We start from the raw sequence: 61,124 nt of genomic DNA on the forward strand, positions 1-61,124 counted from the left end.
TATTCGGCCTCTGAGTGAGACCACTGTGTTGCTTTGCCACTTGCGACTCACCTAGCAATATGTTTTTCCTGACAGCTCTGCGAGGGAAAACAATATCACCAAAATCTGTTAATCACTTCATCTAAGGCAATTTTTATTACCAAAAGGACAAAAAAACGTTTTTCCTATCAGTCAGTTCTATTATTTGTTTGTTTTTTAATTATCAAGATCAAAAGTTTTTACCCAAAAAAATTGTCGCTAAAATTCGCTCAGCGAAATATCCGAAAGCATCTTCATCCTGTGGTGATTCCACGTTATGATCAAGTCCTCCATTTTGGGTGATACATTGTCTCCTGGTTTCTGAGTCCTTGGTGCCATATTTTCAAACACAAATAATAATATATAGGATAATGAGAGAAATTATGAAGAGATTAAATTATTTTAGATCAAAGTTCAAATCCGAATCAATAATTAAAGGAAAGTTGCAGGATATATAGGAGTTTTTTTCCTCGCAACTCTTTTAAAATAATATCAAGAACCCAGCAGCACGGGCACTGATGAGGTGACATATATACAAGCACAAAAGTGGCGATACAATTACTCTGTGTTGGGGCAATTTGAAGTATTTGCTTGGGGTTGATGCTAGTTTTCAGACTTCTTCTATGAAGTGTCCCTTGCATAACAAGAAGAAATCTAACATTTTAAAAAATACATTGGCGAGAGAGCACTTTTTTTATAATTTAAAAGCAATAGTAACAAGAATAAAAAAAAAACAAGTAGAAAAACATTGACAAGAGCACTTGAATGCAGTACCCTCGCTAATGCAAATCTTTGTTATCACTTTGAACGCACCGTTTTGTTTCTTACAGCTAGGTGGGGGAGGTGAAAGCAGCTGAGTTGACCATTAGCCCTGTTCATCTTGCTGTGGTGGGCATAATAGATTCGGATAAGGTACACACAATATACATTGGTACTGATTTGTGTTGTACCTGTTATCATTGGTTGATCATTTAGCTGCTCTTACTTTTCATTCATGTGTCTTTCTTGATGAAAGGGATATCTCTTGGGTTCCCTCACCCGGGTCGAGTTTAGGATGACAAAGCTCCTGAGCAAGCCTCATCATCTGAGATAGTAAAGAAAAAAAATATATTTGACTAATTAATTATGCATGTTAGAAGAGCTTCCAAACTCAACTTGCCTAAATTTTATTGTAAAAAAAAAATTATGCATGGTGGAAGATTGAGATAAGAGCCGTGAATTCTTCAGTCATGTTCGTTCATGCCTTAGCCTATTAAGCTAAAGGTTTTTTTAAAAAAAAAAAAAACTCATTTCAGGTTGCTAAAATGTATTCTCGAGAGAAACTTTTCTGATTCCTCGCATACAAGATGACGTTTATGAAAGCCATCAGCATCCGATATGTGGTTGCAATTTTTTTCCCTAAAACATCGGTCACACAGCAGAATTGCATACCTAATATAGAGTAAGATCACATGTACTTGGCAAGATGTGATGTGGTTTTTGTAATTTGTCATCCATTCTGTTTTTTTTTTTCTTGTGATTTAGTTTTGAATATCTAATTGCAACTTGTAAATCATCCGTTAGATTACAGATAGCGGTATCTCATTTTTCAGGAGGCATGTGCAAGTAGCATTGGTTGTGTAGAAATAGATATCCATTGTGTTCCTTCAACATTGAGCTGCAGTAAAGGTTTTCAACAATGCTAGCGTCGGCGAAGAATTTTGCACATATTCATAGCACGCTTACTGTGGGGATGCATGGCTGGTCCGGCTAATAAACCTGATGTGTCAACACTAGCTTATCCGCCAAATGATTGGCAGGGCACATGCGGATGCTGTGAAGCTATATCTTGTATTTTAAATCAACAGTGAAAGATCCATGGGACTTGCTAATTCTAGAAGTCGCTGTTTGAAACATGTAACCAATCCCAAGTAGCGTAAAGAGAGAATGGACCGGGTACAATGATCATGGTGCAGGAAACACTTAGGCATTCGCCTGCCTAATGTTTTTGAACAACGGGTGCACTATATACGTATGGCGATATTCTTCAAGCCTCCGCGCTTTCTGGCATAAGTCGACCTAACTGTGTTTGAAAACCCCTTTTGGATTCCTCTGCGCTGTGTGTAGATTGCGGACTTACTGGTTAGTGAATCAAATTGTTCACCCGTTGTGTGTCTGCGTGTGTGTTTTTCTTGCACTCTGTTCTTTAAACCGTGTTATTGACGAAGGATGGAAATGTGTAGGGTGAGGAAGGAGGATTAGCGCCATTTGCGGGACAGTTTCACTGTCAGGGATGTGGCTCAGCGTATTTTTAGGAATTTGTTGTTGCCGTCCTGCGCAAGGATGTACATTGACGTAATGCTAGCAAGCAGAGCTAGCTGGATGAGACGTGAGAGTTACCCCATTTTTCTTCTTTCAACAAATAAATCAATTTGATTAAAGCACACTGGTCAAAATGCCACCACCTTTGGGATTCCTCGTTACTGACATGGCAGAGCAAAGCTGTGACCTGTCTCCCCTCGACAACATTATCCATGTGTCTTCTCCTATCTTTATCTGTGCTCTTAAGTCTTAACCCCGACATCTTCTGTAAGAATACCGTAGAGCTTGACACAATTGTTTAACATGCCTAGGTTGCATCCTTCCTCGGCATCCTTACATTACCAAAGTTGGACCGAGACATGGGCACCCCCCGCACGAAATAAATGATGAAATTGTGGGATAAGCTCGTGCAGCAGTGAAACTGCGGAATGTTTACAGAAAAAAACAGATGATTTACACTTTTTTTGGCCGGAACAATACAATTGAACTTTTCCATCCTACAATCCGGCATGCATCGTTTGTTTGGCGGAACCTATGATTTTTATTTTTTTCGCAGCCATGCTTTTCATTAGATATGATAGGTAACATGGAGATTATTAGTCAACATTATCTGCTCTCGTCCATGGAGAAATATTCGCGCGCTCTAAAAGAAAGCATAAACCGGTTGAGTTGAGTGGGAGCAGATACCAAGAAAAATAAAGGGCTTTAAAGTTATAGTAAAACTAAAACTAAAGAGGGAAGAAATAATTTAAAGGAACATGAGATTAGACTTGAATAATGATAGCTTTTGTAGCGGAGGCTTAATATAATCATACACCACACTAATAACAGATCCTGATTCTGATTTGTGGGTCCTCCTGACCCGACAAGCAGGGCTCAAAACCTTCCCTTTGGTCGTTGGCTACAGTCCCACTCCCACCCATCTCCCGATCCCAACGACTCCGCACCCATCCACCCCTCTTCATTCTACCCATGTGTTCTATCAATCTCACACAACACCCACCAACACTCCCATCACTTGCTGAACTAAACTATCTAATTAGTTACATTACAAATTCAGAGAAGGCAAAGCAAAAGTGAAGAGGCCAAAATGTCCGTTACATATTCTTCACCCAAAAGAAAAATTGCCTCAAAGCCTATGTCTTACCCAGTTAAATCCGAATAACTTCCTCTCTAGAACAAACCACTGTACAGATGCTAGATCAGTCGCACGGCATGCCCAGCTTGCCATTTTCAACCTTGCAGTAAATTTCTAACCTTTAATCCTAATAACTACGAAATATGTAAATCATAAATTAATCGGCCAAATCCGGCAGTCAAGGAGTACGACCCTTTGGTACTTGGCCTCTGTGGGATTCTCAGAGCCCTGACAGAAAGCCCTCTTTCTACTAATTCTTCCGCAGTTGATGGGAGTGCTGCCAGCACCGTTAGTATTGATGAAGGAATCTTGGTGGAGAAGCTGTGGTGGTATTGCCGGCGGCGCCGGCGGCGGTGAAGGAATGGTGACTGGAGGAATCTCAAAAGAGTCGAGTGGGGGTGGCGGGTGTCTCCATTGAGGAAGTGGTCCTGCCAAAAGCAGAGTCTGAAGCAGAGGGCCTGCTTTCATCACCGCCTGCAAAAGCTTGCCTTTTTCTGGTAACGGCTTCTCAGGAGCCAACTCCATCATGGATTGGGTCGCCGGTAATGGCGGCTGTGGCGGCAACTGGGGTTGAGGGAAATGGTCAATAACCGGAGAAGAAACAATGCTTTCTTCACAATCCGATGAAGAGAGGCCATTGTTGGAGTCAATTCCCCTTCTGGGTTCGTCCTCAATGCTGGAAACTCCAGAAAGAGGAGCTGCTTGTTGCTGCTGTAGAACAAACTTGTCCAAGAGAAGCCTGTGGCATTTCTCGCGTGCTTCGTCTCTCTCTTTAATGGTCTTGTTAAGCAGATCCTTGAGATTAACCAGTTGATCATCCCTCTTTCTGAGTTCCTCCTGCGCTGCAGCTCTTGTTTCTTCCAGCTCAAGAGTGGTGTACAACAGGGACTGCCTCAGCTCCTCCATTGACTGGATCATCATAGTTATGCGTCACAGAATCAATAATTAGTCCTCAAATTCCAAAGAGGGAAAGCCCCTACACATTACTAAGGAGAAAGCAAATGAAGTGAGCAACATCAGACACTGACTAAATGGTAAGAGCAGAAAGGATAAATGAGAGTAGTTACCTTGCCCTGGCAGTAGTAAGCCCAACTAAGCAGAGGGCTGCGTTGATTGTCCATGCTCTTAATCTAAAAGATGACAGATTAGATATATTTTCAGCGAAAGAAGAGGTGAGGAATTAGAGGGAAGGGAGACGGAGACAGAATTAAGGGGGATCTTGAAAGGTGCTTCCGCCTCGTTGCTCGTATATAAGGAGGAGCCCTGCTTACTTGCCCTTGTGGGTTCGAGAAAAGCATGATAGATAAATCATACCGCATTTTTCAAAATATGTTTCCCTATTTTTATATTTTAAAAAACTGTATTTGACCTGTTTAATTGCTCCTAAAAAAATGACTTTTATCCAATGCTGGCTTTTATCCTAATAATGGACTTATACGTATTTTTATTATATTTGAAAGGTTTAAATCCCACCTCATTTATATTTATACTCCTTGCTAAATCTAAAGCCATAAGCTCGTATATTAATTTTATTATTTGTCCATCCATCATGTTAAAAGACAGTATTTGATAATAAATATAAATTTAAAATTAAAATAGAGTAAAGTGTGATTTTTGAAACAAAATTATATCAGTTATTTATAAGTTATGTTGCAGGAAGGTCTTGATAATTAGATCTTCATCGAGCTTGGTCAGGAAACTGATCATAATATAGTAACAATTCCACATTTGACAGACGTCAGTTCCAACGTCCGATGGGATCTCTCCAAGTAAGAATTGTATTGTGGTGCCAGTAACATAATTTTAAGTCAATCATATGTAATTTTATTTTACTATTGAATTAAAATATAAAGTGTAAATAAAATTATGAAAAGCATGTATGGATTTTTTTTTTTTTTTGAATCATGAGAAAAATTAGAGTTAAGGAGTAATCTGAGGAGCATGACTCTAATGCATGAACTGGCGGGCGGGTGCGAGATTTAGGCATGAAAGTGGGAGCAAGAAATCAACTGTCAGAGCTTTCAAATTTTACCGCTTTTTTTTTTTTTTAAACACACAACATATCCGAATATTCAAATGAAATGTCACCCGTTATTCATACTCATTTAATTGCTTTAAAATTGAAATCTGAACTGATCATAAAAGTCCTCCGCTTACCTCGTCCCCAATTGGACAATTCATGGGAGCTTAACATTCAGAGTAACAATTATAACGACATTGAAAGGCTGGACGTGACATCCCATTTTCCAAGTCCCATTCTCTCCAATCTCTCTCTCTTTTTTTTTTGGTTTAATTTCTCCATAAAAAAAAAAGAAAAGAAAATCAAAGGTTGAGTTGAGAGTTGAGAGTTGAGACAGTGGCTTTTGAGGTATGGAGATATTTCCGAGGCTATCTAAATATATCCTAAAATTAACCTCAACTTTTAATGGTGAACTTGTGGTAATTGTATTTTTACAAATGAGTAGAGGTAGGAAATGAAAAAAGGGCCAATGGATGGTCACACACGTGGGCTGCGTTCGTGCAGTAAATCCAAACAGTCCATTTTTTGTTTGTAACGCGCAAATTCCACAGAATGTAAAATGCATGGAGCCTCTCTTTGATTTTGCTTCTTTCTTGTTTTTTTTTTTAATGCGCTTTCATTCATTTTAATTTTAATCGTCTCCTCCCATTCCTTTCAGGATATTTCACGTGCTTCTTGCCCCAGGACTGGTAATGTGAATAGAAGTGAACATTTTATCAGTTCAGTTTAAATTTCTTTAATAGCAATCGATTGAATTATATAAAAAATTTAAGTCAAATCAAAATAAAATACATAATCAAACCAAATTAAAATCAAATTAAATTATAATGATTCAATTCAATTATCTATTCAACTCATGGGCTTTGATTTGGATCTATAGAATCTAATTATTTATATATTATTTTATTTAATTTTCTTCTTTGATGTTGAATGCCTAACAAAAAAATAGCAATGTTATATTGTAATTCATAAGAAAATTAATAAAGTTTAATATTATTGCATTGAAAACTAAATTATAAAAATAAAAAAATTAGAACATTACATTAAATAAAAAAATACTACTACTGTAAGTAGTAAAAAGATGTTTCTTACTTATTTATATGAGAATTTATTCATATTTTTTAAAATATAAAAAAATATATATATAATTCTGGCTATTCAGTTTATTTGGTTTAAAAATTTTTAGATTGAATCGAACCGACTAATCAAAATTTTTTTAAAAAAAAAATCAAATCAAACTAAAAAACTGAATAGGCTGAATCGATTATACAAAATTCAATTTGATTCAGTTTGATTTTTAATTTGAATTCAATTTTGTTCACCTCTAAATGTAAAGTTGGTATACTATTATATATGTATGTGTGTGTGAGAAAAACACACCACGTATTATAATGTTATATGTTAATCCCTCAGTGAATTTTTTTCAAATGGTTGGATATTAAAAAATTTAGGATATTTTTAATATTTTAAATATAATTTATGTGTTTTTTATAAAAATATTCTTAATGAAAAAATACGTTATTGAAAAAAATGAGGGGGAGCTCACCTATCCCAGTGGCGTTTTTTTTTTTTTTTGACGTGGTCCCTAGCCAAGTGGAACACGCCCGCACGGTACCATCTTTATGAGTTAATATAACATATTCATAGTTTAATAATGGACCGGTACTTTTTCCTCCATTTCCATTCACCCCGTTTTGTTTTCTTTCTCATATTATATTTACTCTCTCCCCTTTTATTTATAAAAAAAATTTACTTTTTATTTATTTTTTTATACAAATAAAATTACCTATTTTAATAAATATTTATTATATATTTCTTAAATCACCTCTCATAATTTACATTAACGAGAAATAATTAACGCATACTGATATTAATTAACATGGAGTATTTTTGTTTAATTTTTTTATTTTTAAACATAATTATTATGATTAATTAATTTTCTCAAATTGTGTAATATAATTTTCTTTCTCATATATATATATATATATATATAGAAAGAGAGAGAGAAACAGAAGGAGTATATGCTTGAAGAGTTGGAAAATGAGAAAACTGACAGTTTTTTTATAGGTCTAACCTTTATGAGCTCATATTCTAAAATTCAGTTTTTCTAAAATTACTCAATTCTTGAAATTCGATGGTTATTTAAAGGTTAAAATTCAAAATAAATTAAAAACTTCTTGAAAATAAATAAAAGAGATTTAGAAGTTTAAGTTTATCATCAATCTAAATCAAATTACTAGCATAGGATCGGTCAATATTCTTTTCATGCATCCCTAATTCGATTTTCTCTAAAATCTCCTCTTCTGCTATAACTGCCTTAAACTCAGCTTTCTGCATATTGTTATAGAGATTTTCAATTTCTTCAATTATTCAAGAAGAAAGATCTTGGGTAGCAAGTGGAATAAAAGCAAGGGCATGGCCGATCTCGTTTGTACTGTTATTTAAATGCTTTTCAATAGACCAACAATTCGATAAGAAATATGTCTTGCTCCTCTTGCTGCATTGCTGAGTCAGTTTATTTGCCTATCTAATTTCATGATTCAAAATGATATTGTTACAACGTTAATCCAAAAACTTCACTAAAAATTACACCGAAATTCAAGCTTTGAAGAGGAAGGAGGAGATTTTGGCCAACAAAAACAAAGAAGAGGAAATGAGATCAACAAAGCTTAATTATAGATTACAAAGGTCATAGCTACGATTCAAGTGACCCTATTGACAAAATCTAAGACTCATAATTAGAAAAAAAAAAAAAAAAAAGAGGACCGAACGCACATATTTTGAGAGAGACTTGAGGAAGACTAGAGCTATAGAAAATTAAAATCACATCCCATTTTAGCAACCAAAAGTTCCCAAGAAAACAGAAAATTCAAATCAAGTAATATCACCCGTATTACCCCAGTTTCTTAACTAAAATTACTATGATAATCATAAGACTAGTCCAAACAATTTATCACATGATAGACAAATCTTTTTAACTGCAATTATAAAAGACTAACAATAGTAGAAAAAAAAAGATATTTAAAAAATCTACTATGATTGCAAGATTTGAAACTCTCAACTTACAAGTTTAAGGCACTCAACTATGGTAGAATAATTCCCACCACCATTGTAGATTAGTTCAAAATTAAGTAATTTAACTCAAAAAAACCCAAAACAAACAATCTTGAGTTTAAGCATAATATTAACAAATATAGGATCCCTAGTTTTACTTGAAACACTCTAAAACTAAACAAAACCAAGGTTAAAAATTAAATTAAAAACATATATGAAAGCATAAGATACCAAGTGATACTTAAAATAATTGAAAATAGGTTAAAATAAATAAAAATTTTCATCACGGCATGTTGTTTTTGTACCATGCGACGTGGCGTATTACATGAAATCGAACAACCTCATGTTGTTAAATGACAGCATCAGGGGCCTGTGCAACATGCCACAACATTTATATCATACATATATTTCATTTTCAACTCGCACCTCTTTGACATAAAAAATGACAACAGGAGACATCTCACATAATTTTTGAATATAGTCAATTACAATCATGATACAAATATTATCATACTTATATTAGTATTTTAACCCTATCTAGATTTCTGAAATCTCAGTATACAAATTCTAAGAGCCTAAAATACAAAAAATGAAAATAAATATTCAAATGGTGCAAGCAATATAAAAATATATTTTTAGTTGACAATATCAATTTAATTACATATATATAAACAAAAATAAAAAGTCATGCAATAGGAAATCGAGTTCCTAAACCTCTGGTGCTTTATCTCTATCTTACCTAGAGCTAGTTCTTACAAGATGTCAAGGAGAGGAATAAATATAACTACTCAATAATTAGGATAGTCTAATAAATGAATATACAAGTCAATTAATAATATAAAATGCAAAGTGGGCAAATTTATGCATATTATCATGAGTACACTTTCAAAGCACATGGTCAGACCCAATCATGCACTCATAAATCAATAATATGCAAGATCATCCAGTCACAAACTTAACAATCATATAACAATTATCAATGTAACTCAAATCATAATTATAAAGAAGTTTTCTAAAACTCCACAATCGATAAAACAAGTAAATGCACAAATTAAATTTTCTTCAATTACCTTAAACTTTTAATATGTCAATTATTTACCCATCAATATTAATACACTTCTAAGGCTATTACCAAGTTTGAATGGTGTACAAGACAATTCATCTATAATTAATTATGCCAATTAACATTAATATCATTATAAACATACTTCTAACACCCAATTCCAACACTTTAACTGCCCTAAACTCACAACCACTAGTATTTACTTGCACCCATTAGCTGCATTAGCTTATATCAACTCCATTAAACTCATTAATCACCATTAATGGTTTCCAACAATGTTGTCTCTCACATTTATGACACTTTGACAACCCAAATTCATCTATTAATGAGAGCCCAAGCTCAAGGAAGTGCACAACTATTAAACATAGGTCTATATAGCTTAAACAACTCCAGTTAACTCCATTCAAGTCAATAGGTTTGGACCCAATGACTTATAGGTCTAAAAATCATCTTCACACTACAAACCTTAAATTTAAAACTAAGTAGAGAGGAAGAGGAGAAGTAGATAGAGATTTGCCTAAGTGTAATCAAAAATCACAACCAAACCTTTAAATCTCGTGTGCCCTAATAGAGCTAATGCAGCCTCTTTTGTTTTTTTTTCCTCCAATTCTCCTTCTATTTTCAAGCTATACAAACATCTTCCTAAGTTAGAAAATCAACCATTCACTGAGGCGGAAGATACATAGAAGGCCAGTTCTGGTTTTGCTTTCAAATTAGGCCTAAATGACCCAACTCAACTCTGGAGTCGATCCAAAGGCTAAATACAAAGCCTAATAGGTTCATTAACCCTTTCTAACCATCTTCAAACTCAATTTTACTTAAATTTATTTAATTACCCTCTATTAGTTTAATTAACCAAGGAGTTAATTTCTATATATTACAAATCACAACATAGCACATGAATGTATAAGTAACCACTACACATAATCAAAGGACCATAAATAAAATTAAAGGCTAGATCAAAAATAAAATCACAGAAAGTTAGAAATGCGAGATCGAAGGACCAAAAGCCTAAATCAAGATTGTGAGAATTAGAGACAAATTGAGATCAAGATGGCGATGAGAATCAAATCATGCCAAGAATTAGAAGCAAACTATGTAGAGAGCGACCGACAAGTCTGTAAGAGAGACATGTTGAGGAGAGATGAGTCCACTGACCACTTGTTGATATTGAGAATCAAGAGGGAGAGGAAATCTAAAAGAGTGATTGAGTGAAGTGGGGAGAGACCAATAGAAAGGAGTTACTTATATATCCAAAGAGTTTAGTTGTTTTATGTTTTTCTTCATATGTCTCTTAAATGGTGCGTTTTAGTGAAGTAGGCAAAAAAAAAAAAGAGAAGGAAATGAGCTTAGAGGTTGCTCAAGTCCATGGTTTTAGGGTTCAGCTTTGAAGCCCAATTTTCCTAAAAAATATCAATTTTTCAAGCTTAAACCTTTATAAAAATGAGTTTAAATAAGCGATCTTCCAAGCCTAATCCATATTCTCAAGATCATATGCTTGGCCTGTTTCAAATGGGTATGTAGAACAATGATTTGTTTGTAATGGTACACTTCTAAAAAAAGAAAATTGCTTATCTCACCTTTTAATTGATCCCTAATATTAAATGGAGGACAAAATAGAAAATAAAAAATAACTCTTATACTCTTCATAAATTTTCTCAGATAAACTATATAAAAATCCCATAAATTTTAAGATAGTTGCCAAAAATCACTCACCTTTAAAAATTCAAAATCAATCTCCTGAACTTTATTTTTTTTATCCCAAACTCTCATACTTTTATTTTTTAGTTATCTTAGTAATATAAATTATCTTGTCATATTAAGAAAAGACATGCAACAACTTACATGCCTCATAAGTTTATTAGCTTATATAGAATGCCACATAAATTGTACATGCATGTCTTTTTCTTAATATAATATGATAACTTGTATTAGTGAGATAACTAAAAACAAATAGTAGAAGAGTCTGTAGTAAAAAAAAAAAGTTATGAAGGTTAAGTTTAAACTCTTAAAAATGAGAGTGTTCTATGCAACTAACTCAAAATTTAATAAGATTTTTATATGCTTTAACCAATTTTCTATCTTTCTTCGTTCTTAGTTTATGTGTTTTGTCCTCTTAAAACAAGTAAATACAAAGGGACTATATATGCATTATTTCTAGTTTTAATTACAAGGCAGAGTTTTAAAACCAACTTGATATTACAAATAAGGTAAGAATACGATAATTAAACTTTTTTCCAACCTCACCCCTCTTCAATTGTAATAATTTGTTGGCTTGTTTTTAATTTTCAGACAACACTTAATTGTGATCATTAATTTTAATGAACAGAAAAATTAGAAACTCATAAATTTTGTATAAGTTTAAATATGAACTACTCCTTCTATTTATATATATAAGAAAAAAAAAACTATATCACACAATTTAAGAAAGTCATTAACCATCATAATTATATTTAAAAATAAATTAAGTGGATTAAAATACCCTATGTTAATCAACACAAGCATGCATGAATTATTTTTTATTAATATAAATTAAAAAGATAATTTAAAAATATGAAATAAATCTTAATTGAAATAGGTGATTTTGTTAATATAAAAAAATTAATTTTTTAACAATAAAAAACGGAGGAAGTATTTCTTCTTAAAATATTCCATTAAGTTAGTTAACTTTATTTTATAATTAGGGAAAAGGGAGGTGGTAATACTCTTGTTACTTATCGGTGGGGACCGTGAATGACTAATTTGGCACTTCCTAGGTACATGGAGAAGATGAGGGGATTTTTGTGTAGAGTTTACGGGGAATATGGAAGATGACTAATCCCCAAACCGATGGGTTCTCAGGAGAGGAGTAATCATTAATTAGCAATAAGAAGTTGGACGGGGAGGGCCGGAGAGGGTGTGATTGCTTTTAACTCTGCCTTGGAATTCCGAGAGAATTTTTGTTTGGTGGCTTAAATAATTTTGTTTCCCGTTGAAATTCCCGCTCGCCCGGGTCCTTTTTTCATTCCCCATTTTCTTTCGTCCTTGGAATTACTCTCATTTTTCTATTCGGCTAAGCTGGCTATTTTGAAGCACGTCGATACAAAGGCGTTTTCTTTTGACATTCTCAACCACTTATTCCATCCCATGTCTTTTTCCACACACCCCTCTCAGCTCCAATTTTTTTTTGTTTTAAAAAATGTACTTGCGCTGCCCAGTTTTCTCAACTCCAGTTAGAACAGCATGTCCTGTCCTCGTCTTCAAAATTTCTTCAGTGATGGTTAGATTATCAGGCGTTTCCCTTTGATGCTTCTCACACATCGTTCCCCTTTTCAATTCCCCCCAATTGCAAAAATGGTAGAAGGCATATAAACTAGAGTACGTACAAAGGAAATAGCCATTCTCGTGAAAAGAAAACGAATGGGATCCTGTCACCCACAGCGTGCATGTCATTTTTGACAATTAAACCAAAGTGTGAAAAATCATATGCAGGATACAAATAAAAAGAATTAATAAGAAATAGGGGCACTTATTTTTTGACTTGAGATGTGCCGCGCATGTGCGGCGGACGCAGAGAAGCCTAATGGCCTAGTGTAGATGGTGGCAACGTCAACGTCTCACTCGCTAACAGTGGACGGGATCTACGTAGTGTAAATATCTGAACAAAGGGTCAAGGGTTAATTAAAGACAATTTTTTAATTGGTCAGAAAAAAGGAGCCGGTAACCAAACTTTCCCACCAATATCTGCCCAAACAAAAGGCGGTGGACCCCACCCTCTACCAGAAAAGTCCTCCTCGCCTGACTAAACCAAGACCGAACTTCCTTCCCCTCCAAAGTAGCTCTCTCCGGCTCTCTCTGCAGTCTGCACATGTCATCCATTTCCTTGTGAGAGGAGGATGGGACACGTGGACATGCAGTTTCATCATTTATAGAGACCGGGGCCGTTACCCCTATGATGAAGGGGTAATTGTTTAATCGGTTACTCCTACTCGCTACTCACTACGCCCTATATCCCTGTTTATCAAAATAGGTCACCTGCTTGCTTATTTATTCATACATATACTTTAGTTTTTTACTTCCGAGAATGAGATGGGTAAATCCAAATTGATAATACAACCCCAAACCCCCAAAAAGGGAATAAAATGGGGCGCCGAACCTTTATGTCCCATCTGGCCTTCATTTTGATTATTATCCCGATGCTCTCTCTCGCTTCGTTTTTCTTTTTTAATTTCTTTTTTCTTTTTTCACTTTTTGATCATCATCAGCGTGACTCAATTAATGCTCGAGGAAGCGGCAAGCTTAAGCATTAGAGGACTGCTGATAATCTGTTCAAAGGACACTTTCGTGAACAAGCTTTTGATTGCTAGGTGGTGGGGAGAAGATGCCGGCCAACAAGCATATCTCGCAACCTTACTTAGCTTTTAGACTTCAACTTTCATCTTTCATTGAGGCCCCGAATAACAACAGTTCCATATTTAGCGTTACTTAGACCTACCTACCCATATATGCCCTCTTTCATTTAATTACATGTTATTTTCCCCGCTTTTCGAACGATGTGTCTCCGTTTTTTCTTTTTCTTCTTGTTTTTTTTGGGCTTGAATATACTAAATATACAATCTGAAGAAATGATGGTACATATAAAGGGATGGCATTACTATGTTGTCCGCTTGTTGGGTAGGAGAATTTGTGAAACTTTTGGCCTTTATGCCGTCCACTGCGCCACTTCAAGCTTATACTTTATAATATGCCGCTTCATTCATTTTAGCTTTCTCACGTCTATACGAGCGTGCAAGACTCCGTTTTATTTTCCACTAGTTTTGACTTCAAAAAAAAAAAATCATGTCTTTTGCTGATTTGTCATGTGAGGTGTCGTGTCACACAATATATAATTGTCATTAATCTACATATATAACCTTAAATTATCTTATAATTAATGAGGATTGGGCTAGGGCATCATAACCGTCCTGCTTTGTTTTCAAGGGTTGGGAGAAGACACGGCGTTGCGATTGTCTTCCAAGTTGTGTCACACGCAATTGTTTGTGTTAGGCACGTTATGGAGCCATGCTATGACGAAGAAACATCGATGAATTTTTATTAATATAATATAATTACTTATTAGACTTAGCATGATTCTGGCAATTAATTACGGATATTTTTATCCAGACAATAACTACAAGTCAAGAGCACGTCTATATAACCTGAGACCCATCCGTCCAGTTGATCTTTCGTAGAAAAATGCGAAGAAACAAATCTTTTGTAAAAGTAACGCCAGCATTAAGAAAAGAGGGAGACATCACGCGACACTATCTTCTGACCTTTAATTACTAGAACAATTGCCCATTCTCCGTCAAGTTATCAATATTTTAATACGAAAAACATATATATGACATTATTGTTGCTGTTCTTAATCATAATTTTACAAGCATCAACGTAATTAAAGAGCTAGCTCCTCGAATATACTCTAACCCATCATTCATATGTCAGTGGCCCCACATTTTGGAAGTGGTGCCTCTTCAGCAGAACATATAGTACTCGTAGGAACCTGAAACAAAGACTGAGTCTGAGAGATTTGGTTGGCTGCGTGGAGTGCACGATTGAAATGAGACTGGGGAGAGGAAATGAGCTTGAACTTTAAACAGATTGCAATCCTAAAAGATATATATGTTTATGCTTAATTAATTTGAACATGAAAATAAGTTTTTTGTAAAAAAAATAATTAAAAATCAGAAACAGGCCCCTCAAGCATTTTAAGGTCGCGGTTGGGGTACTTTGTCGGCCAAATGTAGTAATGTGATCCGATGTTGAGGCAGCATGCGTATGGATGACAACTTCATTACAAAGAAAGGCGCCAACACGTGAGACCCAAGTTTACATCCACTCATTTTTACATTTGGATCAAATTTCACTCTTAGGAAGAAAGATATCATGCATTGTGATCTAAAATTTGGGGGCAAGTCTATAGTCATGGGAAGTGATTTCAATTAGATTCTTCTTGTTATCCCAAATGGTAGTAGGGTAGACATAATCAATACATTCATAAATTCTTCATATTTGTGGAAGTATTATACAAGTTGACAAAAAACATGCATCTAACATCATCTTCTTACTCCTCTAATCATGAAAAAAGTAGAGCAATTCTCACAATGGATATTAGATATAGGAGATGGTGAGGTTAGAAAATCAATTGATAGTGTTGTAAATGTTGAAATTACTTTAGGGTTATTGATTACTTCATATAAAGATTTTTTAGTTGTGATCATATCATCTACATACCCATGTTTATTAGATAATTCATCCAACAGAACATACTTATATGATATAGCTATCCTTGCACCAACTTTTGAGTACGTTAGCCAGATAAATGATTTCAACTGTAGTATATTACCTAGGGAACCAGAAGCAAATTTTAATTGCGACTCTATTTGTAGATCATCCCAAGATAGTGACTTATTTAAAGATCTTTATAAAATTGAGTTTTCCAACACGATTAGTAGTTCTAGTTTATCTTTGCAAAAACTTGCACTCAAGATTGATATATCAATAATACTTCTCAAAAACATTGACTAAGTTTTTGGATTATGTAATTGTATAAAATTGCGGATCACACAACTTGGCAAATGTATAATCGAAGCACTAACATTAAATGGTTCAAACTTAAATCAAAAGGTTTTTACACACAAGAGATAGATATAAATTCTTTAAAAAGTAGATAGCTTTTTCGCATGTAGAAAAGGCAATTTCTACTCATACTCTCTTTTGTAGTTACAATAAAGTTAGAAACATGAATGCCTTGATAATATTGATTTATGATAATGATAAATAACTCAAAACAACCAGTACTAATAATGTAATCTTTCATGAGGTGTTCCAAAACCTCAAAACTATAAATGCATGATTTTTCTTTTCGGTGAACATTGTTTTTGAGGTGCCCATATAGTAAAGAATGACTTCCTTATCATCAAACATTTTTTGCCAAATAAGTAGTTTTTGTTAAGCAATATCTCATTTCCTTCTTGACCACATGCCAAATGTTATGGTTATAATTACCTGAATTATATCATCAAAACTTAAATTTGCATCTTTTGAATTGCCCAAACCATACATCGCACAGGATTGTAGCTAATTACAAAGAAAGACCAACACGTGAGACTCAAGTTTACATCTGGATTAAATTTCACCCTCACAACTCACCACATATATCTTCACGGCTAATAAGGGTCGTGCCTCGATTATATTATTCCAACGAACTCAAAATCAGCCTTTGGATGGTGCACTTGCGCGCGCAACTTGATTCAAAAAAATTGGGTCGAGATTAAGCTTCTGTCTATCAATCTTCATTATTCTTATTATTAAGAACTAAAATAAAAAACTTTTTAGGCACGGAACAAAATAGCCACTAGCAAGTAGCTTTCATTAAGCGCTAGTTCGGGGAAAAAAATGCTTGCCTGAGACTAAACCTCTGCTGGCTTGTTTCCCCTCGCTGGCTTCACATGGCAGTAAATTAAGAAAACTGATGACTAATTAATTAAATCAAAGAAACAATGATGGCAGGATGACTTTCTAGAATATATTGCAATTATGGGATTAGAGGTTGGGTGGCCATTCATTAATTAGAGCAGACTCTTGTCAACGCTTGAATGAAGGATACAATCTAAGAAGATTTATAAATAACCTTGTGTTGCCGAAAGAATCATTCCTTCATGCATGATGCATCCAAGTGATTTGCACAGTCATTTTCATCGTGTCCCGTTAGACAAAACACAATGACTCTTAAGGAATACAAGTAACGAATTTCTTTTGGGGGCAGTTAAAGAGCCTTGCATGTCGATCTCCGCTGGGACTGTGTCGAGACCCTAGATCAATGAAGCCATATTCCATCCTTTTCGACTCCACCACTCGTATTTAATTTATTTATAAATAAAAAAAGTACATATAAACGCAGGATCGAGCATCTCATTTTCTTTATACACATGATGTAGAAATCATACCTGCCCAGCAGCCTAGCTTTTGTTCGCATGTTTCAGTTCTCGGTAACAAAATATTAATGCAAATAGATTCTCCAAATAACATTGAATTGACCTTCGGTTCACTTTATGTCAAGCAACCGAAACTTTATGTTCGACCGAGCAAGAGTATCTTTTAATTTCATATTTTGCAGTATTACCGCACAAGGAAAAAAGTTTCAACAATAAAAAATTAAAGCACAGTAAATTTTAATTAAGAAAAGTAAATACGATGCTGCGGGTCCCGCCAACGCTTTAGAATCTTCAAATTAAATTGTTAAACTGCTGTGCCGTTTGGACCCAGCTATACGTGGGATCACCAATTTTGAATAATAGTGGTAATTAAAAATGATTTTTATTGAAGGGTGGAACAAATGATGTAAGACTAGTTAATGAGTGGCGTGTGATAAAGAAACAAAATGTTAGGAGGAAATGAGGGTTACATGAAGCAGGGAATATCGATGCAGGAAGGGGGTTAAGTATGATGTGGAGAGGAGTGACAGGAAAGGGAGCGGTTTAGTCCATCATGGGTGGGGTCCTAACGGCTCGTACCTGTCGGGTAGGGAAACCCTAGAAGAGAATCATGGATGCCAACTCTTGTTTAAAACCGCGTGGGCTCCATTAACTCCCAAGAATATTTTTTCTTATTTTTTTTATTGTGGAAAATGAAAAAAAATTATCCAAGTCTTTAGGTGGTTCGTCAATTTCATCTCCAATCATATCACTTGGTGTGGATAATTGGAATCCCAAGAGGCCGGTCGCGCAGAACCAGGGTCCCCATTTTAACTAAACTGCCTATTAAACTAGATCGAATTTCCCCCGTACGGGATATATATTCATATAATAGAAATATTTTAACTAGATAATAAATTAATTTTGAATAGCACTTGATGACAAAAATTCAAAATTGAAATTGAAATAACAATTTCAGAGAAATATGTCGTCTTCCACAAAAAATTCTAACAAAGCCAGTTGTGAATTAATTGGCGCGTGAATAGGGTAAACATTGGAATTTTCTTTAATCGAGTTTATAATAATTTATAAAAATTCTTTTTGAGTCTTGACTCCTGAGACCTGCCCTCATCGCCCAAATTCAGCTACTAAAAAAAAAAAAAGGCTGGAAATTCCACGAGGCAAATTGAGGAAAAAATGGAGATTAACTTAGTCGAGATTTTGCGTTTATGTTGACTACAATGAAAAAAGGTGAAACATCTTGGTATGACAAATGTAAAATGCTGGGGTAAATCCAAATTTAGTTTGGAGGGAAAAGATTTCTTTTTCGCCCTCTTTCTTTTTTTTTTTTTTAATGCAGGGCAAAAAGGTTTCTCTTGAAATCGAAAGTTTCCAAAATAGTCCGTGAATTCACGCGGTTTTGGATCTCCAAGTCTGATAAAGTGACGGCCCATTTGTCCTATTATTCCGACCCCCTAAATCTTCGCTTGCGAGGAGAATTTGTATAAACTATTTTGTTGAATTAAAGATTCTACAAATTACCAAATTATTTGAACAGAGTAATTCAATCCATGCAGCTGTTTAAACAGGTGAATGAATTGAACTTCATTGCAAATTTGGTAGAGAAATATTTTTTTTACATAACTTGTATTTTTAAAGGATCTAAACAAGGGGGAAAACAAAAAAAGCGCCATGGATTAGCCTTTCTAGAGAGAGTGGGCATGATGCCCCCTATATTCAAAAAGTGGAAGCATGTGAGTAAATTAGATTTGGTTGTTTGTTTTAGATACTGCGGCGAGGCCAATTGAAATTTCGGGCGTTTTGTTTTTCCTGTTCGGTGCAACAGATGAAGGGGGCGCAGAAAATGTCTTATGTTGTGGGGTTATGATTCACATGATTGTCCAAACAAAACAACACCAAAAAGAAAGGATTAGTACCTGAAGTTGGCACATATTTGGAAAGATAAAGCTCTTCAGAGGAGGCCCCACACGGTTTCCCCTGTGTTATTGACTATCTGCCTCATTTCACATGCCCTCCACATGCATTGCCATTCTTTTCAACCATGTTTGTCGTCTTTTGTTTTGGGTCTCAAAAGCTTAGTCCAATTAAATTAGCCCGTATCACCTTTTTGAAGCCCAGCTCCAACACTTTAACATTACATGTACACCAATCCATAAACACGGCGATCAAGTTCGACGCAAAACAATTGGAACCCACACACCCAAGCGCCCCAAATAACCCCCCTCAAAAAAAAAAAAAAAAAACCACAGAGAAATTCAAATGACCAGAAAAACAGGTTAACACGCTTAAGAATATACTTCCAACTTGATTTGAGTTACTCTAGTCGACGCATCTTGACATTTAGAGGAATCTCCTTGTAAGATTGAACCTTCTCGGCTGCTTTGCGCAACGGTCTTCCAAATGAAGATCTTGGACCTTGCTTTCCTAAGCCCGAGTTTTCTCCGGTGACGGGATGCTTGGCATCTTCTATCTCGAACAAATCCTCCAACGCCTCGCGTTCATGTGTTGTGACTTTAGCAGAATGTCTTCGCAAACCTGGCCTAAAGCACCAGACGAGACACGAGAGGGACTTTTGTAAAATGTTTTCCAGAGACATGAACTCAGTACTGTTGGCGACATTGAAATGTGAACTCACCTTTTGTCTTTGGCCTTCTCTTTGCATGCATCCCTTGTGGAAGAGTTCGAAGAAGAACCAGTGGCTGCATAATGATTCCGTGGCACAGACAAACGGATTTAACAACAAACAAAATGTAAGAAATTTTCAGAGGAAGAACTTTAGTCCGAGAATTTACATCTCCTCATGTTTCGTCGTCTGTTTCGGCTGCTGTGTTTTTTCTCGTAGCTAGCTCTAGGTGATGGCTGTGCTGCGTTTTCCTCTACTTCCTTTAGTCAATCAACACGGGTAGCATGTAAACATTCATGTGAAATACTAGCCATCAATGCTAATTGTAGTTTGGGAAATGAATATGTGAGTTTTAGTCTGGGAACCTGAGGCAATGGTATATTATTTTCATTCCTCGTCTTCACTTCACCCTGCAGAGATGATTCATTGGGAAAACGAAATTAACAAGATGAATGCTGCAAAATACTGCAATCCTTTTCCCAAACGTCATCACTTTTATTGCAACAAGAATGAACCTAATCATTCATTAAGACTCCTAATCGTGTATTTATGTCATGACAAGAATTTTCAGCACAACATATCTCTCCTGAGATAGATTCTTATGAACAGGACAGCATCAGCTTTTAGTTAAACTAAAAAAATTATGATTTTGATGTTAGAAAAATGGTGATTCCGCCTCCCTGGATAGAACTATTTAAATGCTTCTTGGAGTAGCCTCTGATAACATAACGTGTCCAGGACGCTGGACCTAAGTTATTAGAAGGCATGCTGACTGAATGCTTCTGTAAATCAAATTGCCCTGGATGAGAGTTCAGAAGACGCATACCTCCCCTCCTAAGTTCATCCCTTTAAGTAAGGCCGCCCTACATACAATGTCATGCTGCAGTGCTTTAATCTGAAATAAGGATTGCCAAAAAGATTTTAGCCAGACGCGCTATTTTAAGTCCAACTTCTCTGTCAATAGTTTATGTTAGAAATGAAGAGTAACTGCCCAGAAACCGGACAGAAAATAACAGGGCGAGAGAAGCGGGAATGAGGAGCGGAATGACCCCCTTAAGGCCTTAACTCAAAAACCTCAATATTTGAGTTTATGGATCCTTTTATCCGTGTTTAGACTAACAGCTCTCCACATTCCAACAGCTTATATTTCAGTGAAGTTGGAGAAATTGACTCACCCTTTCTCTTCCTAAATTAAGTTCCTGGCAAAATCAGTTAGACTTGTTTAATATCATTGCCTGCTTATAACCGTTGTATATTTACATTAGATTCACAATGCAACTTGGAGACTAACCGCTAGCATATGGCTGTTTGACTGAGCAAGATTCCAATTTTGCAGCTGCAGTTTCTGAATATTGGTTCGCAGTCTCTGCAGCTCAGCTCCAGTCAATTCGATAATTTTACTGTAGAAATATTCATTGAAGAAAAACTGATTTCTCCGCAATTTTGACAATAACTGAGGAAGTAAGATAAATTGAATTTGCACCCAACAATACAAATTTACTCAGATCCCAAAATGTTTAACGTACTGTTTTGCCGACAAATTACAGCAAGAGAGTAACAAAAATCTAAAGAGCAAATGATCGAAGGATACTTTCTTTCCGCGAGGAGCTGCAACAGCGTCACTCTTTCCTGCAACAGAAATTCATGGGGATTAAAAAATGAACAAAAAGAAGACTAGGATCGCATGGAAGCTGAGAATGCCAACCAAAAATGAACAAAAAGAAGACCTTCAGCAAATGCTCGATGCAGTCCTTGTTGGCGGGGAAATTCTCCGGCAGATTTTCTTCAATACTGGGCAGTTTAGGTTGGGGCTGCGAATTGGTAATATCAGACAGCTTCTTCCGCATTAAACTTCCTATGGATCTCTTCGCCATCTCCTCCCCTTTCATACTTCTCAATTCATATAAAGTGAGAGAGTGAGGAGAAACCCAAGAAATGAACGACAGTGAGAAACAAGAGGAAGGAGCGTTTTGAGGTTTTGAAGGGACGAAGGAAGAGTATTGAAACTGACACACGGCAAGAAATTGATTTTTCGGATGAAAGGCGTTAAAGACAGTGAGCGATTTTACTTTATGAGAATAAAGGATGGGAACAGATCAGAATAAAAGACGCTAATGAGATCTTTTATGCTTCTGAATCTGCTTTTCTTTCGTTGTGTTCGTGTTTTGATTGTGAGAAGAAACGAATGGACGAAAGAAAAAGATGCGAAAGAGAAAGAACTGGCGCTTGGTTGCCCAACGGCTTTCCGAAGCAACATGCCTTGCTTTGTTATCCGAAGCTGTTTTCAAAGTGACCCGGACCTCCCTTCAAAAAAATACCATTCAAAAATTGGGTTTCCTCCGCGATCTCGAATAGAATGTTATCTTGTCTCATAGATAACCCTTTTTCCCCCACTATGAATGAGACCGCTTTGGGCTTTAATCGCTAACCAGCCTAGTTGCATCTAAGACAAAAGTCTTATTTTCCACCATACACCCACGTTTGGATACCTTCGCTCTTCAGCCCATTTTGTTTTTTCTTTCTTTGGGCCAAAGCCATTTTGTTAATTAAGTTTTTCTTCTTGTTGTCTGGGACCTGTTTTCATTAAATAAATGCACCAATGATTTATTTTCGAGAAATAACTTCTTTACAGTTTTATGAATCTACAACTTCGTTCTTATTTAAAATTTCAATCTCTAAATATCATAAATTTATTCCATTGTTATGAGTATAAGCATAAATATAGAGTAAAGAGAGGTCATTCTAAAAATAGAGTTGAAAATACGGCTAATATACAAGTGCGCATATATATGAATGGAGGCATTAAGAATCAAAGATTATATGTTGTTAAGCGAATTTTTTGCATTTTAGGTTTTCCTCTCTTTTCTCTTGAAATTGTTTCTTATAGTTCCCATGTTCACTGCATCACATCTCTTTTGATAGAAGGGGGGGAAGGAAGAAAACAGCATGAACATATAGAACATAAATTTCACATTAATAAAAATATTTGTTCAAGGGTTTTTACCCTTTGAACTATTTTCTATGCATATTTTGTGTGCAAACATGACTTTAACTAGGCATTATTGTTCCTCTTGTCGTGATGGGTTAATTTTCCTTGCAGCCACCTCGTCAACATCTCTAACGCAACCTTGGGTTGATCCATGGGGACCAGGCGCCCGGCCTCGTGGATCTGTTAGTTCATTCACAAACCTCAGACTATGAATGTGGCCAATATATATATATATATATATATATTATATCAACTCCATGGCACAAACCTTAAGGAAAGTTAGAGGTTCATGGCTTTGCAACTTTCCGGCCTCTTTACCATCAACCACGAAGGACACATTTAGGGATGCTAGAAATGCCTTCTGACCTGACCAATCCATTGCATTAACCCATCTTGCATTTCCTGCAAAATGCCAATTAAGTACAAGAGAATAAAATATGAGATTATCTCAAAATAAGAGAGCTTTAGTTTTTTTCCCGTTTAGGGTTTCAAAGGCTTACCGAGCCAGTTGCAAATAAGATCCTTTTCTCCAGCATACACGAGCATTCTAATGCCGTCGTGGAGAAGAGCAGGAATACCCAATTCCAGATTTCTCATCCAGTCACTCCTCATAGCAGCGTATACTTGTTGATTGCATGAAACATATTCCAGGTCTCCCACACCTAAAGCATCCCTCACTTCTTTCTTGTTTAGGAATGTCTCCATGCTTGAAAAATCATAGCACCCAGGCACTACTTCATATTTCTTTCTTATGTCATAGTACTGCACAGAAATTACAAGCATCATGCATAAATAAACTCAAATTAAGTATACACGTCACTTTGCATTTTCAAGCAGTCTCTTACATTAACATTGTCAGAAGCGGCCAAGATTTGTTCAAATATGTTTTGATTACAATTATAGAAAGCAGACTCGCAAGCATCTCCACCTTTTTTCCCTATCAATTAAACATGAATTTAGATGTCTCCCGATAAATAAATAAGTTATTCTTTTTGTATCCTAGATGTTTAAATGACTTGGATCTATTTCATGCTTCATTGAAATTTAATTTGTTTGAACTTGAAAACAGGTTTTATAAGCATTGATTGTGTATATCATATATGTTAATAACAAATATGAGATATTTCGATCAAAACGGCGCATTATAACTATAGTTTGTCTATTGTAGCAAGAGAGATCTTTACAGCTCAAAATGATTCCTCTTGGGCTTCTTTAAGGCGAAGGTGGAGACCCACATATATGTTCTTTGAAGCCATTATACCTTAATTTGCTATTATTATCGAGTTTCGTAGAATTAAATATTTTTAAAACAATTAATTAGATCAATTCAATATATAGATTCGATCACAATCTAATATTTAAATTATGTATTTTTTTTTAATTTTGAGGATGTATCTAATAACTTTTAAAATATATAGTTTAACGTTTAAACTCGTTGATGCAAGACGAATGGAGGTAGAAAGAGGAAGGAAATATTCAAGAAAGTTTAGAGAAAGAAAGTGGAAGAGGTAATTAAATAGGCGAGGGCAAGTGATGATCATAATACAGCAATCTTGTATTAGCTTTACTGTTCCGGGATTCGAAGAATAAGTAGAACATCCTGCAAATGACACGATGGATAAAGCTTTGAAATTAAATTATAATCAGAACAATATTATCACAAGGATTAATTAGGATTAATTACCTTTCGCCATGGGAATGTGGGAGTCCATAATAGCCAGCATGGCGACCAAAGTCTTGAACAGAAGGCCCAGCAGCTGCATCAAGGACAAGGTTAGGGAATCTGATGAACTTTTTCTCAACGATCTTGCCTGCAGGGACTAGGAGAGAGTCATGGGGTACAGAGTGTTTATAATGTCTTGGGGAAAGGTTAAGCTCTCTGATCAGCTTCTCTGCTTCCTGTTTAAGGTACTGAGATCTTGAAGAGAGTAGAAGGTCATTATTGTTGGCCTCAGAAGAGAAAGGTGAAACGAAGACAAACAAGAGAAAAGACAGAGAGATTTGAAGGTTGCCTGATGTTGATTTCATTGTCGACCACTCTAGTTTCCGAATGTCAAGTCCCATTGTGCGGCTCCTAATTTATAGCATTGCTCCTGCAGCTGCCGATTAATGTGAGCCTGAACTCGATATATAGCTGAACGCCTGAATCCATAAATTCAGAACCATAAATTAAATAACATAATTGCTACTAGTTACTTAAGTTTTATATGTAATCAAATTTACAACAGAATATTGTTGGCATTTGTTTTTACTGGTTGTTGCTTTCAGCTACCTTGTCTTTTAGCCAAACAAGTAACATTTGACTTTGATGCATTTACAATAAAGACTCATTATTATATATAAAATCTTTTAATGCATATTCATGCACATGTAGTTATAAAGAGAATCTGAAATTTAATTTGTACTTGGCTACTACTAGTGCTCCTTCTCCTACCCTTTTTTTTTTATAAGAGAACAGACAGAGAAATTTTTTTAAAAGTATTTACTCTCATTAAATGTATCCAAATTTTTAATCATTTTTCAAAATTATACTTCTGTCAATAAAATTTAGTAAATTAGTATAGTGTTCTTTTCAACAGTAAATAGTTACTCCCTCCAATCTAAAATATACTCCCTCAAGACTACAATATAAATTATTGTTAACTAATTTTTATTTTTTAAAAAAAGTTAGTTAAGATGTTGATTTTTAAAAATTTTCACATCTTTTCAATCATGCTCTTGACTAATAAATATAACATTTGACTTATTTAAAATACTCTCAGTAATTACTCATAAAGTAAAGGTGTAATTGAAAAAATATATATAATACCTACCCAATGACATATACTTTGGACCAAAAAAAACTTTTAAAAAATGACTAATATTATGAGCCTAGAGGAGTAAGCATTTTCTCATAACTAATCTTAGTCCAAAATATAAACAATTTGGTATTGTAAAAAACATTTACTCCCTCTGTTCAAAAATGTTAGGCATTTTTAATTGAATTTCATCTCTTTAATAAAATAATTACCTACTTTTCAACTAACCCTATCTTTTTATATTTATCCTTATTAAATGTCCTACAATAAATATAGAATCATTATCAATAGGGATATTTTTGAAGAAAAAAAAGAATTGATTACACCTCGAAAAACTAAAAATGCCTTGTATTTTTTAACATCTAACATCTTAAAAAATGCTTTATATTTTTGAATGAAGGGAGTATCATTTTACCTTTTATATTTATAATATAGATTATACTCCCTCTATCCCAAATTATAGGGCAATTTTGAAAGAGTTTATCAATCCTAAAATATAAGATACTTTGACTAAATTAAAATTTTATTAAATACGCCAATTTTAATATTATCCTTTCTCTCTCTATAATTCCAACAAAGTGATTTTATAAAAGAGGGCACAAAATGGCAAATTCAAAATGGTTTGAATATATCCTTCTTCGATGACCATTAGTTTATTAGGAACACAAAGCTAAAAGATCCCTGCACTAGGTCCTTATCACCTGAAGAGGAGCAAAGTAAAGTTGCAAATTGGGTATTGCATGGTTCATGGAACTTTACTAACATAGCACGTGTTCTTCCTCGGGACATCATTCTCAAATTGATTTCAATTCTTCCTCCCTCATACTCTGCTGGCAATGATATCATGACATGGAATGCAACTCCTTCTGGTATTTTCACCCTTAAAAGTACATATTTTTTAATAGAAGAAACCTTTCAAGCTATTACTCCCCTACCTTTAAACTGATATGGAAGTAGAAAGGAGTTGAGAGAATTCACATATTCTTATGGAAGGTTCTCAACAACAGGCTCCCTATTAATTTTTGGAGAAGCTCTTGGTCTAATGCCTCTCCCTTTTGTAATTGGTGCCATATTGAGCAAGAAGATGCCCTTCATATCTTACGAGATTGCACTTTTACACACTCCCTTTGGCAGCAACTTGTACACCCACGGTACCTTTCTTATTTTTTCTCTACTTCACTTGGTGATTGGATACATTTAAACCTAACTATAAATATGAGTTGCTCCACTAACTCTGACTGGGATATTTCTTAGGGAGACTCAATTTGGCACCTTTGGAAATAGAGAAATAATTCAATTTTTGACCCTACTTTTCATAAACCTATCAACCTTGTTTCTCACATTTTTGCTGTTTGAAAATCATATGCCACTATCTTGGATCGTAATATAGAGAATAATTCCTCACTCTGGTTACCTTCCTCTAATGACGAGATATCAATCTTTATGGATGGTGCTGTTTCTCAATTGGACTCAAATGGTGGATGGGGGGCACTAAAGGATCACTTGGGTTCTTGAATAGCTAGTTTCTCATTCAACTTGGGGTAGTGCTCTCCCTTGGATGTATAAGCTTGGGCTTGTCTTAATGGTTTGCAACTTGCTTGGGATATAGGATTTAAGAAAGTCACTCTTTAGTCAAACTACAAAACCTTCATGGATATTCTTAATTCTAACCTTGATGAACTTTCCCCTATAGTCTTGTCATCATTGAAACTTTAAAGCTCCTTAGAAGCAACTAGGAGGTCAAATTAGCATATATCTTTAGTTTACAAAAAAAAGGTTGCTAATAGACTTGCAAAAGAGGCATTGTTAGTCTCTTCTTATTACTATAATGTCCCTTTATTTTTTAAGGACTTGATTCTCTATGATTGTATAGGAATTCACTCCCAATTTTCTAACTAGTGTTTCAATTTATTAGGCACTGCCCCACTTTTTACCCAAAAAAAAAATTTGGCCATTCTCCCAATATAAGATTTCAGTAAATGGACTATATTGGATTTTGTTGGTTTCCTTAATAATTCAATTGGCCCAATAAGATTTTAGGCTGACACCCTTTGCCTCTTATCTTTCGGGACATGCCTCTCTAATTAAGAGAGCAATCTTTTCCATTGGCTCTTACAAGGCTCCTGGTTATGATGGATTTGCAACAATCTTCTTTCAATCCAACTGGGATGTAGTGGGCCCAGTGTTTTGCTCCTATATCAAAGATGTCTTCAAAGGTAACGTTATTGTTTTTAAGGCCAACAAGACACTGATCTCCTTAACCTAAAAAAATAATCCAAGTTCAGTGACACATTTTTGGTCTATCTCATTATGTACTATGCATTACAAATGTATCACAAAGATCCTAAATCAACAATTCAGGAGTTTGATGAATAACCTTGTCTCCCCCTTCTAAGCTAGCTTTATCCCAAGGCAACAGATTCAAGATAACATCATCATTGGTCAGGAGCTCATGCATATTATGAAGAAGTCAAAGTGCCGAAAGGGATTCTTTACAATAAAAGTTGATTTAAAGAAGGTCTTTGACCAAATCTGATAGGACTTCCTTCAATAGGTTCTTCACCGCTCTCTTTTGCCTCTTATCTTTTAGGACGTGCCTCCCTACTCTCTTTTAGGACATGCCATAGAGAAATCATGCGGGATGTTCTGAGAGTGTTGTGAGGTATGAAAGCATTAGAGTGTGTCTTCATATTCACACCATAAATAATTAAAACATGTGCTCTTGCAGTTTGCTCTATATTTTGATCTTGTTTGGTTTCTAGAAAGAGAGGGAATTGAATAGATTGAAAAAAAAAGGATAAAAATAAGATTATCAAAATGTAAAGGGAGATAAGTAAACCATATTCATAAGGGATTAGGGCAATTTAGTTTATAAAATTGAGAGTCATAATTCATGATTTTTTAAAAGATATGATGCTTGCCACATTTGTGATATATATAATATTAAATTTTATCATGTTTATCATGTTTATCATGAGAAGGAAGAGTGATTTAATTTATTTTTATTTTTTTAGTCCATTATCATCCTTTTTAACAGCCAAACAGACCTTTGATACATATTTTATGTACATAAGAAATGACTTTAACTAGCTAGGTATCTGTTCCTCTTCATGTCATAGTTAATTTTCCTTCCATCCACCTCATCAACATCTCTAGTGCAACCCTGGGTTGATCCCTAGGAACTATGTGTACGTTCAGCCTCATGGACCTGTACTCATTCATTCTCAAAAATCAAATCAAATTAAGAATGAATGCATTGTCTATATAGCACAAACCTCGGGAAGACTTAGAGGTTCATGGCTGCCTCTTTGCCATCAACCACGAAGGACACATTTGGAGATTTCAAACGCTTGAACCCATCTTGCGTTTCTAAACAAGGTAGAATAAAATCAAGGTTTCCTTAAAAAGCACTTGGGATTTGAAAGGCTTACCAAGCTAGCATACATGAGCATCATGATACCATCCTCAAGAAGAGCAGGAATACCCACTTTTAGGTTTCTCATACCTACGTATACTACCATGCTGCATGAAACATAATTCAAGTCTCCAACCCCTAATACATCCTTCACTTCTTGTTTAGGAATATAATTGCTCCATGCTTGAAAAATCATAGCATAGAGGTCCTTCATATTCCTTTCTTATATCACAGTATTGCCGGCAAGTAAGCATGCATAGATTATTACAAGATTTATGGTAAACTCGATACTTTATTCATATCATTTTGCATTCTCAACTAGTCGATTTTGCCGAATATGTTCTGATTGCAATTACTGTAAGCGGACTCGCGAACTTCTGCGCCTTTTTTGTCTATCAAATCAACAAGTTAGATTGGTGCATTTTAAAAAAATTCTTTTTTAATTTAATTAAGGAGTTTTAAATGAATTGGATCTATTATATTTCATTATAATTGTTGTGATAAAAGCAAAAATTTGATTTGCTGTTTTGACTTAGAAAGAGACTTCATAGCATAGGTTGTATGTATCACATGTAATAATAAATGAGATATTTTGATTAAACAGATGTATTTTAATTATAGTTCTTACAAATAAAATAATCATAGTTTGTCTTTTACAGCAAAAGGGACCCTTACAATTGTAAGGATTCCTCTTGGTTCTTTAAGGCAAAAGCGGTGACTGGCCTGCATGTTTTTAAAAGGCCATTCTACCTTAATTACCTAACTAACTAACTATCATCATCAACAACAACTTTTATATGAATTTATTTGACAGTAGAAATATAAAATAAATTAAATATTTTAAAAAATTAGTTAAATCAATTCATTGTAGATTTCATCACAATTTAATATTTGAATAATAAGAGCTTTTAAAAAATATGAGAATCCATCTAATTTTTAAATGTTTAATTTAATTTTTAAACTAATGTGATGCAAATGAATTACTGTAGAAAAAGATGATTGAAAATTAAAAAAAATGCTCTGAGAGAGAAAGCAGAAGAGCTAAGTAGGCGAGGGCAGGTAATAATACCGCAATCAAACATGGGGCAAGCATCTTGGTGATGTGGTTATAATAATCACCATTAATTATATTATTCTCTAACGCAGAGTACATATGAGCTCCGAATTGAGTTACAGGCTCTTTTTTTTGGAGCAAAATAAACCAATTTTATTAATATCAAAAAAATATTACACACACTAATCCCCTGTAAAGAAAAAATAAAGCACCTAACAATACAACCAATAGCAATACACTAATCCGAATTGAGTTACAGGCTTGGTATCCTTGTTCCCAATAGCAAACCCCTGCTTGTTCAACCAATAACTAATTAATTAGTTCATTCTAATAATGCACATAATTAAGAGCAATATGAAAAATGTTGATTAATATGAATTGGCTTGATGAATTTGAGAGGTAGTACTGTGCAAAAGTCCTCCGGTCTTAGCTGATCGTATAAACATTGATCCTTCAAAACCAAAAAAATTGAAAAGACTAAACTATCTATTGGGGTTGGACCAAACAGAAAACTCGGCATCTGAACCACTTAGTCTAGTCCTATCCTATTAATTTATTTAATATAATTATAATTAATTTATTTTTGACAAATGCTTCAAGTGTAATTGATGTTAAGGAGATGATAATAATTTGTTTTAAAATTGCTGTTGTAATGTAGTATTGTTGAAATTTGTTGAGTGTTATTTTTGGTAGTTATAAAATTAAATCATTTAGACTATAAAAGAAATAATTTTTCTTGTTGTTGAAAATTATTATCATTATAAGTATTTTTATTATCTTAATTAAGTTTATTAGGCTGAAATAAAAAAAAACTAATTGCATACTATACTAATAGGACCAGTCTCTTAATCATATGGATCAAGTTTAGTCTTGTTAATTTCTAGGCTATCAATGGACAAGACCAGACTACGAGTTGCCTAACCTAATTCTTTTAATGAAAGAGACCAGACTTCTGGTTAGACCAAAGTCCAATGCCATCCAGTCTTTTATGCAGCCTTATCGAGAGGTAATGCCTAGGTGCTCCTTGAAAAAAGCCTAACATAATTATTTTCAAACTCAATCACCATTTCAATTGATTGATTGTTACACAGCAAGATTACCTTGAATTTGTTGCCGTTAATTACCTTCAGAAGTCATACAAGTCATTGTTATCCCCTTCTTCGTCATGGCTAAGACTTGTTCCGATTGGTTGGTCTACACATAAATAGAATATTTAGCACCTGCAAAATTAAAATGATGAGGGATTGAATACGTCTTGATTGAACACTCAACAAAACAATCCATATATAGTGTGATGAACAAACAAACGGAAGACCTTGTTCCAGACATAGTCATTCCATACGAGAGACAAGTCTTGTGTAATATGATGAAAAGGACCATTCTCATAAAATAAAGCTAGTTCACTGCCATAACTTGGTCCACCAGTTAAGTGTTGTCTGTATGGAGGTAAATCGAGAGCTGATCAACTTGAGTCGTATTGAAGGACACTGTCCTTAAGAATTATTCTGACATACTGGGATGACAGACCGATAATTCTTTAGAATTAAACAAGTGCTTCCTGCACAATCAAGACACTAGAACAATAGCACTAATAGGAAATAAACTCAGACGAAGAACAAGAACACAGTGAAATTTAGAGGAGGAGAGAAAGGCCTTGAAAGCTCAAGAGGCTAGTGACGAGTTCAGTTCGCATGCATGCCTATATATAGGCCAAGATCTTGGATGAACGTTGGGCAGCATTTACAAATCCTAGTTACACAAACATAAATTCAAACATTTGTCCGGAGCTGTTGGGAGGACAAACACGTTTAAGGAATTTATTTATCTGTTTCAAGAATCTGTTTAAAGGCCAAAAAATGTTTATGGTTTGAATTCAAACTTGACAACTAAAAAATGAGGTTTTTCATTAAGCTCATGTAAATAAATAATTATTTATTTTTTGCAAAAATAATTCGGTAAAAAGAACCTAATGCCTCTTAAACTTGCGCACAAGGGGGTGAATCGATTGTTTTTAACTATGATTGCCCTGAGTTATCTGTTTTGTGAGCGCGAACCCACTTCCCCTTTAAGCTCATTTTATTATTCCATTTCATCTCTTAGTATTTATAAATTAGGAGCATTTTTCATTTACGCAATGTGGAACTTCTTTTAAGAAATACACATTCAATTGCTACAACATTAAGCACATCACAGTTCACAACAAGGTCCTTCGTACTTCTTTTTCTTCAAGGTACCGGGATCTTGAAGATGAGGGAAGGTCATGGCCAGCCGCAGGAGATAAAGGGTAGAGACATTTGGAGGAGGCTTGATGATGATGTCATGGTTTGCTATGCTAGATCTCTGAATGTCACTCCCACAATGTGGTTGTTAATTTATATTATGGCTCCTGCAGTTGTCAGTTTGAATTTGAATCCATAAATTCACAAATTACGAGCCATTAGTATTGCTGGTAATTAAATTATATGACCAAATTTTTCAGTGATTATCGACGACATTTATGTACTCTTTTTTTTTTTTTTTATTTCAATCACTTTGCATTTTAGCCAGACAAGTAACATTTGACTTTGATGCATTGACTTCGTTGGATTATAAGTCTCATGTAATATATAAAATCTTTTTAACATATATTCATGCACACGTATTTATAAAGAGAATATGAAATTTATTTAAAAAAAAAACTGCAACGTCTACAAGCCGCGCTGCTTCTCATTCCCTTGCATATTGGGCAAGTGTATAGTTGTCGACGGATGCTTTCATTATATGGTCTGGTCTCCCAGCTTTAACGGAGGCAAACTCTTGCATTTTCAGTGGACCAAAAAAAAAATTAAATGGGCTTGACTAAATTTCAATGGGTTAACGTATAATTAATTATTGTTATCAAAAAATTTATAATTAATTATTCATCCGCTCAAAAATAAATCGGCCGGGGTCACTAATTCATTCAAAACCATACTTGAAAAGAAAAAAAATATCTTTTATACATGTAATGTGTAACTTCATTCTCATTCCAAATTTCGTTGTCCAATATATTTACATCACGTGAATATGAAAAGGTATTCAAATTTGAATTATTGTAATATGCAAAGCGTTTTAAATTTCGAGGCACGTGAACGTGGCATGGATTTTAAGTAGTACTCTGTTTTTTTTTTTTTTTTGAAAAAATGATAAGTAAAAACCTTATAAAAATATTAATATCAAATTAAAAACTTTATAATTAAAAGATGGTAGAAGGAGTACTCAAATTTAAAAATGTTAATGTTAAAAAATTTTAATTTAATATTAATCTTCTTATAGATCCTTATTTGCCATTCTATCTTTTTTTTCCTTTGCCTTTTTGATAACTAAGTAGTGCTCTATGTACTCCTTTAGCCCTTTCTGTTGCTATCAATTCATGAATATCGTATTATGGGACAATCTGATAACTGTTCTTTTACTAATGAATAATAGAAATTCGAAAGAAGAATATAATAATCGGTCATGCAAATCGTAGAGAAAAATCATCATGTATAATTGGAAGAGAATGAATGAAAGGGAAATAAAACAAAAGCATCAGTCGAAAATAATTTTTTTACACATACATAAGTTACGCGTTGTTTCCGAAGTCTGACATCAGGGCCATGTATATATATCCGATAGTGGTGTTCACTGGAGGGATAATTTGGCTCGCATCCAGAGCTCAAGCATCTGCAGCGCAGCTTTGGGTTGATCCATAGGGACCATGTGTCCTGCCTCGTGCACCTTTTGTGTCGGAATATTCACAAACCTCAAAAGTTAGTTACCACTCGTTGCTTTCACAATCACAATCATGAAATTTAACAAAGAATTAACCTTGAGGAAAGTGAGAGCTGCGTGGGTTTTGAGTGTTCCTGCTTGTTTGCCATCAACCAGGAAGGACAAGTTAGGAGACGCCCCAAACTGTTTCTGACCCGACCACTCCATTGCATGAACCCATCTCCAGTTCCCTACCGTGCAATCATCCAAACGTGTTATTTAATCTGCCTGCCTGCGTGATTGCGTGCAAATTTAATTAATCAAAAGATTGATTATACCGAGCCAATTACAGATGAGATCCTCTTCCCCAGCATAAACAAGCACCTTGATGCCATCCTCAAGAAGAGCGGGAATGCCCGCTTCCAGATTCCTCATCCAGCCCTGCGACATGGCATCATATACAACGCTGCTGCACGATACGAAGTCCAAGCCTTGGTTAACGCCCAGCGCTTCCTTCACTTCCTTCTTGTTCAAAAATGTCTCCGCGCTTGAAAAGTCATAGCACAGTTCTCCCTCGCACTGCTTCCTTATGTCATAATACTGCAGTTCTCCCCGTACACAAATTTCTCGTATTACTAATTTAATCCAGCATGTATGCTTATATTAATCAATATTGCTTGCCATTCCAATTCACGGCTCAAATTTCATGCATTAATGTTGCCCGTCACACTTAATATCTGCCCGAATATTGCATCGCAATCCGTGAAAGAGGACAAGCAAGCGTCTCCCCCTTCGTCATCTGAAAATTCAGCAAATTTCTCTCCGGTTAGAATTATACAGTTCTCTTAAAACAAACATCAATATTTTCTAAAGCCAGAAATGAATACTTGGCAGCCTATTTTGTAAAGAAAATAACTGAGTCGAGTAAAGAAGTGGGGTGTGAGTGTAAAGGTAGAGAAGGCAGGGGGGGCGACGAGTACCGCAAGCTCGTACTGACTGCAAACATGGAGGGACTAACTGATTGATACGGTTGTAATCATCTTTTTGGATCAAACCCCTCTCCAATGCGAAGTCTGTGTATGCCGGGTACTGAACTGCTGGGTCGGTCAGCCCATTTCCAATGGCCATTCCCTGTTTAACCAAATAGTCACATTAAATTAAGTTAATGAAATCATAAACGAAGGAATTAAGACAGACCTTGAGGTTTATATGAATCCCTTGGTTTGCCTTGTTTGCTCGATGAAGCCGGGAAGCGAGAGCTGGAATATAGTGTCCCGCATATGATTCTCCAGTAATATAGAAGTCGTTCTCGGTGAACTTGGGGTGCTCCTTAAAGAATGCCTATCATCCAAGAAGGAATTGTGTACATTTTGTTCTCTGTTTTATGGCCGGGTCGGATTGGGAGAGAAGGGGATGCTAATATATGGATACCTGCAGGAAGTCATACAAGGCATTGCTCACACCCTCTTCGTCACGGGGAATATCACTTCGATCGGAGGAGTAGCTGAACCCCGTCCCTATGGGTTGGTCCACAAATATAATATTTGATACCTGCAACATTTTTCAACTTGTACTCAACTCCCTTCATGTCCAACAACTTAGCACGCCAAAGAGAGGGTACCTTGTCCCAGCCATAGTCATTCCACGAAAGAGATAAGTTTTGTGTGATATGGAAAGGACCGTTCTCGTAAAACAATGCCAGCTCACTGCTGCAACCCGGTCCTCCGGTCAACCATATCACGACAGGGTCGCTCTTGTCGTTCCGAGATTCAAAGAATAAGTAGAACATCCTGCGAAATGTCACGAGCCTTTAACACGACGACTCTTCTTATTACACATATATAATCATTCCGGGCAGAGAAGATAACAAGAGATCACGAATTGAAAACTACGGTGACAGAATTACCTTGCAGCTTTGGAATGCGGAAGCGAATAATAGCCAGCATGGTGACCAAAGTCTTGGACAGAAGGCGCGGGAGCAGCAAGGTTAGGGAATAGAAGCTTCTTCTCAACGACCCTATTCCCTTGGGGGACAGACAAAGGGTCGGGAATTACAATGCTGGTGGAGTGTTTTGGGCAGAGGTTAAGGTCTCTAATAAGCTTCTGCGCGTGTCGCTCAGGAAGGGATAAGGGAAGCTTATTGGTGGGAGGCCCAGGCCATGTTGCCGAGGAGATTGGTGAAATGATGAAGACCAGAAACAGAAATTTCGGATGGATTTTGGGGAGGCCTGGTGCAGCCGCCATGGCTTAGCTTTTGTGAAAGCTACGTTATTGGCTGCCAATATATACTGCTCCATGTGCCTTTTCCGTGTTTATTTTAAAATAACGACCTTTACGTGTTTTTTTTTTTTTTTGGCCAGAAGACCTTTACGTGTTCGCTTTTAATAATTCGCCTTTCGATTCATTTTATAACTTCACGTGAGAGATCCTCAATATTTCTTACTACATAAATAGTACTAGTGATTTGTTCACCAACCGTTAATGCCGGTGAATCTTCTGTTTTGAATTCAGGTGCAAATTCTGTTGATCTGTGGTGAGCGTGTGAATTTCAATTTTAATCTCAATTTAATGAATGCAAATACAAATGCATTCAATCCTCTTGATGCCATATCAGAATATTCGGTTCGGTGTATTCGAATTCAAATTCATTGATATAATATCCTAATAAATGGTTATTATTTTAATGCATTGGCGGGCAAGGAGTGGGGGTTGCCCACCCAGTTCCCACATTTGCTTTCGATGTCAATCTTTGTTCAGGATGTAGTGTTGGAGTACGCTGTTGTGTTTCCGTCGGGCTTTATTACACGGTTACAAGCAGTTACTCAGTTGTTAGGCCCAATAGCGTTGGCCCAGTCGTACGAAGCATTATGAAGATTAAGTCTGTGTATAGCTCATATTTTAAATTCAAGAATGATGAATGAGCTTCAGATCAAGTATTTTCTCCGATCTTCTAGTAGTACACTCAATTATAATACTCACCTCCCTTCTCATCCCGTCTCTATTATTTCCATGACCATATTCTTTTTCTACGCCCTACTAATAATAATCTCGCTTATAGTACTTTTACTGAACTAATATATTGATGTGAATCAAAGTTTAAACCATAAGAAAGAAAATATGGAGACAAGTGATAAAAATAAAAACAATAATTATGGAATTAAAAAAAGAAGGCTAAGTGTATTTGTTTATTAGGCTTGTAAGTGGATGTACAGTTTATACAAAAGTTCATGAACACATATACCCATGTGTGGGTGCGCGGGGGTATATGGGCTCTTATTCTGACCATTTTTCTATATAAAAATAAAAAAGAAAAATGGTAGAGAGATTCTAAAAAAATCAATTAATTTAAGTTAGGTTTTAAGTATTAAATTTTAAAAATTTATAACTTAATTTCTTAATTTTATAATTCTGTTATAATAAATTTACAACTTACATTTCAATTTTTGACGAGAAAAATAATTTTTTTTATTTTTAATCATGTTAAAATTTAAAAAATAAGTTATAAATTCATCATAACACAATTAAAAAATTAAAAAATTGAGTTACAAATTTTTAAAATTTAATATTTAAAATTTAATTTAAATTAATTTATTCTTTTAAAATTTCTTTATCATTCTTTCAAATAAAAATTTTGTCACAAACGTTATGGTTCCAAAAGTTTTTATCGATTTTGATGGTATAAGAATGAGGTGAAACTTTTAAAAGCCCAAAATGCAATATACATTATTATATTTCAAACAACGTGACAAAAACACATGTTTTAAGTATAAATCGTCGGTCTCGAATTCAAGCTCTATATATGCAGAAAATTCCTATGGAGAGACTCACCCACTATAATTAGATGAGAACGCGGATTAGATCTGAATTAATCAAGGTAAAACTCTGGATACCAACCACATGGGCAACCTAATATATATATATATATATATATAATCGTAGGGCGAGTACAAGGTGGGTAAAACTCGGTTCATTTTCATTCCGACTAAAGTTGGATGTTCATGTTTACTATGCCCTTTTAACGAACGCCCTATGCATAATGCCGTTTCCATCCCTCCCTGCCAAGACACATCACCAGCTATAGAACTTTGATGAATTCAAGCTTTCTGTGGTTTTTTCATGAGAAAAAAGCTGGCTTTCCTTGGACCTTTATCACAAGGGCTAATCTCACAACTACAATAAACCAAGTCCGGAGATTGATAAATGATGGGAGTAGTTCACAATTAATTTATCTCTAAAGTGGAGCCAAAGAGCCCCAATTATCTCTAATCATGGAATGAATTGCAGATACCTCCTCCACAGCCACACGCCTAAGAGCTAAGGCTTTATCAGCCTCTTCTTCTTGCTCATCTTCTATGATCTTCAGAATCGCTGCTGTATCGGTGCCAAGTGAAACTGTAAGTCACGAGGGGGACAACTCTTATTTTATTAAACTATTTAGTTACGATTATTCAAGTCCATTTGAACTTTGAAGCACAGGATGAGTTACAAGCCAAAGGAAAATGTGTGGGGGGTTAAATTTCATCTTGTTCATATCTGCTAAAGATTACATTTTGTGGAGTGCTGAATGATGATGCATGCACAGAGAATGTGGTCTCCACAATGTATCTGGAGATCACTTATTATTCAGTTGTATTGGACCACTCCTCTTAATAAAAACGCACGAGTGCTACATGATATATAAATAAATAACACATATTTTATTTCTGCTTTCAGTACGAATTCAGGGTTTTGTATTTACCACGCGATTGCTGTGATGCAGGCTCTATCTCCTTCGTTCTTGTTGTGCTTTATCTGAAATCCCCCTCCCTATAATTGGTAATATGGATCAACTTAGGTTAGGGGTCTAGCAAAGTAGGTTAGCATAACCTGCATTTTGTGCGAATTGTAATTCTATCAATCCGCGTGGTAATATAATTTTTAAATACCTAAAGAAATAATATATTTCCCCTAAAAACTAATTATCCAAGTAACAATAAAATTTCTTCTAATTAAGCTATGCTTACATCACTACTTAAATATAAACAAATTTAATTTTGTGAATCTTTCATTCTCTAATCTTTTACATAAATTATTAATATTATATAGATATGAATTAATAGAAATGCTCTGTTTATTCCCTTTTCTCTTCATCTTATTTTGGCATTTTTGCTCCAAAATTGATGCATCATTTTAAAATACCAATTCATTTTTTTTAAAAAAAATATCATGATACATTCAGTTCATGTCACTTAAACATTCTAATCTTCGTATCTATTTTTTCTCTTTTTATATTTAAATTAAGATGATAATATAATATATATTTAGCATTTCATAAATATGTTTATTTTGTTAAATAAAAATGATAACTAAACTTTTTTTATTTGATAGCTTGGTTAGTACTATTTTACAAACAAGATAATCTAAATAAGCTATTATATGAATGAAATGGAGTATAATAAAATATTATATTCAAGATTGTCTTGATCATATTCAGATTACAAATTAAACAGTGTGTTTTTATTATTTTCTACCATAATTTAAATTTGAATTAAATAAATGTACAAGTGTCAAGTACTCTGCAATTCCATGTATATTTGCTTTGAATGCTTTACTTTAAACCTAATCTCATTTGTTTATTTTCTATTTATTTTTTTTAAATACCACGCATCTAATTAAACTCATTTTCTTCCACCCAACCCGTCATTTTTTTATGGGTTGGCGGTTTAAGCTTGCAGGCTCAACTCATGTTATACGCTTTAATTAAAATGCTGAATTTATTATTGGATTGTCTAGTTCTTGCCCCGCATGCATTCATAGCAAGCAAAACAAGAAAATGTCAATAGAAACTCTACTTACCCTTGTCCTTTCTTGGATGTCAATAGAGCCAAAAGAGATGATGATTTTGATGACGAACTATATTTCTATGTTTCAAAAAGCTAACAAGTGTTTGAGTGGGAAACATATGATTTGCTGAATACTAACCTAGAGTTTCTTGGAGTGTAAAGGATTGGTCTATTTAATTTGTGCTAAGCTATCGAGAAAAAGGCGTTCAGCGTCTCACAAGGTTTCTTATATTACAAATCCAGTGCTCTAAATTTATCATCATCTAATTTTCTATAGCTATTTTTGCATCTTCTGCTCTTTTTCAATTTTAAATCTACTGATTCCTATTTTCTTATTCATTGTTTTTGATTCTCAACTTTTCCATCCATATTAATTAATATTGACAACCAGAGCGAAACCCCAAATCTTAATTCTGTTCATTATCATCTTTGTTTGGATACTCTGCCTTGATCATGGGTCCCATAATTGTATGCTTGTACTGCCTAATGATCTCAAAAGAATCAATAAAATTGTCACCAATAAAATTGAATTGCTTCGGATTGGATTTTGGAATCACCAAGTATTCAAAATGAGAAATTAAGTTAGATTAGGATTTGGTGGTTATCGGTTCTTATCCAAGTATCCAAGTTGCTCGAAGTAGATACTTAAAACTAATCCTCAATTATTGATCCCACCGTGTATGTCGAAGCCCATTAATACTGATTCTAACTCTCAACTATGGCACATGACCAAATAAAAACCTCCCAAACTAATTTCAGAGCCAGCATTCAATTACTAATATCCCCCTCGAAAAAGTTAAAGCCTAACAACATAATTAATCCTAACTGTCAATTAGGGAACATTAGAGGAAAATGATCGAGAGGAAGCAACGCAAGAAAGTTAAGTTCAATGACACCAAAGAAAATATGGAGATACTTGAGTTCCCCACGTTTATCTTATATATCGAATAGCACATGCCCTGTTCAAGCGCCCTATAATAATTAGGAAGAGTCGGCAAGGCCTACAGAACCATACGTATCCAAATTTATCCCTGCCCTCTCCTTGACATTATCAGAGGTTTCAGCTAACCATTTTCCTCTCCAAGTTTGTCTTTCCAAATTCCAAGGGATGTATATTCACTTGAAAAGGAAGTTCTATCCCAACTGGAAATAGAGTGGGGGAAGCCCAGGCCTCGTATTCAACCATTTCCTTTCTTGTTTATAAAAAATATGATAAACTTTTGTCCTCGTGTATGTACAACTTTCCTTTCTACTAGTTGTCACCTTGCCGCTGCAGGGTGGCCACAAAATCCTTATATATCTCATTTTTTGTAACCTTAATATTTCATATTGCCAACTATCCTCTAATGCTCTTCCCCACCCTGCAATTTTATTAGATCACTCTCTTCTTTATAGCTCCTTGTATGGCTCATATCATTTCTGTTGCATTCTCTCTCATGGTTGCTTCAACCATTGCTCAGCTTCCACCCATACCTGGCTACTTCCCAGGCTCCAAAATAAGTCCTGTGAGCTTTGATCATGCCTTTAGAAACCTGTGGGGAACTCTGCATCAAAAAGTAGAACACGGCTCGTTAACAATCTGGCTTGACTCCTCTTCAGGTAAGCCCATTTTTTCTTAATACATGACCTCCCAAATTCAAAATTTTTTTAAACATTTTCACATCAGTACTGGCTTTTTCTTTTGTTTTTATTTTTTGTTTTTTGTTTTTTGTTTTAACACAGGGAGTGGATTCAAGTCGTTGCACTCATATCGATCGGGATACTTTGGTGTTGCAATTAAGCTTCAACCTGGTTATATTGCGGGAATTATCATATCATTATATGTGAGAACTATGATTATACATACGTTTGAAATGAGTTTTCTTCTTTCTTTTGTTTTTTTTAAAAGCAGTTCTTCATCTTTTGTTCATGGTCCTTCATTTGGGAATTTTAGCTTTCAAACAACCAAGACCACCCAGGAAACCATGACGAAATTGACATCGAGTTCTTGGGTACTACACAAGACAAGCCATACGTCTTGCAAACAAACGTATACATCAGAGGAAGTGGAGACAGAAATATTACAGGCAGAGAGATAAAGTTCCACCTTTGGTTCGACCCGACTCAGGACTTTCACAACTATGCTGTTCTGTGGAAACCCAATGAGATAATGTAATATAATTATTCTCATGCACTACCACCCACTCTCCTAGCTTCCTGATGGTGCTTACTATGAGTTTGCTCCAAAATATGTGCAAATTCCTGGTGGATGATTTGCCCATAAGGAGGTATCCTAAGAAGAGCGAGGCAACATATCCTACAAGACCAATGTATGTGTACGGATCCATATGGGACGCGTCATCCTGGGCGACAGAGGATGAAGATACAAAGCAGATTATAGGTACGAACCCTTCATTGGTAGGTACAAAATGTTCAAACTTGAGGGTTGTACCACTGAATCCCCAACCTTGTGCCAACCACCCTTCAGCTCGCCATCTGGCTATGCCAGTCTTAGCCCTTGCCAGCTCAAGGCTATGCAATGGGTCCATAACAACTACTTGGTTTATAACTACTGCCATGACCCCAAGAGAGACCACGCCCTCACTCCTGAGAGTTAGGCTTTGGATTCAAGACTCTTTACTCGTTAATTTTTCCGTTAAGACAGAAGCCAAAAGTTTTAATGATGTAAGCTAAGATTATATTGAAGAATTAAGTGTATATGTATCTGTTAAAAAAATCACTAGGCAGGCCTCTTTTAATTCTCACACAAACACACACGCAAAGTTAATTGCCATGTAGGGGTGGTTTTTGAGATGGTCTACTTGCTAAAGGGCAATTGTGAGAGCAGTTGAGTGTCCAAGCCACCCCACAAAGTTGGAATGTTTCTAGTTGTGTTGTGTAGTGTTAGGTTTGGAATAATGCTAGCTTTTGGTCATGTTCCCACTGAAATGAATTGATTTGGATGCGTTGAGGTTGTCTCTGATTGAATGAAAGAAACTTTCTGATGGAATTTTTGTCTCCGATTGTTTCTAGTATTTTTCCTTGTAACGTGATGTAGGATTGAACTTCATATAGATCGTATCAACTTGAAGAGAAGGACATGATGGACAGGGCATATTTGTAGAGACAAAAAAGATAAATAGATCATTGGAGGCAATGTTCCTCAAAAGAAGCGCCTCCATTGTTGTTTGGAATTGGAGTGGCATGTGAATTGAAGAATTTCAATCAATTGTTTAATGCTTGGCCCACGAAGGGGAAAAAAAAACAACTGTTCAATGATTTTTTTTGCTTTTGAGCTTTGAATAATATTAATTAATATATGACAATTTGTTTAGCAATATTGTGAAGCATGCATTATAATAATATCAACTTCTAGGAAAAAACAACGAGGGCTATGCAAGAAGCTCGAAAGCCCAAAATACCCAACCCAACCTAATGGTTTTTTGCCTCACCCATGCCTAAAAAAAGCTGCCCAAAAAGAAATTGGCATGGTCAAGCTAAGCCTAAACTTCGGGTTAGGCAAGGTTTGGGGTTAGGGTGTCCAACCAATCAGCCCTGCCCGACCCAAGCTATATATTTAAAAAAAATTATAAAATGACATCATCTTGTTAGCTAATAGCTAACAACACAAGTGGCATATTGAAATGAAATGGAAACCTTATCTTTCTACTCATTCCTCATTCTCTTCGATTCTTCCCAGTCGTCTCCCTCTCCTCTCATTTCTTCTCCTTTGATCGCATCACAACTCACAACCTCACACTTGTAGTCCAGTCGCACCAATCACCACACTACTTACTCATCCACCATGCAGGACTTGATAACGTTGTTCCTCCCTTCATCTTGCCATCTCAACACCTCCCTTTAACGACTTCATCCATTGTGAGTGAGAGCTTTGCTTATTCCAACGACTCTGTCTTGCAGTCTCAGACTCTTAGTGAACTTTAGAGCTTGGGTTCGCTTGAGTAAAGCTTGGATTGGTTTCTTCAAACCCTAGGTATGCAATCTTCATATCTCCGATTTACCCTATCCTCTTCTCTTTCACTCTCTTAGGTCTTCAACAACATTAATGAATGACAAGTAGGCACAATGAGTCTATTGTAAGTTCTGATCTTTATTTTTATGGCTCTATGATTTCAAGTGTCTACTGTTGTTTGAGTTTTTGTGCTTAATTTTTAGTAACCTCTATGCTAAAAGAAGTATTCGTTCTCAACTACAAGTGTCTAATGTTGGCCATGAAAGAAAGTGTTTGTCCTTAAATGAACTCAATATTCTTTTAGAAATTTTTATGATTGTCAAATTCATGCATGCCTTGCCGTTGAAATGGATATAATGATATTTTTCTTCTTCTTATTGTTATATTTTAGATTGTTGATGGTGGAATGGAAGCCTTGAAGGGAGGGTATTGGACACTTGCAATATAGTCATTATCTCTTTTATTGTTTAAGAGGATTTTTTTTAAATTAGACTTTATGTAACGTGAACTTGAAATTTGCTGTTCAAGATGTTTCATTTGCCTCTATTCAGATTTGTTTTCACATTATTGAACCTGGTATCTGCTATTCAAAATGTCTTCTTTTTGTGGTTAATTTGAGCTCAAAATGTTTTTAATTCAACTTGATTTTTAGGAGTCGTTAGATCATCTATATTGTTGCTTGAAATTTTTTTTAGAAGCCCAATATTTATACTCAGGTCCAACAAACAAGCTTTCAGATGTCAAAAAAAAAAAAGATGAGCAAGACTAGACATTCAACATGACCTTCCCAATCCATGCCTAACCTTGCTTGTATATTGACAGGCATCCTTCGAGTAGGGTCAGTTTTCGGGCAAGATTTTTTTTGCTCGAAAAGATTTAGGGCAGGGCAACGAACTAGCAATCTGCCCTACCCAACTCTACCCATACATAGGCCTAAGAACAACAATATCCGTGTATCACCAATTAGGGAAGGCTAAAAACACCCCCAAGATTAAGAAGTCACTATTTATTTGATATAGAGAAAAAAGTGGTGGCAATGTTGACATTTAAAGAGTGACATTTGTTTTTTTTAATAATTTTCTCTCCTCCAATTTCTTTTTAACTTTTCATTCATTCAAAGCAGGCCTAAATTTTTAAGGTAAAACAAACGGTTAAAGCAAAGTTATAGAAGAAGGGAGTTGAAGAGGTGGGTGCCTTGAAACAGTAGGGTACTCGATTCGCATTCCGTGCTCGTCAGTAATGAGGAGCACGGCATGCTCATCACCTACAAAGGTGATCCCAGCCTTTCATTTTCTTTTAAAATGATCTCTGCTCTTAATTTTAAATTAATTTTTAAATATTATATTTGTGAAAATAAAAATTATAGAAATTTTTAATTAAATCTGGACTGCTCTTAGTGCTCATTACATGATAAACACTATCACGCACATCACTCGTGACAAGATCTAAACAATTCAAATTTAAATTTTTATTTTTATTTTATATTAATCAAAATAAAAATGCATAAAAAAGATTAAATTTTTAATAAATCTGTTGATAATAAATCTTATTAGCTTATATTTAATCTAAATGATCTAATTTAATATAAATTTTTTCATATTTTTTATAAATTAACTGTTCAAATATATTCTAGATAGTCCAGATATAATCTAGATGCTTCAATTTAATATTAATTTTTTATAATTTTTATAAATTAACTATCTAGATATATTTTGAACACTCAAAATTTAATAATAATTTTTTATAATTTTTAATTTTACAAATATAATATTTAAAATATTTAAAAATTAATTTAAAATTAAAAGTAGAGATCATTTTTTTAAAAAAAAATAAAAAGCTAAGATCACCTTGTGGGTGATGAGCACACGGTGCTCATTACATTGATGAGCATGAAATGCGAACCTTGGGGTAGCCCGTGAAGGAGGGAAAACAATAACGAACTTGTCTAACTCGATAGCAACATTATCAGTATCACCCATGAAGCTGCTTCCCTTGTACTTACTCATCGGTTATCATACAGTTTTTGCTTGTCAACCCGCGTAACACTGCAGTCAGTTTATTTTGCAGCCTGGTCACTCCCAAGTACTTTGTCGTCTTAAAATTTCCCTTCTGCCCCGTCACACCTCCTTTCTCTTCCTTTTTTCCTCCTCTGACAGACTGACGCCATCGCTCACTCTGCTCTTCCATTCCCATTTCCCACCACCCCGCCCTTTCTCCCTTTCAATTTAATAATCTACGGCCACCTTTCCCCGTATTTCACTTCTTCTTTTTAGTTTTTATTTTTAAATAATAAATTATTTTTAAATAAAATTTCACATATTAATACATTTTATTAAATATATTTAATAATTTTATTTCTTTTAAAACAGAAATATAAATTTTTTAAAAAATATTTTTTAATATAATATATTAAAAAGAGAGAGATGAGAATTAACTAACGAAAGAGAATAGGTGATATTAACTTAAGCCTATTCAATAAAATGTATTTTATATTTTAAAATGGAGGGAGTATTATTCAAACATATCATCAACATATCATATAAAATTTATAATTATACACATCATAAAAAATAAATTAAAAAAATATACATTTAAAATCACCTCAAATTTAAATATAACCAACTATTCTCCCAATTTCTGGGAGAAATATGACAAGTTTAAAGTAGCAATGAAATAAAAAACAATTTTAAGGTGGAGTTTTATTTTTATTTTTTTAAATTAACATGTGGTAGAACCGTAGAAGAAAGAATGTCGTGCTTCTTCAGCATCCTACTTGCAGTGGCATTTACTATTTACAGTAAAATTGATGGTGATTTACAAGAGGGAACTCCCCTTAACATCAGAATCCTCAAAAGTCAAAATAGGCGTCTGTAAAAAAGTCGTTCTGCTGCGGCAACCTTCATCCAATGAGTGACAGCCACGCCACTAGAGACCCTTCCCCGTCAGCATTAACACAGCCGAAAGGGTTGACAGACCGTACGCAGCCCGGTTCACAGTAAGCACTAATCTGCGATTTGGGCCCCGCCCCACCCCTCGATGCCTTCAAATTCCCCTTCTTTCATTTATTCTATTATTCATCTAGAGAAGCACTGATTAATTCCACATTTTGTAATTCCTTATCCTGGCAGGCCATAAAGAATTAAAGGCGGCGAGCATATCCAGGCCAGCGGGCTGGCACCACTCTCTCCTCCTTTCTGTCACGTGTCAACACCCCACTGGTGCTTAGCCCTCTTGTAACTCTTATGTAGCTTCTGCCCCAGTGCCTCCAGCACCTGCCACGTGGCGTCCCCTTCTTCCACCTCATCGTTGAAAAGCAGGGCCCGCCTTCTCCTCGCCTCCCACAGGTTCCTCTGTATCGCGCTCAGGTTCGTCGCCTCCACCTCCTCCAGCATCCTTCCCAACTTCCCCACGTCCTTCTCCGCCACTCTCACCGATATCTCCTCCCACCTCACCGCCCACGGGAATGGCAACCGGATGCCGTCCGCTATTATCACCGGCACGCATACCAGCCCCACCGATTCCACCAGTCTCGGGCTCCACGGCGCCCATCCCAGCGGGCACAGACAGAACACTGACCGGGCGATTTCCGACTGGTAACCCTCGAATCTCTGCCTCTGCAGGTAAAACCTCCGGTCAGCGTTGAATTTCCGCCATATCTCCGTCCGCACTTGCCTTCACAAAACAACAATAATAAAGTGTGACGTGATGCTGGAAGTCAACGAATATCGATATTGGAGTCCTGAGGTAAATTCATGATCAGACGAAAGCAGATAATCTGGCGGTCACAAACAAATCGCCGCCTTAGACAGATTATAAACCTTAAAAAAAAAAAAAAACTTGAGGTGGGATTTATTTATTACTTGCTGTAATATCGTCCGCTGACATTCTTAGGATGGAGCTCCATTTTGCCCCTGAAGAACACCCAAATATCTCGCCGTCGGTTCGCCGGTTCTTTCTCCAGCGTATTCTTCAGACTCCGCGGCGACACGTACGGGGGTATTACTACATTATCAACGTCCTGACATGGATGTTTGTATTCAACACCAAAAGTCTGCAAAATGATTGACTTTTTCAAGAAGTCCGGTATCCCGTCTGCAATTGCCACGTCCTCCTTCACGACCCCAAAACAAAAACAAAAACAAAATTTCAATGCCTGAAACGTTGACAACAAGTTTATGCGCCATTCATTCACGATGCTTACGCACCAAGGTGTGGAAACAGGAGCCGAAGTCGTGGGAAGCGACGAAGATGTGGTCCGATCCTTGGGTCCGATTCCAGAAGGTGTATTGAGAGGAGATGAGTTGGACGGCGGAGGAGATTAGGGAGCGCGCGTGACCAATCGCCGGGAACCCATTAACGGTGCTGAAGTTGCATGACACGTAGACGGGAACGAAGAAGAAGTCAGCATCGTAGGGGTCAAACGTCCGAACCTCGCTCGTCAACAACGCCCTGTGAATGGCTACCTCGGACGCAAACAGATGATTGCTGCATCTCCTGTTTGAGAGCCAGTCGGAGTTATATTTGGGAGGCAAATCGTACACGAAAATCTTCAAGTCGTTTAGAACCCCTGCAACCAGAAACATAAAAAACAGAGTGGATAAACTATGGAAACAGGCTTGAGAAGGGATGAAATCATGGTTTCAAATCTATGGATACCTGAGGGGTTTAGAGCGGTGATGTTGGGGGATTCCAGAAGAGGACTAGAGAGAAGGGTGGATTGAGATTGGTGAGAAGAGTCAGACTCGGCCGGGGGATTATTATTGGTGATGAAACAGGAGGAGAAGAAATAGAGAGAAAGGGAGAACCAGAGAAGCCATTTGTAATATTTGAAGAAACAGCTTATTTCTGGGGGAGGTCTGCTGGTATGTTTTGGGAGGAGCTTCATCTTAAGATAGAAACCCCTGTTGTTGGGGGGGTCTATTGTGTTCCGCCATTTCATTTAAAAATCAAAAGAATAAAAGCGCCAGGAAGATGTTGAGAGGTGGAGGAGGAGAGGAGTGGTTGGGTAGAAATTTTCGGTTTCTGGTGTGGGAAGAAGTAAGAACCAAGAAACAGTGACAGGGAAGGGTCTGGGTTTGTTAGAACTTGAATTTTTTGACCTGCAACTGCAAGTACACGATAGGCGAAAAGAAGAGAATTGGCAATCCAATAGACGTTCGAACCAAAATCCTCCTGGAATTTTTTTTTTTAAAAAAAAAAAACTTGGCTTCCTCCTACAACAAGCTCCTCCGAATAATCAACACCGGGCAACCAACGGACATTCTTATCACAATTTATCATTTTGTTTACAGGAAAAGGATCAGGTTTGTCAAGTTCAAATTCTTTCATAATACCAACTTTGAAATTTAAACCGACTTTTCAAAACAATAATTTCTTTTTAGGAAAAAAAAATAGAGAGTAGGGAGCGAGAGTTGAAGAGAGAAGAAAAGGTTCAGAGATAACACATTCGCTTAACCATGTTAACTTCTATATTTAGATATAAAGAATGAGCATATGGGGGAAAAAATGTTGGTTTGATTGATTTTATAACTTGAGTGGAGTTAAAGAATTTAAATTGAAATGAAATTGTGGAAAATGAAAGATAAGATAATCATAAACAGAGGGTTAATCAAGGTAACATCACGGCCAACATCTATCTACGTCCGTGGGATGATTCTGGAATCCAGAGGGGGGAAGACAGCTAGCCCGTGAGCTGAGATGATCTGGTTTCCATTCAAATCGTGGATCGCATTGCATTCTTTTTTTAATCTGATCGCGCATATCTTTCATATCATGGCCAGCGCAAGCAAACACCGACTGACACGTTCATGACGGCGGCTTTTTTTTTTTTACAATACTTTCTTATTTTTAAATCTAAGAAACTCTTGCTATTTATTTTTAATATATATATATATATATATGAAATAATAATAATATATAGCCTTGCTGCCTTGCATTTTCTCTGGAAACAGACTTTTGGAATGTTCCATGTCGTTCTCTGAAACTAGAATTGAATATACGCTACTATTTAATTTATCTAGGCTGGATGTGGCTTATGTTAATGGGGAGGCCAGAAAAACTTTGACCGCTCGGTGATCTGTCACTGATAATAACTCTAAAAATGGCTGCTCTGTTCGTGAGAAACAGAAACTGTGCATATTCTCCATCCGTATATCGGTATTTTTTTAAAAAAAACCTATTTTATATTTAAATATAAGGAGTTACAATAATATTTTTAGGTAAGTGGATAATTTTATTCTTATCTTAAAAAATAAAATAAGTCATAAATTATATATTTTTTCTAATATCATCATGATATTAATTATAATATTATTAGAGATAAAATTAAAAAATTATTGTATTTTTAGTTAAATTAAATAACAAACATTTATTAATGTGTAATATTTGATTAAAAATATCTTATATATAAAGATTGAAGGGGTATATCCCAAGTTCTTTAACCTTTACTCTTAATAAATAACTGTTTGGAGATTTGGACTCATTTTCTGCGATACTTAATTCACTTAGAAGGTTGTGATGTTTAATTTTTAGTTTGTCTGACAAATTAGAGATATTCTGGTTCGTACCAAAAAAAAAAAAAAGGATTGAATCCGTCTGAAAAAGTCTGTTCTTCTTCCTCTGATTCATTTTTAATAAAATCTTCTCCATCACACGAGAGGATCTTGTTCTAACGAGCCTATTGACTGAAAAAATTTTATTTTGGGAGTTTGCTAGTTATGGTAAATAAAAAAAGTGTCAAGTTGTTGGGGTACTCACTGATTGCTTATTTAGTGGGACAGAATCAATCGGTATCCAGTGCCATAGCTTCACATATAGCAACAAATATATTTAGATGGCGTCTTTCTAAATTAATATATATTACGCAAATCTCATTGCTTGCGGTGTTTTTATACAGAACCCATAAAAAAAAAAACTTGCAATATTGCTTTCTTTATCACAAACTATATATGAAAATAGAATTAATTAGCGTGGCTAAGTAAAAACATAATCAGAATAACTTGTAAACCTTTCACGTCAAAGACAAGTGGTGGGTCAATTTTCGTCGTCCTATTTATTGATCCACTCACTTATTAACGCACACTCACGCCATCATTTTAATACACAATCTTATCGTTTGACCCGTTCAATTTTAAACTATGAGGTTGATTTTGCCTACTACATGAACACCCAATGCCAATTCTTGGCAGGCTATAGTTCAACCTTCATCTGATAAATAGTCGCAATTTGCAAATAATTGGATGGAAAATAACTATTTTTCCCCCCTCAATGTTCGTCTCTTTGCTAAATAATTATCTAGATCGATCGGAGATTATTTTAATTTCCCCGGTTGATACATGAAGTAGCATTCGAAGGCAGAGACATTTAAGATTCCCTAGCCCATAATGGATAGTGATGGTAGCTCCTCGTGCTTGATTGCGATGTGGAAAAGCAGAGTAGAAAATCGGAGAGTATGTGATATGGCATCTTATAATTAACAAGTCTCGTACACGGCAAGGTATAAAATGTCTGCTTTATCTAAAAGTCTAAATGAATGAATGAAGAATATAAGAGATGCACCATCCAATGAATACGGCATTATTTGTTATTCACCGACCAACTCGGAATATAGGCTCCACGAGTGATTAAGAATTTGGTACAAGGTGATCAGGATATATGGCTGGAACATTAGTTTGAGCTCTGAAGAATGGTGTGGCGAGAGCTGTGGTCAGGTGAGCATTCAGGTTACACACGTGGCAATAGATACAGATGACTTAATAGAGCAGTTAACTCGTCAATCCTACACCTCCTGCGTTATGTGAAAATGCTTCTCTCCTATGCTGCCATCAATAGACATCTAGTGGAGTTGCAGAGGTGGCAACTGTCATTTATATTTAAGGTATTTCTCTGTCCCACTGAATTAATTAAGGTTCAATGAGGTGTCTTTGCACTTGTTCTTTTTTTTTTTTTTTTTTGCCGCTTTAAAGGCCGTCTCTTTCCCTTATTCACGAAGCATTTAAAAAGGAAGCCAAGACAATTCAAAGTCGTGGATTGGCTGAATGGAAGTGGGTAGAAAGCAGATCATTTTCATTCGCTATTGATTAGTGTCTCAGGTTGCTAGGTGGGAAGGGTGAAGCTTGAAGCCAGGGGTTCTGGTGAGATGACGCTTTCCACCTTCATCATGAGCAACAAGGAGTTGGGCCCTACCCTGCTGCTTCATCTTCTTTCGAGCATTGCTTACGCTGAAATCTAGATTCATGAGGAATTGAGAAACTTGTTGATCTGCATTGCATGTGCGCGAGATCAATATATTAATAAATTCTAAAATATTTTAGGAGTAGAACTCAAAAAAAAAAATAGTGATATTTATTATTTAAAAAAACAAATAAGAACTTTAAAAAGTGATTTAAATTAAATAATCAAATAATGTAAATAAAAAAATGATAAAAGCGATAAATACAGTGAACAAACTAATCAAATAAATGTCAAAGATTAAGATTCACCTATCAAGATAAATTATTCCCATTCAATTAATTATCTTTCATTCTTTTGTAGGGGCAACCATTTTTAAAGTGTCATAATTATCTTTTAATATATTATGATGTATTTAATTAAAGTTAAATTTAACCCTCGTTAAATTATACTCTTCAACTAAATTATGAAGTTATGATCTAAATTACCACAAATTTCTTAATTATTCCTAATTTAGTTATTTATATCTATAACTCTAGGTCTAGTTAAGTTTTTACCTTTCAGGTCATCAAACTATCTATAGACAATCCATATAGCAGCTATTTATACAAAGAGTTAAAGCAAAAGAGATAAATATAAAAGCAAACATAAATTTTCATAGATAAAAATTAATATACGATGAAAAAAATAAAATAATCAAATAAAAGATGTGCGAATCCTAAGAATAAGAGAAAGCTTCCAGCTCCAAAGACTTTCCTCCTTGTAGTCTTTAGATAGAGCTGGGCAAACGAGTTGAGCCCTCAAACTAGCCTGTTTAACCCACAAAATTTAACGAGTTGGGTTGAATAAATTAGTTCGTTTTTAAAATGAGTTGGCCTAACCCAACTCGCAAAACTAATGAGCTAAAACAGGCTAGCCGGCGAGCTAAACAGGCTGGCCCACAAGCTAGTATATTTTCTTAAAAAATAATTTTTAATTTTTTAATCATATTATATCTTTTTATAAATCTATCACAATGATAATATTTATCAAATATACAATGTATGACTTCCAAATATATTCTTTACGTTTAAAATATAATGTAAATTTTTTTTTACAATTTACAAATAAAATTTTTGTTATAGTTTGTAAATCAATAATTCATTAGTTTTTATAGAAATATTTTAAATATATATTATTTATTAATCTGATAAGATCTATTGATTAAAATCATAAATATAAATTCATCGAGAAAAATAATATAAGTTTATATTTAAATTTTCTTTTTCATTGAGAAAGATAACACACTTAAGCGAGAAGATAATTTGATAGTAAAAATAGTAAAATAAATGTACTTAGTTAAATTCTATATTTATTTTATTTATGTACAAGTACTTTAATTGTTAATTTGCTTGAAAATATAAAATATATATATATATATTTATATAAATTTTAAATTGTTAAAAAATTGATAAATTTTTGCGGGCCAATCCACAGGTTGGCTAGCCTATTAAAAAATAGGTTGAGTTGGGTTTGCTAACTTATTTTATCTGACGGGCTAACTCAACCCAACTCACAAAAATATCAACTTGTGCGGGTTGGCCCGTAACTTATTTGCCCAATGCTACCTTTAGATGTAAGATTTCATTTCTTTCCCTTAATAGAGAGTAGTAGTTATAGTTAAAATGGGTTTTTTTTTTTAATTAATGTGAGACTTTAATATGTAAATTATATTCTGATAGAAAATCACAATCAAATGTGAGGTCTTCTCATGTTAAAAATCTAGCTCGAAATGCACGCCTGCTTGTTGATATCGTCTTCTCTAAATTTCTAATCAAATAATTGGGGTGTGTGTGTGTGTTTTATATATATATATATATATATATATAGCTACGGATATGCTACTTCTCCTATGTTTATATGTATGAACGCATATTTCTTTTCATTTTTTTTCTTGCAAAATATGAAAACAAAAAAGTTAAAATACAAATCTACTTTTAAAGTTTTTAGTCAAGCACATCTCATATTCTAAAGTATCTTTTAGCACAATTTTATCTCAATATTTTTTATTTTGACACAATTTTGCTCAGACATGACAGTGTGACCAAATCGACCCTGCCAACATGACTTACCACATCAGAGTCCACGTCTGAGAATTCTTTTTAATCAATTTCAAGTCATCAATTTTCTTTCCCAATTTGAACATTTCTTCTAAAAAAAAAAAATCTCTTCTCCCTCATCCCAAAATCATCACTGATAAATTTAATTCATCCTCATCTTCTCGTTCACACCATCCAGCCTGACTTCTTTTGGATATACTCAAGTCATTTCATATTTACGATTTACTATGACCGTGGCTTCCACAATTATTCTAGTAACCAAACTGATTCTGCGTATGCAAAAAAGTACAAGGTTACACTTAATCATGTAATGCAAAGTCTAACAAACATGAGGGAATTCATTAATCGAGACGTCTCTTCTTTTGCCAATTTGAATGTTTCTTCTTCCCAAAATCCGATTTTCTTTTGATACAGATTTTGCCCCACCATCAGGATGCCTCTTATGTGACATGAAGGAATTAAAGCAGCACAAGGAAGAAGAAATGTTCATATATTTTGAACCCTCCTGTATCCACGTCGTTCAATAAAGACCGAATAGAATACTTAAATGTGTAGAGCAACCCAGATCTAAGAACAATCCTCCTTTCACTATGAGAAAACAATCCAGATCTGAAAAGGTGAAAAGGACAAGGAAGGGGAGAGATTGCCCAGCAGGGTATATAACTAAATCGAGAACCACTGGAACACCCATTTTAGTAAAAGGCTGCGCAACCAAGGAACCGACCCCATCACTCAGAATAAGCTCTCGTCCCTACCTTCTTCTCCACGTAATCACTCTTCCAGTATCACAATATGCTCTTCTTCTTCGATTCCCAAAAACAATTACCGTATAGTTTTGGTACTCGAACGGAAAGCAAGCTAAATCCACATCGAGGCATATCAGGCGCCCCATTCATATAAATCATCACAAAGTTATCCTTGATATCCTGTACAAAAACTGACTCAATCAACCAACTTTCACTTGAGTTTAACAAGGAATGAACTGGATTGTGCCTCATGAACATGATAGGGTCCAAATAACAAATCTATAGTAACCTTCTCCACGACATCTTTTAAATCTTTGAGACTTGGGACCATTTAGCATAGAAGTTGAGTATTTCAAACGATAATGGCAAGCACTTGAACTAATCTGCAATTAATTTTCAACAGAAAAGTGATAGGAGAATATATTATGACACTGAACGTTACGCCAGATATCCATGAAGTAAAGTATTATCAAGCCAACCGAGAGGGGGGGGGACATCTTGGCAAATTCATTTAGAAAGATACACTTCGTCAATCATCAAAATTATACTAATAGCTGCTAAGTAACAGGATACATTCGAGTTGATATCTTTGGAATCGTAAAGTTGCAATTTTACAGTCGCCATAGACATCAAATGGGAAGGTTAATCACTGTAAAAATAAACTAAAAACTAAAAACTTTATTAAAGTGGGAGGCGGGAAGAGCTGAAATTGATTTCAAGAGTGCATCTGCAATTTGCTGGATCACGGAATTTCTCTGCTATAATGGTTAGTGATCGATCTTCTCGGTGGTGTACAGCGAAAATTAGAGGCTCTTCATTTGTTTCAATGTCGGTTTGAACGTTCTTTGTTTGTTTCGGTTGGAAGCAAAGGTGAAAAAGGAATTCTCACCTTCCATCAAGACCACCGATGGAGATTCCTTCCATGCTTTGAGACTTGGCCCAATTAATTTGTAGGCCCAGCAAGGTCCAAATACTATTTTTGATCATGGGAAAAAATATCTCCTGCATCAGTAGCGTTTCTTTTTTTTTTTTTTTTTTTTGTTTTTTAACCATCGAATCAGTAGGATAAATGCGCGTTTGGTAGACCCACGTTGGATTTTCTGAAGGTGCTTTTACAACTTTTTTTTTTTTTTTTTGGTTAGTAAATACTCCGGGCTTCATTCAATCAGGAGAAAGACGGATACAGAAAAGAACAGCAAAAAACATAAAAACAACCTACTAAAGGCCTCTTTCATCATATTCCATCTTCTAAAAATGACAATATATGATCAAAAATACAAAAATCATCTAATATGATATGCCTGTGTTTAACATTGGACAAATGAATTAGAGCCGTCAATTAGGGCCGAGCCCGTAGGGCCGGCCCTTTTACGCCCGAAAAAATTAAGGGCCGGGCTTATATTTAATTTTAAAAAATAAATCGGGCTTAAAAAGGGCCAGCCCTAGTATTTTTTTTTGAAAAAAAACATCAGTTCTTGCCTTCTTGGTCTCGCCTCTCGGTCCAGAGCTCCAGGGATCAGATGTCCAGATCCACTCCAGGCCTCTAGCACACTACACGCACGATCCAGATCCTCTCGCCTCTCGGTCCAGATCGTCTCGGTCCAAATCCACTCCAGACGCACGTGACTGAATGATTAACAGAGTAAGCATTAAGCAAGGAACCCTAGTCTCGTTCATTTCAAGTTTTCAACTTCATTCGTGCAGTCGTGCCTCATCTTCTTTCATCTTCGTGCTCTGCAGTCAGCTCGTCTCGCCGTCGCCTCAGCTTAGTCCGGTCGTGCTTCATCTACTTAACTACCCAGTCTGATTTTGGGTTCTCTTTTGTGCTCAATCTGATCGTCCTTCATCTTCCTCAGCTCAGTTCGATCATCCTCCATCTTCTTTGCCGTCTGACCGTGATTACTTTGAGTTTCAGCATCTGTTCTTTGCCTCTCCAGCTCATCAATCTGCTCTGCTTATCTGATCGAAAAACAGAGCCTCCTCATCCTCGGTAAATTCTTGCTCAGAAAATATAGCCTCATCCTCCTCGGTATATTCTTCTCTGCTCAGAAAACAGAGCTTTCTCGTCCTCGGTATATTCCTCATCTGATCTGAGTATTCTGTTTATGTATGGAAAATATTAACATTTTGCCAAAATGATAGGGAAACCGAAATTTGAACATCTATTTTTTAAAAATATTCCTAAGATATGGTATTATTATTTGTTGCCATGCCCTGTTAAAATGACTTATACCCATAAAATATGTCTTTCTGCATAGTCATTGAAATTAAGGAAGCTTTGTGAATTTTATCAATTTTTTTTACAGTTCAGTATGTCTTCCTCACAAAAGAGTAAAGCGATTGATATTGGTTCTGGAAGTAATGTTGACGCTAGAGGTAGTGGAAGTAGATCAACAGCAACACAATCTAAGGATAAAGAATTATTGCCTCCTCCTAGTGCTGGAAAAAGAAAGGTATCTGCTACTCTAACTCAAAACACTGAGGAGTCCCAAGTTGAAGCTAAAAAGGGCAGAACTTATACTTCTGATGTGTGGAGGTATTTTACTCGAGTTATTGTTAATGATAAGGTGAAGGCACAATGTAATGGTTGTCAGGGATTATTTGCTTCGGGTGGGGCTAATGGAACTTCACATCTAAGTCGTCATGTTAAGTCATGTAAAGTTTTAGAAAAATTTCATGATGTTGGGGTTATGTTGATGGATAAAGATGGAAACCTTAGGTCTCGAAAAGTTGATACTAAGCGTATTCGAGAAATAATTACCATGGCCATAATTGTACATGATCTGCCTTATTCATTTGTTGATTATACATGGATTAAGGAATTGATTATGACTTTAAATCCTGATGTTAAGCTTATTACTAGAAACACAGCTGTGGCAGATGTTATGAAATTTTATCTCAATCAAAAGGATAATTTGAAACAAAAGATTAAGAGAAGTATTGGTAGGATTTGTTTGACATCTGATTGTTGGACTTCTGTGACTTCTGAAGGCTATTTGTGTTTAACAGCTCACTTTGTTGATGAAAAATGGAAATTAAATAGTAGAATTCTCTCATTTTGTAAGATGGATCCTCCACATTCCGGAGTAGAGTTGTCTAAAAAGGTGCATGAGTGTTTGGTAGATTGGCAAATTGAAAAGAAAGTGTTCACAATCACTCTAGACAATGCATCTGCTAATGATAATATGCAAGACATACTGAAACAGAGGTTGTCTTTGATAAATGGCTTGGTTTGTAATGGAGAATTTTTTCATGTGAGGTGTTGTGCCCATATCCTTAACTTAATTGTTCAAGAGGGCTTAAAAGTCACAAGCTCAGCTTTGTATAAGATTAGGGAAAGCATTAAATATGTAAAAGGATCACAAGCAAGGCTGATTTTTTTCAAAAAAAATTGTTGAACAAGTTGATGGGATAGACACCTCAATGGGCTTGCGGTTAGATGTTCCCACTAGATGGAACTCCACTTATGCTATGCTTGAGAGTGGAGTTAAATACCGTGGTGTTTTTTTACAATTGCCTTTACATGATTTAAATTACAAGCATGGCTTGACAAATGAAGAGTGGCATAGAGCAGAGGCAATGTGCACATTTTTAAGGCCATTTGAAAAGATTACAAGGTTGATTTCAGGTTCATCATATCCCACTTCAAATATGTATTTTATGCAAATATCAAAAATTCAAATGTTGCTTGATGCAAATAAGGTGAACGCTGATCTTGTCATTCAAGAGATGGCCACAAGAATGAAAGAGAAGTTTGACAAGTATTAGACTGATTATAGTGTCATCCTTGCACTTGGTGTGATTTTTGATCCACGATGGAAATTTAATATGATACAATATTTTTACTCAAAGATTGACCCCATTACTTGCCATGAGAAGGTTGCTGACATCAAGAGCAAGTTAAATTTCATTTTTTATGAATATTCAAATATGGGGACATTATCCACCGGTGTTGGAGGTGAATCAAGTTCTAAAACTTCAACTGTCACAATAAATCGTGCATCCCACACTGCAAGTGTTTCAACATCATCAGCGACCACTTTTGATGATGCATTTGATGTAAGTTTTAAATACTTTGTCAATTAATATTGTTTTACTTTATTAGTATTTAAGTGATATTTTATTAATTATTTGGAAATTATAATGCAGGATTATCAAGATATTTATACGAGTATAGATGATTTTTCTTTGGACAAGTCTGAATTAGAGAATTACCTGGACGAACCAATACTTAAGCCTCATAATTGAAAAGATTTAGATGTATTGAATTGGTGGAGGAACAACCAACATCGATTTCCAATTCTTTCAAGAATGGCTGCTGATATTCTTAGTGTTCCAATCACTACTGTGGCTAGTGAATCAGCTTTTAGTATTGGTTCACGTGTTTTGACAAAATATCGGAGTTCTCTTCTTCCAGATAATGTTGAGGCTATCATTTGTACTCGTAATTGGTTGCATGGTTTTGAGTTGAAGGGTAACTTATTATTATTTACTTACTTAGAATATTTTTCCATTCTTTAAATACTTTGAAATTATGATTTTGAATTATTATGTATTGCAGATAATGAGGATGAAGAAGGAAGATATGAAAAGCTTAACATATTTGCCATCCATGAGGATCCACAAGGAGAAGGATCAAATCATATTGATATTGATGATGAAAATCATCAAGATTTAGCTGATGATGCTACCAATGTGTAAATGATATCAAAGTTAATTTTGAGATTTTTTTATTAAACTTAAAAATTTTATTGTGTGAATTGATTTTATTTTATTTTTTTTAGATTTAATGTGATGTGTAATAACTTTATTAGGATTTTAAATATATTTTTTAAAATTTTTAAATTAAAAAATAAAAATAATTAGGGCTAGGGCCCTGAGGGCCGGCCCTTAAGCCCTGAGGGCCAGGGCCGGGTTGCTAAAAATAGAGCCCTGATATATAATCGGGCTTAAAAGGGCTAGCCCGTTTAGGCCCTGGCCCTTGAAGGGCCGGCCCTAATTAACACCTCTAAAATGAATTACAGGTCAACCTGCAGCTTAGCCCGTGCAGGTTGGCAATTTTGCGAGTTAGCTCACAGGCTCAACCCGTTTGCCTGGCTCTACCCATGTCTAGCTAATCCATCAGCAACAACATTATAGTCTCTATACAAACAGTTTATAATTACATGCCAATTCCATCTAAGCATATTTGTAGGATATTGAATGATACTATCTTCGGTCCTAATTATAATAAGATAAAGAGAAAAGAATTTTTTAACCTTATTTATAAGTCACATTATTAAATTTTCATCACAAACTTTTATTTTTATCCTTCATTAAATATTAAAAAAATATGTTATTAAAGTATGTATATTTAATGAGAATAAAGTTGATAACTTATTAAATTTTTAAATAAAATTAATAAAATTTAAGATTTTATTTATTACTAGTATATTATATCGAAAGTAATTTATAAAATAAATCAGATAAGTATCCTTGAAAGGGTTATATCTGTTTTGAAATAGTGTAAGGCAATTGATGGCCTCTATGCCGTCACAGTAAACCCCAATGTCTCTCAATTTGTTAAACCAACACAATTCTGAGCCTCTTGGGATGGCTATAACTTCGACAATAATAGAGCAATAATAGGAGGTAGATCCTAATTCAACATTGAAACTGGAAACCCAATCATCGTTAGAATTCCTTGAGACACCCCTACATGAAGCTTTTCCATTATTGAGAGAGGAACCATCCGTTTCTAATTAAAATTTGTCAGGATTTACTGCTTGTTTGGATAGGAGAATTAATTGGTTTTTTTTTTTGGGGGGGGGGGGGGAATCATGGTTGGAATGAAACAACAAAAATTTTGTACTAATCGATTATTGAGGCCTTAATCAATTATTGAAATAAGCTATAGGTAGCAGCTTCTTCAGGGATTCAATTCCAGACCTCAATCGAATAGGTTTTTGATTTTCCCCATGACTTATACAACTTGATAGAGCAAACGTGTGAAAGAAAAGATCCATTTAAATATATTATTATATATTAATATATTTGAATTTAAATATCTTAATATATCCAAAAAATAATATTATTATGGTAATTTATACAGTTAAAATTGAGTCTTACTAAATCATTCAAACGTCTTCAATTTTGTTAAAATTAATTTTAAAAAAATAATATTCAAACAGATTATGTTTTAACATAATCAATTATAA

At 35.1% G+C, this 61,124-nt stretch overlaps 5 protein-coding genes and 1 pseudogene across 7 annotated transcripts; 1 reads left to right on the forward strand and 5 right to left on the reverse strand.

Moving 5' to 3' along the window:
* Window positions 1-3,573: 3,573 nt before the first annotated feature.
* LOC129316262 (uncharacterized) lies at window positions 3,574-4,685 on the reverse strand. The gene is made up of 2 exons (XM_054960589.1): window positions 4,525-4,685; window positions 3,574-4,366 (listed from the first exon to the last, which is right to left on the reverse strand). Exons 1-2 carry the CDS (start codon window positions 4,576-4,578, stop codon window positions 3,608-3,610), a joined length of 813 nt encoding a protein of 270 aa, XP_054816564.1. The 5' UTR covers window positions 4,579-4,685; the 3' UTR covers window positions 3,574-3,607.
* A 14,684-nt stretch (window positions 4,686-19,369) lies between these two features.
* Window positions 19,370-22,402, reverse strand: LOC129316136 (SHUGOSHIN 2). Of its 2 annotated transcripts, none has more exons than XM_054960411.1 (9): window positions 21,900-22,396; window positions 21,764-21,801; window positions 21,464-21,572; window positions 21,348-21,371; window positions 20,999-21,067; window positions 20,538-20,582; window positions 20,342-20,432; window positions 20,185-20,248; window positions 19,370-20,089 (listed from the first exon to the last, which is right to left on the reverse strand). In XM_054960411.1, exons 1-9 carry the CDS (start codon window positions 22,059-22,061, stop codon window positions 19,864-19,866), a joined length of 828 nt encoding a protein of 275 aa, XP_054816386.1. In that variant the 5' UTR covers window positions 22,062-22,396; the 3' UTR covers window positions 19,370-19,863. The 2 variants fall into 2 exon arrangements, with proteins under 2 accessions (XP_054816386.1, XP_054816387.1); XM_054960412.1 differs by having other exon boundaries at window positions 19,917-20,084; window positions 21,900-22,402.
* Window positions 22,403-23,224: 822 nt separating this feature from the next.
* Window positions 23,225-25,189, reverse strand: LOC129316810 (serine carboxypeptidase-like 47). The gene is made up of 6 exons (XM_054961180.1): window positions 24,846-25,189; window positions 24,730-24,761; window positions 24,007-24,098; window positions 23,662-23,923; window positions 23,430-23,563; window positions 23,225-23,341 (listed from the first exon to the last, which is right to left on the reverse strand). The coding sequence occupies exons 1-6, from the start codon at window positions 25,187-25,189 to the stop codon at window positions 23,225-23,227; spliced, it is 981 nt and encodes a 326-aa protein (XP_054817155.1).
* Window positions 25,190-33,915: 8,726 nt separating this feature from the next.
* On the reverse strand, window positions 33,916-36,400 carry LOC129314946 (serine carboxypeptidase-like). Of its 2 annotated transcripts, none has more exons than XM_054958427.1 (9): window positions 36,046-36,400; window positions 35,761-35,929; window positions 35,571-35,690; window positions 35,337-35,480; window positions 35,120-35,270; window positions 34,850-34,938; window positions 34,478-34,739; window positions 34,257-34,390; window positions 33,916-34,166 (listed from the first exon to the last, which is right to left on the reverse strand). In XM_054958427.1, exons 1-9 carry the CDS (start codon window positions 36,381-36,383, stop codon window positions 34,071-34,073), a joined length of 1,503 nt encoding a protein of 500 aa, XP_054814402.1. In that variant the 5' UTR covers window positions 36,384-36,400; the 3' UTR covers window positions 33,916-34,070. The 2 variants fall into 2 exon arrangements, 1 of the variants encoding a protein (XP_054814402.1); XR_008594340.1 differs by having other exon boundaries at window positions 34,151-34,166; window positions 34,257-34,431; window positions 34,524-34,739.
* A 4,964-nt stretch (window positions 36,401-41,364) lies between these two features.
* LOC129316811 (xyloglucan endotransglucosylase/hydrolase protein 31-like) lies at window positions 41,365-42,558 on the forward strand (annotated as a pseudogene).
* A 4,024-nt stretch (window positions 42,559-46,582) lies between these two features.
* LOC129316859 (probable glucuronoxylan glucuronosyltransferase IRX7) lies at window positions 46,583-49,365 on the reverse strand. Its single transcript, XM_054961228.1, has 4 exons — window positions 48,570-49,365; window positions 48,119-48,480; window positions 47,774-48,024; window positions 46,583-47,585 (listed from the first exon to the last, which is right to left on the reverse strand). Exons 1-4 carry the CDS (start codon window positions 48,850-48,852, stop codon window positions 47,111-47,113), a joined length of 1,371 nt encoding a protein of 456 aa, XP_054817203.1. The 5' UTR covers window positions 48,853-49,365; the 3' UTR covers window positions 46,583-47,110.
* Between the last annotated feature and the right edge of the window lie 11,759 nt (window positions 49,366-61,124).

Source organism: Prosopis cineraria, unplaced genomic scaffold, assembly GCF_029017545.1.
Source record: "Prosopis cineraria cultivar Desert tree isolate PC_DT_omini unplaced genomic scaffold, ASM2901754v1 PC7, whole genome shotgun sequence".
NCBI lineage: Eukaryota > Viridiplantae > Streptophyta > Magnoliopsida > Fabales > Fabaceae > Prosopis > Prosopis cineraria.

Excerpts from the sequence above, each read along its gene's own strand:
- LOC129316136 (XM_054960411.1), bottom strand. The coding sequence starts at position 22,061 with ATGAAAGGGGAGGAGATGGCGAAGAGATCCATAGGAAGTTTAATGCGG. Across the intron at positions 21,068-21,347 it reads TTAATTTAGGAAGAGAAAGG|ATTAAAGCACTGCAGCATGA; the intron begins GTGAGTCAATTT and ends TCCTTATTTCAG. Across the intron at positions 20,090-20,184 it reads GAGAAGGCCAAAGACAAAAG|GCCAGGTTTGCGAAGACATT; the intron begins GTGAGTTCACAT and ends CTGGTGCTTTAG.
- LOC129316810 (XM_054961180.1), bottom strand. The coding sequence starts at position 25,189 with ATGAAATCAACATCAGGCAACCTTCAAATCTCTCTGTCTTTTCTCTTG. Across the intron at positions 24,099-24,729 it reads ATTCTTCGAATCCCGGAACA|GGAAAAAAGGTGGAGATGCT; the intron begins GTAAAGCTAATA and ends TTTAATTGATAG. Across the intron at positions 23,342-23,429 it reads AACCTCTAACTTTCCTTAAG|ATCCACGAGGCCGGGCGCCT; the intron begins GTTTGTGCCATG and ends ATGAACTAACAG.
- LOC129316262 (XM_054960589.1), bottom strand. The coding sequence starts at position 4,578 with ATGGACAATCAACGCAGCCCTCTGCTTAGTTGGGCTTACTACTGCCAG. Across the intron at positions 4,367-4,524 it reads CTTACTACTGCCAGGGCAAG|TCAATGGAGGAGCTGAGGCA; the intron begins GTAACTACTCTC and ends ATGATGATCCAG.
- LOC129316859 (XM_054961228.1), bottom strand. The coding sequence starts at position 48,852 with ATGAAATGGCGGAACACAATAGACCCCCCCAACAACAGGGGTTTCTAT. Across the intron at positions 48,481-48,569 it reads CACCGCTCTAAACCCCTCAG|GGGTTCTAAACGACTTGAAG; the intron begins GTATCCATAGAT and ends TTCTGGTTGCAG. Across the intron at positions 47,586-47,773 it reads AGCGGACGATATTACAGCAA|GCAAGTGCGGACGGAGATAT; the intron begins GTAATAAATAAA and ends TGTTTTGTGAAG.
- LOC129314946 (XM_054958427.1), bottom strand. The coding sequence starts at position 36,383 with ATGGCGGCTGCACCAGGCCTCCCCAAAATCCATCCGAAATTTCTGTTT. Across the intron at positions 35,930-36,045 it reads CCGCATTCCAAAGCTGCAAG|GATGTTCTACTTATTCTTTG; the intron begins GTAATTCTGTCA and ends GACATTTCGCAG. Across the intron at positions 35,271-35,336 it reads GGATTCATATAAACCTCAAG|GGAATGGCCATTGGAAATGG; the intron begins GTCTGTCTTAAT and ends TTGGTTAAACAG.